The sequence below is a fragment of the Xenopus tropicalis genome, chromosome 6, assembly GCF_000004195.4.
Source record: "Xenopus tropicalis strain Nigerian chromosome 6, UCB_Xtro_10.0, whole genome shotgun sequence".
Classification (NCBI taxonomy): domain Eukaryota; kingdom Metazoa; phylum Chordata; class Amphibia; order Anura; family Pipidae; genus Xenopus; species Xenopus tropicalis.
In genome coordinates this window covers 2,130,384-2,201,735 of record NC_030682.2, presented here as the reverse complement: position 1 = coordinate 2,201,735, position 71,352 = coordinate 2,130,384, and the positions used below count along the sequence as shown (strand labels likewise).

Sequence of the window (71,352 nt, the reverse complement as noted above, 5' to 3'; positions counted from 1 at the left end):
AAGTGTCTAACCACTCTGTGGGAGCCAGAACTCTTAATGGTTGGTAGGGGTTCAAAAACTTATTTCACTCAATGAAATGCAAATCAGTTGCTATCTTTTATTTAAAGTTATTTTTTCGATTTTCCTTTTGATGTGCTATCTGCCACTGTTAAAATAAACCTACCATTGAAATGATACTGTTCTGAGACTTTTCATTTCTTTGTCATTGGACAAACTTACAAAATCAGTGAGGGGTCAAATAATTATTTCCTCCACTGTATATTTGTTACACAGCTCAGTACTTGGGATCATTACAAGGGGGAAAGTCCCACAATAAGGATTCAGCTAAAGTCTCTCCCCAAGCTCAAAGTGCCAGACAGGACTGTGATTGGTTGGCCTGTATGCATGTAGGGAACAGGCAGAGACTAGAGCAAGCAGGCAGGGGAAAGAAGAATATTGTGAGTCGCTCCCTAAGCTCAGTGACATCAACCAAGAGCAGACTGAGCATGTGCAGTAGTTGGGCAAAAGATGGAGAGCTACTGGGGGCATCTTCAGGGGCATGGGGCTTTATTTCTATAGAGCTTTGGGGGCTTTGGGCTGGTACAGGGGCTCAGAACTCACAGCTAAACATTTCTAGTAATAGCCTTTTTTAGACTTAGTTCTCCTTTAAGTTACAAAGGTTGGAAACAGAGGCAGAAGCTGAGACAAAAGTTTTAGTCACTTTGCTGTTACAAACAGCCCCTCTGGGAATAAACTGCCCCATTGGAAAGGTTTCTCTGTATGTAACACAGTGAGTGTATCTGCCCCTTACACTCCCCCCCCAGGGCTAAGGTACAGAATATTACTCACTTTAGTGCCCATCAGCCCAATAACTTCTCTGTATGTAACACAGTGAGTGTATCTGCCCCTTACACCCCCCCCCAGGGCTAAGGTACAGAATATTACTCACTTTAGTGCCCATCAGCCCAATAACTTCTCTGTATGTAACACAGTGAGTGTATCTGCCCCTTACACCCCCCCCCCCAGGGCTAAGGTACAGAATATTATTCACTTTAGTGCCCATCAGCCCAATAACTTCTCTGTATGTAACACAGTGACTGTATCTGCCCCTTACACTCCCCCCCCCCCAGGGCTAAGGTACAGAATATTATTCACTTTAGTGCCCATCAGCCCAATAACTTCTCTGTATGTAACACAGTGAGTGTATCTGCCCCTTACACTCCCCCCCCCCAGGGCTAAGGTACAGAATATTATTCACTTTAGTGCCCATCAGCCCAATAACTTCTCTGTATGTAACACAGTGAGTGTATCTGCCCCTTACACTCCCCCCCCCCCAGGGCTAAGGTACAGAATATTATTCACTTTAGTGCCCATCAGCCCAATAACTTCTCTGTATGTAACACAGTGACTGTATCTGCCCCTTACACCCCCCCCCCCCAGGGCTAAGGTACAGAATATTATTCACTTTAGTGCCCATCAGCCCAATAACTTCTCTGTATGTAACACAGTGAGTGTATCTGCCCCTTACACTCCCCCCCCCCAGGGCTAAGGTACAGAATATTATTCACTTTAGTGCCCATCAGCCCAATAACTTCTCTGTATGTAACACAGTGACTGTATCTGCCCCTTACACTCCCCCCCCCCAGGGCTAAGGTACAGAATATTACTCACTTTAGTGCCCATCAGCCCAATAACTTCTCTGTATGTAACACAGTGACTGTATCTGCCCCTTACACTCCCCCCCCCCCCAGGGCTAAGGTACAGAATATTATTCACTTTAGTGCCCATCAGCCCAATAACTTCTCTGTATGTAACACAGTGAGTGTATCTGCCCCTTACACTCTCCCCCAGGGCTAAGGTACAGAATATTACTAGCTTTAGAATCAGTGTGGTGGGGGTTGTTGTGTTGTTGGGTTTTTTTTTTTTTTTTTAAAAACCACACAACAGACTAATAACACTCAGTGTTTATGAAGCAGTTGCATGGGGGTGTGTGTGCATTACACACGGGGAGAGGCCAAACTGTGCCAGTAGGTGTATAGGCAGAACAACATGTACAGGGGAACCTCTGCACAAACACTATGTTCCTTCCCAGGATGCAAAGTGACTGACACTGAGCTCAGAGTTTGTGTCTCACTATTATAAACAGGCTGTGTATGGCACCCCCAGTCTGTATGGCACCCCCAGGCTGTGTATGGCACCCCCAGGCTGCGTATGGCACCCCCAGGCAGCGTATGGCACCCCCAGGCAGCTCAGCAAACCTTTGCTTTTGTCAGTGTAATGTGAGTGTTAGAGAGAGTCATTTGTTGAAGGATAGAATTCAGAATGTGTTTTGGTTAGAAAAAGCCCCAATTATCTCCTGAGCTGATATTTTGGGGGATGGGGATATGGGAATATTTGGGAGTCTGTTGTAAACAAGTTATGTCTAAATACTGAGCTAAAGCTTGTTTGTATTGATATCCTGTAATATAATGTGTATAATAGGGCAGCGCTAGTTTATATGTACCTGTACCCATGATGCACCTGTGTCTCTGTGCCAATGGGATTATTTTTAGGTTCCACCTAGTTCTCTATGGAGGTTGAAGACAAAAATTATATTCACAAGAGAACTGACCAATGAGAATGCTAATTAGATTCCCAGCACTATATCAGCCATTTTGATCTTATCTTACATATAGAGATAATGATGGCATTTTCCCGTCATTATATGGCACAGGAATCAGACATGGGGATAAAGGGACAGACTTGTTCAGTGCTGGGAAACTGTGCTTATTGCTCCCAACTCCAATTGCAGGAACAGAGAACAGGGAGCCGGATTTACTCACATCAGCTGGGATTCTCATTGGGGGATTCTTTTGCATATTAATGCAGCCACTGGCTCTGGAGAGCTGGGAAATGTTTTATTAAACAAAAACTCTAAACCCCACATTACATTACAGGGCAACACAGGAACCAGTGCAGTCTGCATATTATGATTCTAATTATTAATCAGCTTCTATGGCAGATATTACCTGATGTGCTGTTTTGAAAATTTACTATATTCCCTAAGCTGCGCCTCCCAACAGCAGCCCAGAGCCCACTGAGCATGTGCAAGCCATGATCTAACACAGCGTTTTTCAACCGCTGTTCCGCGGCACACTAGTGTGCCGCGAGATGTTGCATGATGTGCCGTAGGCAGGGCCGCAATTTTTACTTTAAAAAAAAAAAATCCGGGCCCTGTCATTGGTTGCGCCCCGTGTGTACGGGTGACGTCAGTACGCACGGGGCGCAACGTTATAAAAGGGCCTGTGTGCGGTCGCGTGTAGGCAGAAGTGGTGCGCGTGAGGGGAAGATGCTGGGCACCAATGTATTAGGGGGGGCCACGGGGCACACTGACTTATGGGGGCACTGCTGCTGGGCACCAATGTACTAGGGGGGCTGGCTCTTGGCACCAATGTACTGGGGGGCACTGCTGCTGGGAACCAATGTACTAGGGGGGCACTGCTCTTGGCACCAATGCACTAGGGGGGCACTGCTGCTGGGCACCAGTGTACTAGGGGGGCACTGCTCTTGGCACCAATGTACTAGGGGGGCACTGCTCTTGGCACCAATCTACTAGGGGGGCACTGCTGCTGGGCACCAATGTACTAGGGGGGCACTGCTCTTGGCACCAATGTACTAGGGGGGCACTGCTGCTGGGCACCAGTGTACTAGGGGGGCACTGCTCTTGGCACCAATGTACTAGGGGGGCACTGCTGCTGGGCACCAGTGTACTAGGGGGGCACTGCTCTTGGCACCAATGTACTAGGGGGGCACTGCTGCTGGGCACCAATGTACTAGGGGGCACTGCTCTTGGCACCAATGTACTAGATTTTTTAACATTTTCTAATGGTGGTGTGCCTCGTGATTTTTTTCATGAAACAAGTGTGCCTTTGCCCAAAAAAGGTTGAAAAACACTGATCTAACAAAGTAACAAGATGGCGGTCCCTGTGGACAAATTTGAAAGCATAAATCATTACTTTAATTAGGCTATTCAGTTTAACCTTTTTAGTGCCACAGGACGTAGAATCTACGTCCTGCTGCACTTCCGGGTTCGGGAGCCGCTTCTTCGCTCTCCGCTCCTTCCCCAGCCTCCAGACAACTGTCAGAGGTGGGGAACGAGTGGCCCCTGGGTCACGATCGCCCAGGGGCCCCATAGGGAAAGCTTAGCACGTGTATTCTACGTGCTAGGCTTTCCTGGCTGTTTCTCTCTCTCCCTCCCCTCTGCTCTGGCCCCCCCTCTCTTCACTTCCTACTCACCATCGGCTGCAGCTGCCTCTCCAGCGTGTCTCTTCAATCTTCAGGCTACTTCTGCCCAGGTAGGTGGCAAATACACACACAATCACACACTTATTACACCAATACACACTTATACTCACATTACTTACACACACAAACATGCATTTTTGGGGTGGTTTTCACACATTCACACTTACTTGCACACACACATTCATACTCACACTTACTTGCACACATGCACACAAAACACATGTTACCTAATGTACACACTCACTTACACACTTATGTATTTTTGTTAATTTTTTTTTATTGCGTCGTTTTTATTCTTGCCTGAAAAAAATGTTTTATTGCCATTGCAGATAGCGTATTCGCTAATCGCACTGTGCAATACCTTTTGTGTATTATTTTGGTGTTTATACTACATTTTCTGTGATTTTGGTGCATTTTTAGGTATTTTATTGCATCCTTAGCCATTTTATTGCATTTTCAGTTATGCATAGTTGTTGTTCACTTGACTTTGTCTGTAACACTTATTTGCCCAAGCCAATATACTCAAACTGTTATTCTGACCACAGATATTATTAGGCAAAAAAAAAAATAATTTTAGTGATTTTTTTTATTTTTATCAATTATATTGCATTTCACATTGTTTTTTTATTACTTGTCTTTGCACATGGATATTTTGTCTGCTGTATTTCAATTTGGCATCCTGTGTACCCCACATAGTTTGGTAAATCTATGCATATTGGGCATCAAACTGTTCAGTAGACCCCTGGCGTTCATACTTAGAGTGTTTTATGTTGGTACGTTACTAAATGTGGGGGTACATAATGGGGCAACATGCAAGCTTTGTGCCGATTTTCAGAAATGTCACATAAACCATTCTGTTTAGCATAGCTTTGTAGTTTGGTAGTTTGCAGTAGAAAGTTTTATTTACCCATTTTTGTTTTTTCAGAATGTGTACTTTCGGAAAATATATGGTTTTCTAGGGTCTTCGTACTGTTAGGGGGTCTTATGCCACATAATACACATACTGGGTGCAAAAATAGCATGAGCCGGAGTGTCTAATGTGAAAATTCATATGCACTATTTTTATTTGGGTGCCCCTGTACGGCACATAGTTTGGTCAATATATGCATATAGGGCATCAAACTGTTCAGTAGGCCCCTGGCATTCATATTTAGAAAGTTTTATGTTGATACATTACAAAATGTGGGGGTACATAATGGGGTAAAATGCAAGCTTTGTGACAATTTTCAGAAATGCCATAAAAACCGTTCTGTTTAGCATAGCTTTGTAGTTTGGTAGTTTGCTGTAGAAAGTTGTATTTGCCCATTTTTGTTTTGTCAGAATGTGTACTTTCGGAAAATGTATAGTTTTCTAGGGTCTCGGTACTGTTAGGGGGTCTTATGGCACATAATGCACATGCCAGTAGCTTATATTGCAGCGTATACACTTTGTATGCACTAACTTGATTTGGGGTCTCTAAATGCCAGATACATTAGTGATCCTATGCACAATGGGCATCAAACTGTTCAGCGGACCCTTGGCTTTCATATTTAGAGTGTGTTCTTTTGGTACCTAATGTTATGTGGGAGATAAGGTGCTTGAAAGTGGAAGATTTGATGTGATGATTTTAGGTATTTCATCAAAACTGGCAATTTTGGGAAAGCATTGCGACTCTGTAGTTTGGAGTAGAAAGACATGGGTACCCATTTTGAATTTATCCGAATGTGTACTTTCCAAAAATATATGGTTTTGGGGGGTCAGTGTATTTTTTTGTGTTTTTACCCCACAGAAAATGTAGTAAATGTGTTGAATTTTCAGTAGCTAAAGAGACCTCCTGGGCAATTTGTATGCACTAACTTCCTTATGGGGTCTCTAAATGCCAGATACATCGGTGATCCTATGCACAATGGGCATCAAACTGTTCAGTGGACCCCTGGATTTTTAGGGTATGTTTTCTTGGTACCTAATGTTATGTGGGAGATAAGGTGCTTTGAAGATTTGAGGTGATTTTTAGAATTTTCATAATTTTTTATAGAAACTGCTAAATTCAGTAAAGCATTGCCGTTTGGTACTTAGGAATTGGAAGACATAGTTACCCATTTCGGATTCGTCACAATGTGTACTTTTCAAAAATGTATGGTTTCCTGGGTAAACCTAATGTTCCAGGATTTTTGGCTTTGGAATGTAAAGTATGCCGTATTCTGCTGTAATGCTTTGAAAATTTAGTAATTTACTGCTGGGAGTTTTTGATCTATAGAAGTCAGAAATCTCAATAAAACTATACATATCAGGTATTGGCACGTTCGGGAGACATGAGGCTTTCCAAATCAGTTGAATTTTTGTCCATAAAATAAAATATGTTTCTGGTAGAAATCCTTATATCATGAAAAATATCATTTTTCTTTTTTTTTTTTGTATTTCAAGCTCTAAATCTTGTTCCAGAAGTGGAAATACACAAAAACTCAGGTAGATTTGGAAAGCTCAGGTTCTCCTGAAAAAAACAATATATAGTTTGCCTACCTAAACTTAACCCTGCCCCCAGTAAAAGCCCCTAAATTGAGAGAGCACAGAATGTTTACAAAATGGCTGGCACTTAAAGGGTTAAACCTATTCACATTTAATTCAGTTCTAACTAAAACACATTCTGAATTCTATCCTGCTACAAGCAACTGTCTCTGACACTCACATTACACTGACCAAAGCAAAGGGGTGCCATGCAGCCTGGGGGTGCCATGCAGCCTGGGGGTGCCATACAGACTGGGGGTGCCATACAGACTGGGGGTGCCATACACAGCCTGTTTATAATAGTGAGACACAAACTCTGAGCTCAGTGTCAGTCACTTTGCATCCTGGGAAGGAACATAGTGTTTGTGCAGAGGTTCCCCTGTACATGTTGTTCTGCCTATACACCTACTGGCACAGTTTGGCCTCTCCCCGTGTGTAATGCACACACACCCCCATGCAACTGCTTCATAAACACTTTGTGTGAGGTTATTGGGCTGATGGGCACTAAAGTGAGTAATATTCTGTACCTTAGCCCTGGGGGGGGGGAGTGTAAGGGGCAGATACAGTCACTGTGTTACATACAGAGAAGTTATTGGGCTGATGGGCACTAAAGTGAATAATATTCTGTACCTTAGCCCTGGGGGGGGGTGTAAGGGGCAGATACAGTCACTGTGTTACATACAGAGAAGTTATTGGGCTGATGGGCACTAAAGTGAATAATATTCTGTACCTTAGCCCTGGGGGGGGGAGTGTAAGGGGCAGATACACTCACTGTGTTACATACAGAGAAGTTATTGGGCTGATGGGCACTAAAGTGAATAATATTCTGTACCTTAGCCCTGGGGGGGGGGGGGGGGGGAGTGTAAGGGGCAGATACACTCACTGTGTTACATACAGAGAAGTTATTGGGCTGATGGGCACTAAAGTGAATAATATTCTGTACCTTAGGCCTGGGGGGGAGTGTAAGGGGCAGATACACTCACTGTGTTACATACAGAGAAGTTATTGGGCTGATGGGCACTAAAGTGAATAATGTTCTGTACCTTAGCCCTGGGGGGGGGGGGTGTAAGGGGCAGATACAGTCACTGTGTTACATACAGAGAAGTTATTGGGCTGATGGGCACTAAAGTGAATAATATTCTGTACCTTAGCCCTGGGGGGGGGTGTAAGGGGCAGATACAGTCACTGTGTTACATACAGAGAAGTTATTGGGCTGATGGGCACTAAAGTGAATAATATTCTGTACCTTAGCCCTGGGGGGGAGTGTAAGGGGCAGATACAGTCACTGTGTTACATACAGAGAAGTTATTGGGCTGATGGGCACTAAAGTGAATAATATTCTGTACCTTAGCCCTGGGGTGGGTGTAAGGGGCAGATACACTCACTGTGTTACATACAGAGAAGTTATTGGGCTGATGGGCACTAAAGTGAATAATATTCTGTACCTTAGCCCTGGGGGGGGGGGGGGTGTAAGGGGCAGATACACTCACTGTGTTACATACAGAGAAGTTATTGGGCTGATGGGCACTAAAGTGAATAATATTCTGTACCTTAGCCCTGGGGGGGAGTGTAAGGGGCAGATACAGTCACTGTGTTACATACAGAGAAGTTATTGGGCTGATGGGCACTAAAGTGAATAATATTCTGTACCTTAGCCCTGGGGTGGGTGTAAGGGGCAGATACAGTCACTGTGTTACATACAGAGAAACCTTTACACTGGGGCAGTTTATTCCCAGAGGGGCTGAAGATATTTTGGTGAGTGGTACTTTGACCATAATACTTACACAAAATTTTACAATAAATAGATGATATTTTACAATATAATTTGCAACAATCTATTTATTAACTATATTTGTATATATTTTGTTTAAAATGTTGCAATAGATGCATTCCTGTTTGAAATTATTGTATCTCACTTTACATACAAATTAGGAATATTAATGCGCACGCGCAGCATTTCCCTGCGTTCCAGTTACTTTTGTGGTGGATGAAATTATACACAAACCAGTTACATAAACTGCAACTTTATATTTACAGAATTCCCATTAACATTATATTTGCCCAGTGGCCGCTCGCACCCTCGCCCGTCTCATTTGTGCCAATGCCCCTCAGTGCCACTCACAGAAGGGGGGCCCAGTAACACAATATCTAGGAGTTTGGGGGAAACATATAAACACCAACCGTATGTGAATAAATACGCACTGTGCTATGTTTATAAATGGCCCCACTGTGTCATGTTTGTTCTTTTATTATTTATTTCCACTTATAGGGGCTCATTCACCCAAATAACAAAAATATGTCAGATACAAAGGCCATTTCTCTTTATTTCCCCCCAAGATACGTTACTTTCTAATGATTCTCACCCAGGCACCTTCCCACCCTACCCAGAATGCAGCATGAAGGGGCTCAGTGAAGGAGGCAGTGAAGGTGTGTAAGTACCTGATTGGCTCACTCAGCTCATAAAAGGACAGACGTCCGGCCTCATAGTCCAATGAGATCCTGATTCTCCTGCAGAAAGGGACGTGGGGTAAATCTGTCGATTTACTGTCATGTCTCACTGAATATCTGTTATTATTCCCTCTGTACAAATACCAGGACTTGTTATTCTCCCCAATCCAGGACTGAACCCCTCCCCTCTCTATACTGGGATAGGCCGCCCCTACCCCCCAGTCCCCTGATTCACTGACCTCCACTTCCCAGTAATGTCGCCCTGAGGGGAAACTCCTGCTGCTTAAAGTCTGAGGCTCATACTGAAATCTCTCTGGGGATTGTGGGTAATGTAGTTCTGTTAGTGAGTAGGAAGCAGATTTCTTCTCCCCTGATACAGATACATGATTATGAGCCGTGTTTATATCCAGTACCAGGTCTGTAGCCTCCTGCCCATAGATCAGTCTCCTTATACCCAGCACAGTATCAGCCAATCCAAGAGCCATTATCCCATCTGCCTCTCTGCCCTCATTATCTGCCCCCTCAGCCCCACACAGTGCAGCTCCATCTGATCCCTGTGCCAGTAAGGAACCCAATGTACCAGCCAAGTTGCACAGCTCCTCCATGTCAGGGATCTGCCCGGCCAATTGTTCCCTCTCTGTCTCCCCCTTGTGGATTATATGAGACACAGCAGCCTCCTCCTGCATCTGGGTCTCTGGGTCCAACTTCTCTCTGCCTGGGGTCAGATCCTCACTGTCTCTTATCTGTCTGTCTGTCTCTCTCTCTACTGTCAGTACTTCAGCTCCCTTTTCTCTCTCTCTAATGATTCTCACCCAGGCACCCTCCCACCCTACCCAGAATGCAGCATGAAGGGGCTCAGTGAAGGAGGCAGTGAAGGTGTGTAAGTGCCTGATTGGCTCACTCAGCTCATAAAAGGACAGACGTCCGGCCTCATAGTCCAATGAGATTCTGATTCTCCTGCAGGAACGGACGTGGGGTAAATCTGTCGATTTACTGTCATGTATGACTGAATATCTGTTATTATTCCCTCTGTACAAACACCAGGACTTGTTATTCTCCCCAATCCAGGACTGAACCCCTCCCCTCTCTATACTGGGATAGGCCGCCCCTACCCCCCAGCTCCCTGATTCACTGACCTCCACTTCCCAGTAATGTCGCCCTGAGGGGAAACTCCTGCTGCTTAAAGTTTGAGGCTCATACTGAAATCTCTCTGGGGATTGTGGGTAATGTAGTTCTGTTAGTGAGTAGGAAGCAGATTTCCTGTCCCCTGATACAGATACATGATTATGAGCCGTGTTTATATCCAGTACCAGGTCTGTAGCCTCCTGCCCATAGATCAGTCTCCTTATACCCAGCACAGTATCAGCCAATCCAGGGGCCATTATCCCATCTGCCTCTCTGCCCTCATTATCTGCCCCCTCAGCCCCACACAGTGCAGCTCCATCTGATCCCTGTGCCAGTAAGGAACCCAATGTACCAGCCAAGTTGCACAGCTCCTCCATGTCAGGGATCTGCCCGGCCAACTCTTCCCTCTCTGTCTCCCCCTTGTGGATTATATGAGACACAGCAGCCTCCTCCTGCATCCGGGTCTCTGGGTCCAACTTCTCTCTGCCTGGGGTCAGATCCTCACTGTCTCTTATCTGTCTGTCTGTCTCTCTCTCTAGTGTCAGTACTTCAGCTCCCTTGTCTCTCTCTCTAATGATTCTCACCCAGGCACCCTCCCATCCTACCCAGAATGCAGCATGAAGGGGCTCAGTGAAGGAGGCAGTGAAGGTGTGTAAGCGCCTGATTGGCTCACTCAGCTCATAAAAGGACAGGCATCCGGCCTCATAGTCCAACCAGATCCTGATTCTCCTGCAGGAAGAGATGTGGGGTAAATCTGTCCATTTACTGTCATGTTCCACTGAATATCTGTTATTATTCCCTCTGTACAAATACCAGGACTTATTATTCTCCCCAATGTCAGACTGCCCCCCTCCCCTCTCTATACTGGGATAGGCCGCCCCTACCCCCCAGCCCCCTGATTCACTGCCCTCCACTTCCCAGTAATGTCGCCCTGAGGGGAAACTCCTGCTGCTTAAAGCCTGAGGATAATTCTGAAATCTCTCTGGGGATTGTGGGTAATGTAGTTCTGTTAGTGAGTAGGAAGCAGATTTCCTGTCCCCTGATACAGATACAAGATTATGAGCCGTGTTTATATCCAGTACCAGGTCTGTAGCCTCCTGCCCATAGATCAGTCTCCTTATACCCAGCACAGTATCAGCCAATCCAGGGGCCATTATCCCTTCTGCCTCTCTGCCCTCATTATCTGCCCCCTCAGCCCCACACAGTGCAGCTCCATCTGATCCCTGTGCCAGTAAGGAACCCAATGTACCAGCCAAGTTGTACATATTCTCCATGTCAGGGATCCCCAGACCCAGTTGGACCCTTTCCCACAGCTGCTGGATCTGATCTTGTGGATCTTCTCTCCTTCCCTCCTTCTCCCTCTGGGCTTCTCTGTCCATCTTCCCTTTCAGGTGCAGCTCCTCAGTCTCTGTGTTTGGGTCGGTTCTGCTTCTGGATCAGTTTCTGGCCCCACTCCCCCCTGTATAACTCCCTATAGTCCCTGAGTAGGTGGGACAGTCCAAATTCCTTGGCCAAACAGGGGGTGGAGTTACCCAGAAAGTGGGCATGGATTGAGGACAGTATGTGGGAGTGTCTTAAAACAGTTTTACAAAATGTAGGGTCTCCCTGCTCCCCAGGCTCCTCATTCAGCAGTTCCACTTGGCACCTACAGGGGGAGTTACAAACACATGAGAATTGACACCATATTTGCTGATGGAATAGAAACAACCCCACAGATTTCGGTAGGTGCCCCTGTTGCACAATTTATTTATGAAGAAGCAGAATAAGATTTACATTCAAACCTCAATTTTAAATTCCCTGATTTTCTGAATATTACACCATTTTCTAATGGTCTCCTAAAAAAGTAAAATGGTTAAATCACTGTAAGTGGAAGAGGAAGGTGAGGAGGTTGTGCAACTACACCTCTCTTGCTGCTATACAGAAAATAAAGACAGAGGGCACCAGAGGTACTTGCAAACAATACAACAAAAAGAGTTTATTGAAAACCCACAGGGTAGCTCACAGCACAGATCTCAGAGGCAACATCACATGTAGGGGGCAATACAGACTGGCACCCCCCTGATGGCAGACTTGGCAGGAATCTCACTTTGTGACACCCCATAGTGGATCCCGTCAGGTAACTCTCTATCCTGATTCCCTGCCCACTGGGATCCCTACAATACTGGCAATATGGCCTGGGAGAGATACCCCCAATCTGCCCTCCTATGTTGGGGCTCAGAACTGCTCTTTCCAGCTCAACACTAACTGCTTTGCAAGGCAGGATATTATATGCCCAGTATACATCCCCTCACTTTGCACTTTGTTGTGACTGGTTACTTAGTTTGAGCCCATTATGCAGGGGGTACTGGGAATCTAATTACCTACCAAAACATAAAGTATTTCCAGCACAGGCCCTATTCCCAGCCCTCATGTTGCACAAGGGGTATATTTCCCCATTATTATGACCAACTGCAGGGAGACATCTCAATGAGCAATAACCACTGTTTGCCCCAATAAAACAACTAAATAACCAGAGTATTTAATGCTGATTGGATCATTAATAAATCAGCCCTTTCCAATCCTGTTGGGCTCATTTACCTAAAGGCAACATGTTCCTCATAATCCCAGTGTTATTGGGCCCATGGGAGGGGCTGTGCCTGATACATTTGGTGTCAAAGTGACGTCTTCTCTATGTGCAACTGGGCCGCTGTGGGGGCATTTTTCATGTACTTTGATGCCTGTAACATATTCAATCACATGCCCTTGTGGCCCAGTTTATGTAGGGCAGACATGACGGATGGCCAGAGATAGGATTAGGGAGTCAGTGATTAAATGTAAGAAATTGTATCAACCAGTGGCCAAGCACTTTATAGAAAAGCTCATGGTATTCATCAATTAAATTTTCAGATGATTGATGCAGTTCCCAGATCAAGGAGAGGAGGTGATGGGTTAAAAAAAAAAACCTTTTATATAGGGAAGCCTGGTGGATCCAAAAACTAGACAGTTTAGCTCCCAATAGTTTGTACATGAAATATGATTTGTCTCCTGTTTTTAGGTAAAATTATTTTTTATCTATTTTACTCTATGGTTTTATTCTCCCCCTTTTTTTATACAGTATTTATGTGAATGTAGTACACGGCACTTACAGTTGGACACCTTGATTGTATCACAGATAAGTGAAACTGTTGGATTTAATTTGATATTATGTTACTATTTTGCTACTATTATCAACTCGTGTTTCTGTAACATTGTCTGTTTGTATGATACATTCATTGAACACTAGGTGGTGCTGTGTTATACAGGATATAAGGAGAACAAGTGCACTTGATTGTTAGCTTCATAAAGAGCCAATTATTGTGACAATAAAGGCATTTTAATGAAATAATCATTTGGGTTTGCACAACCTGTACTTGGCCTGACTCTGGGACCCAGTAACATGTATTGGAATTAACAGTAATGGTCTCAATTCACTTCAAATAAAGATCTGACATGGGAAGTTCTCATTGGTCATGAACCCACTTCAGTACCAGCCTCCCAGATGGGCCCATAACTGATACACAGAACATTCCGGTAACCACAACCCACATGTAGGGGATCAGAGAACTCTTTCCCCTGTTACTCAGTCTGTGACATCATCCCGCCCGGATACAGACTGGGGAGGAACCCAATTGGCTGGCGCTGCACTTCCCATTTCCCAGTACCTTTCACTATTGCAACTAAATCTCCTGCACTAAGCGAGTAATAGAGCCCAGAGAGGTGAGTGTAACACTATTCCTGCAGAGTGTGCCAAGAAAGGGTTACACACACACACACAGAGCCAGTCACTGGTATCTATCCAAACATTGGGATATAAGTATATAGGGATACAGAGTGGGTCCTATAGGGAGATATGGGCTGATGGGAGAACAGAACATTGGGCCCAGTATATCTCCCTGATACTAAACCTACATTCAGCTTTTGGGTCAATATCAGAGCCAGGAATTTCCCACTGATCCCATAACTGTAGGTGGGGGCTAAACTCTGCCCTCATTTTGTTGCATCAGGTGCAACTCCCACTGGGCAAGGGAGGTAAATAACTGCCCCGGGGCAGAGAGAGAGGGGGATAAATGAACTGTATGTGCCCCACAAGAAGGGAACCAGGAGGGAGAATAGAAAGGGATGTGATTGAGGCCTCAGTGAGAAGAGAGGAGATGCCTATTGCCCCAGTGGGATGTGAGGGGCATGGGGGGCACAGGGGGCACTGACAGAGAGAGAAGCCACCATGGCACAGTCAGTCTGGGAGAGACAGGGGCACTAACAGTGATGGGAGGAACAGATTTAGATGAATAGAGTGTAAGTGGGTTAGAGAGCGGCACTGAGATGGGCACAACAGGAGGGGGGGAAGGGAGAGGGGAGGGGGGATTCTGAATAAAGTTAGATGGGGTACAGGTATGAAAGGGTTTCATTAAAGGGGAAGTGAGTCTGAGAGTGAAATCACATGGGTGAGTGATAGTGAGTGGGATTTGGGGGCATATCTATAGAGGGGCTATAGTGTTTAGGGGCAGGAATGGGAGGGGGGAAGCAGGGGCAGTTGGGGGGCCCTGATGGGTCACACAGGTTCTATACACAGGTAAGTACCATCCCCTGTAATAGGCAAGGCTTGGATTTACCCCACTTACCAAACATGCCCCTTCCCGGCCCACTGGGAGCAGATGTGATGGTGCCGAGAGCGAAAGCAGCTGGATATGAAATGGAAAATCTCCTTTCTATAAATCACTGGGGGAACTTGTTCTACCTGCACAGGGTGGGGTGGGTGTGGGGCAGATTCCCAAATAGTTAGGGAATGTGCCAATACACTCAGTATAGGGGAGGGGTAGGGCAGATAGGAATATACCAACAGCTAAATATCCAGGGAGAGATTCAGATCTTATGGGAATCTCCAAGGACATGACACAACAACAGATACACATAACTATAAACCCAGTGAGAATGAGGAATGAATGGATATTGGGGAGTTGTATCAGGAGTCAGAACCAGCAGTGCAGGGAAAGGAAAGGGACAGACACAGTGACAGTTACACATAACTATAAACCCAGTGAGAATGAGGAATGAATAAGTATTGGGGAGTTGTATCAGGAGTCAGAACCAGCAGTGCAGGGAAGGGAAAGGGACAGACACAGTGACAGTTACACATAACTATAAACCCAGTGAGAATGAGGGATGAATGGGTATTGGGGAGTTGTATCAGGAGTCAGAACCAGCAGTGCAGGGAAGGGAAAGGGACAGACACAGTGACAGTTACACATAACTATAAACCCAGTGAGAATGAGGAATGAATAAGTATTGGGGAGTTGTATCAGGAGTCAGAACCAGCAGTGCAGGGAAGGGAAAGGGACAGACACAGTGACAGTTACACATAACTATAAACCCAGTGAGAATGAGGGATGAATGGGTATTGGGGAGTTGTATCAGGAGTCAGAACCAGCAGTGCAGGGAAGGGAAAGGCACAGACACAGTGACAGTTACACATAACTATAAACCCAGTGAGAATGAGGAATGAATAAGTATTGGGGAGTTGTATCAGGAGTCAGAACCAGCAGTGCAGGGAAGGGAAAGGGACAGACACAGTGACAGTTACACATAACTATAAACCCAGTGAGAATGAGGGATGAATGGGTATTGGGGAGTTGTATCAGGAGTCAGAACCAGCAGTGCAGGGAAGGGAAAGGCACAGACACAGTGACAGTTACACATAACTATAAACCCAGTGAGAATGAGGAATGAATAAGTATTGGGGAGTTGTATCAGGAGTCAGAACCAGCAGTGCAGGGAAGGGAAAGGGACAGACACAGTGACAGTTACACATAACTATAAACCCAGTGAGAATGAGGGATGAATGGGTATTGGGGAGTTGTATCAGGAGTCAGAACCAGCAGTGCAGGGAAGGGAAAGGGACAGTGACAGTTACACATAACTATAAACCCAGTGAGAATGAGGGATGAATGGATATTGGGGAGTTGTATCAGGAGTCAGAACCAGTAGTGCAGGGAAGGGAAAGGGACAGACACAGTGACAGTTACACATAACTATAAACCCAGTGAGAATGAGGGATGAATGGATATTGGGGAGTTGTATCAGGAGTCAGAACCAGCAGTGCAGGGAAGGGAAAGGGACAGACACAGTGACAGTTACACATAACTATAAACCCAGTGAGAATGAGGGATGAATGGGTATTGGGGAGTTGTATCAGGAGTCAGAACCAGTAGTGCAGGGAAGGGAAAGGGACAGACACAGTGACAGTTACACATAACTATAAACCCAGTGAGAATGAGGAATGAATGGATATTGGGGAGTTGTATCAGGAGTCAGAACCAGCAGTGCAGGGAAGGGAAAGGGACAGACACAGTGACAGTTACACATAACTATAAACCCAGTGAGAATGAGGAATGAATGGATATTGGGGAGTTGTATCAGGAGTCAGAACCAGCAGTGCAGGGAAGGGAAAGGGACAGACACAGTGACAGTTACACATAACTATAAACCCAGTGAGAATGAGGAATGAGTGGATATTGGGGAGTTGTATCAGGAGTCGCAGGGACAGTGCAAGGAGCACAGTCAGGTTTAACCCTTTCAGTTCTGGTGCCAGAAGTGGGATCGGCAGGAGGATCCAGCAGTAAGTAGAATTTTCGTATAAATTGAAGGGTTTTCTCCTTGCCCCTGGCTCTTCCCTATAAGCCGATCTGCAATAAGGGTACGGTTAGCAGCTAGTCTCATGGTAGGAGACGCGGTTAAATAGTCTCGAGGTAGAGACATGGTTATAGAGAATCCCATGGTAGTTAGTTAAATAGGGAATTCTCAGGATGTGTATGGGAGACATTCCTTACTGACGGATTCGTCCTTTCATGCGTTTCTTTGTTGTGTCTTGTGTTTGTTATATGTACTTATAACTGTACTGTGAAATATACAAATGTCCATATAAACACGCAAGGCATTAAAAGTTATCGTGAGTCCTTGCGGGTCTTGTTGGGACCTTGATCTCAGTTCAGCCCCAATGGCTCTGTTTCACCAGGTGTGCTTATGTGCTAACTCTTGAAGGCATATGGTATTTAGAGTTGATCGTGAGAGAAAGCCAAAAGGTATTGTTGGGACCTTGATCTCAAACAGCCTAGTGTTATTCTCCCAGCCTTACTGTGTACCCTCAATCAATACAGGTGAGTATGGGGGGATGAAAACTTCTAAAGCCCTAGCACCTCCCTTACCCGATGCAACATGTAAACAGTTTGTGTACAGATGTAGATCGTCTTTAGAAGTAAATGTTTTTAATATTATAATACTTATATTTTTAAACCGGTCATCTAAATTAATTGCAACATTAAGGAATACCTCTGAATGAGCTAATAAGGCTTTGTAGTTTTGTAGGGACCTTGATCCCAGTATAGCCTGTTTGCTTTTCCGGAATTGTTGCAATTGATTTTCATTATAAGGAGTTGAAAAATAAATGAAATAAAAATTCTAAGAAATTACCATTACCCATTCATGATAAAACTTGCAAGGAATACTGAACCTGGTGTCAGTGTGATTCTTTCGGTGCCACCCACACGCTTTGTTGAACTAATTCGGACAGGAATAAATACCGTGAGGACTAATTGTGTCCCTGACAATTTGAGCCCAATGTGAGACTGCAGGTCTTGTCTGTCTTTAAGCCAAATATAAGGATTCCGGACAGTTGACACGGGACGGGATGGAGACTGATCCCTCCGGGACACGATAGGAACCTGCATTTTAGTTTCTTTACCGTGTCACCTCATATCCTATTGTGAATTAGTCCGTAGTCCCCAGTGGCTTCCTGGCAGCCAGCAAAGGTTCCTCTTGCCTGCAGCCCATTTACTGACCCTGTACATGGTATTTATTGCCTGATTTATGTTTTCTGTTTCTATGTTTTCTTTTGCCTCCCAATAACTGGTCTCTGTCAACAGTCCAAAGTTGTGCCCGTAAGTCAGAGATGGGGGAACCCTTATGTGCATAAGAGGGGTTAATAGTTACATTCCAGCTGAGCAGTGTGCATGATCATACGTGGATTGCGATTGTGTGTGGGGTATTTTAACATCGGTGGGTTAACCTAGTACAGTGCACGGGGAAGCTATGTCGTGTCCTAATTGTGTGTGTGGGCTCCTATTTGTTATTATGGAAGGGGGGTGGCGACTAGCTAAGATCATGGAAGGGGGGTATCCTGAAGTTTGCCTCGGTAGAAAACGTGTAATGCCCAGTGTTCCAGACATTCTGTGTTACCGGCTTAATGTCCATTTCCCTGTGGGACAAGAGAGTCTAGGGAAAAGTATAATACAGATTTGGGATAATGTGAGAGGACATATGGCACAATTGTTGGTACAAACTTGTTTAGTTAATATGACTCCCCAGTGCAGTCTCACCACTAAACAGTTAATTACTGAATGGCCTAGCCTCACTGCTAGTGATTTTATAAGAAAGCATGTTGTTTTGAGAGTACAAAGAAAGAGAAACGGGACACTGACAATGCCTATTGGTAACAGCCCAATGTCCCATTCCAAAATAGAGGAATAGGTAGAAGGCTAGGAACATACAGAGGGAGGGGGAATAGAGATTGAGGTTATTATGTTAATAAGCCACAAATATTTTTGTCCCCGAAACCAATACTATCTTCCCTTTAATAGGAATTCCCATTTCAGTGTCGGTAGATTCCAAACGTAACTAGTTGACTGTACACCATACAAAGCTTCTATACGCCCGCATTCTCAGCCTATTTTCCCAAACAGTTCCCAAGCCTGTTTTCCCAAACAGTTGACCTTCAGACACAGTTACTATTGGCTTTTATTTTTTATTTTTTGATGGGACCTAATATACCTAGACCCGTCATCCCTAAGGTTATGTGGATTCATCAGTGGCCATTCCCTGATGCTCCAATATTCCTTGAAGTCATGGACTCCTAGCCATGGTTCCATCCTGCTTCAGTACGGCAATGACCTACTGTTGTGTAGTCCTAATCAGGCTGCTAATGTTGCTCACATGGTTTGTTTTTTACAACACCTTGCACTTGAAGGTCACAAAGTTGCTAAACACAAAACTCAGATGGGGGCTGAGTCTGTTGAATACTAATACAATATTCCTGGGCAGGGCACAAAGAAAGATCAATCTGTGTTAATTATATGGTCACCAGCTATGCAAAATGTGTTTCAGCAGCTTAATAAATCTACAATCTCATTTGTATGTTAAGGACACCTGTAAAACCATGACTGCAGTCTGTGCTCAGGAGTCTGGAGGCAATTTTTCCAAAGTAATGCTTGTTCCGGTACAGGGGATGCCGGCGTGTCTCAAAGCTTTAGTAGCTAGTGCTATTGCTGTAGAAATGTCATAGTCAGCCTATGATTAAGTACCAGGAGGTACGAAACGCGTAAGGCTCTTTGTATCATGTGTTAAATAAAAAGTTTTTTGATTTTACTTCCACTTCTCATGAACAATTGCTATCCACTAATGACTTTACCGGAGTGCCTGCCTTTTTTCTATTTTTGAGACGTATCCATGTTGGCTCCCTTTGGCTGAGGGTCTGGGGCATGAGCACCTGGACCAACCTATACTATAGGTGAGATCCTTTCTTATGAGCATATGTACTACTATTATGTTATTCAGTCAGTCACGATTGGTCACAATACTATCACACCAAGTCACACATTTGCTATAAAACATTGGCACCCAACATATGACTTCCCAATGCCTTAGTGGATATAAAGTAACCACAAATGCAATGGCACTCAGAGCTGCAATAGAGACAAGCCCTTAGTTCAAACTTTATTGCGGTAGTGCAACGTTTCGGGGCAAAGTGACCCCTTTCTCAAGCATGCCATTGCATTTGTGGTTACTTTGGATTTTTGTGCCGATCCCCCCAGCAGTGTGCACCGGGCACATAATCTAAATTGGAGAGCTAAGGGTGTGCGAGGAAGGTCTCTGGTTCACTTACGTTAGTGGATATAAAGTCATCTTACTTGGCACATAAAATTTTAACTATTGAATTTGTTTCTACAACATAGGGTCCCGCAGCAGCCCTCAGTGCATTATTACATTTTCTAATCCTGATAGCAATCCATTGTTAGAAGCTCTGATTGTGTTGCCGAAATTCATAATAGTACTACACCAAGAGGGGATTTATAGGATACCCCTTAGAGAATACTATTAACATTTTCGTTGACAGTTCTTGTTCCAGGACCTCAGATCACGAGTACCAGGCAGGCTACGCAGTTGTGCAACTCCCTGATATAGTCATTTAGTCAGGTCCATTAACTGTTAACTCCTTGGGTTAGAGGTCTACTTGTTATTATGCCTGGTGATTTAGAACTAATCAAAGAAGAATATGTACGTAACCTTATCATTACTTTGAATGGCAACTATGGTGATGTCTCTTTGTTCTTTCCTTTACCTCCACAGGAACCAACACATTCCTTCAAACCTGGTGACAAAGTGTGTGTCAAACAGCTAAATTGTTCAAAGAAAGGAGGATTCCTGGTTGGACAACCTACTGCAGTAATCACTATCACCCGGGCAGCCATTCTCACAGCAGACAACGACCACTGGATACATGCATCCTGTCTAAAACCAGTTCCAACGCAACCTCCAGTGACAACAAAGCAGTCTGCTGCTTGTATCTGATACACCTTTTGATGTTTATCCCATTGTGGATATTACTTAGCTGTATTTACTCTCCTTCATTAAAAAAACCTTTTCAGTCTCTCTGTTATAAGCCTTGTAAGCGAGATCAGACATACAGACAGTCCTTTAGGTGAATACAGTCCATTTTATTGTGTAAAGTGACTGACTCTGGTATCCAGCAGAAGCATAAGTAAAACAAAAGTTAACAAAACCCTTCCCCCCCTTGGGCTCTAACTAATACACAGGGTGCTTCCCTCTCTATTACTGGTCCCCTACTGGGATTAGTGGCTAAACCAAAAACACAACTCCCCAGAGTCACAGTACCTTTTGAGAGTCCTTCTGTTTGGGAGACAATGCTCCAAGCTGCTTCAGGCAGGCACAGACCCTCACACAGCAAATTCAATTCACAGTCTCAGCTCCAGCCCCTCACTCTCTGACTGCAGGCATATCCGCTAATTATTCCCCAGGTGTGATTCCCTTGGGGAATTAACCCACTCAGCACCACTATACATGAGGGAGTACGAGATGAACCTAGGGGAAATATATCTCCCTTCCACCTGTTTACCTGTTACCGGTTCACAGCCTCCAATTAATGAAATTTTTTTCTATTTCTACAACCAATTTATCTACATTATCTAGGGTTAAACGTGAAACTTATCACCCAACCGTATTAGGTTCTCTGCTTCAAGGTTTTAATGGGATTGGGATAATGCAATGAGGTTGGTTCAATGCTATTACTATTCACACCCAAGATAATTTTACTCGCTCTGCTAATAATCACTGTACTATATGGAATATGTCTGCAACTTTCTCTATCTATAAGGTTCCAGATCCGTTAAAAGGTTATTTTATGTTTTCTAACACCACCTGTAACTGTTCCATATCTAATATCACTGCATTCCAATCTATTATTCTTTACTTTTCTGTTGTTTATGATTTAACCTTTTTTGAATAACATTGTGTCCGCTACTTATACCTGGAGATATGTCACTAATTTGTCATTTACGTTAGTGTTCACTAATAGTACTCCTATCACTAATCGTAAATGGTTTATTATTAACACTAAGTATGTCCATCTTGATACAACACCTTAACACATAATAATTCCATTATACCAACACCCGGTACCTGTGTCAATGCCACTACTATAAAGAAAGCCGTGTATGTCACTTTAAATATTTCCATTCCAGTAGTTCCCAATTGCCGTCCTTCTCCACGTACTAAACGTGAGTGCTATGATACACTACTTGGTGGTACAGATACTACTTTAGGGGTTCTTAATGGTGTTGATATGAAAGTTTTACATAACAAGTTATCTGCAGCTGCTTCCCACCAGGAACAGTAACACCAAAAAATGAAAGTGTTTTAAAGTAATTAAAATATAATGTACAGTTGCCCTGCGCTGGTAAAACTGGTAAGTTTGCAGCAGAAACGCTACTATAGTTTATATAAATGAGCTGCTATGTCAACACGGGGGCAGCCATTGAAGCTGGGAAAAGGGAGAAAAGGCACAGGCACATAGCAGATAACAGATAAGCTTTGTAGAATATAATGGGGTTTTATCTGTTATCTGCTAAGTAACCTGTGCCTTTTCTCCTGTAAATGGCTGCCCCCGGGGCTACACAGAAGCTTTATTATATAAACTATAGTAGTCTTTCTAAGGAAAACACACCAGTTGTACCAGTACAGGGCAGCATTACATTATATAGTAATTACTTTTATACACTTTCATTTTTTGGTGTTACTGTCCCTTTAAAACTGCATTCCATGTTACTGCTCAATGGGCCCCTACTGTTGTTGAATCACAAGTTACTCAATTAGTATTAGACAAGCAGATGCTCCAATACCTAAATACATATGCCGTTAAGAATTTTACATTAGGAAGGTCTGATTGATCCATGTGTGTTTCCCTCTATATCTGGGTGTCACAACAAAGGTTAGAACTAGGAAATATGCTTAGATTCCTAAAATGTATACCGTATATACTCGAGTATAAGCTGATCGGAATATAAGCCGAGGTACCTAATTTTACCTAAGAAAACTGGAAAAACGTATTGACTCGAGTATAAGCCCAGGGTGGGAAATGCAGCCGCTACTGCTAAGTTACAATAATCAAAATAAATACCAATAAAATTACATTAATTGAGGCATCAGTGGGGTATATGTTTTTAAATATTTATTTAAAAGAAAAACAGGAAACTAGCTCTGTAAGTGGAGAAGAGGGTCAACAAAAACAACAGGCACTGGAGGGTCTGGTTGCAGGGGGCCTAATTTGCACACAAAGGAGAGAGGGTGCTAGTCTGGAGGGACCCATGGCACCCGACTCAAGTATAAGCCGAGAGTGACTTTTTCAGCACATTTTGGGTGCTGAAAAACTAGGCTTATACTCGAGTATATACAGTAAATGATCAGAATTACTATCATGGACTGACAAAGATTAGATCCAGTTATCTGCTGCTAACTCTCACTGAGCAAGTTTCTCATTTATATTCCTTTTTTTCTATGAAGTTTATTATACGTGGTATAAAGTTGAACCTGCTGATGTTCAATTAGCATGTAAATTTACTGTTTTACCTTTTCCACATGTTAAAGGAGACATATCCTATAAAAATGATGAATGTACCAGGGAATTATACTCCTCTAGATATAGAAGGATTGTGCTAAGAAAGTTGTATTTTGGACTGATTTATTGAGAAATTCGCCCAAACCCCACTAGCCCCGCCCATCTGTGCCACTTCCTGCTGGCTGAATTCCCTGGATGAGCTGGGGAGCCGCCGGCCCTCCGTACCCTGCACTGTAGGATAGGAACCAATCAGCAGCTAGGCTGACCTGATAGGGAACTGAAGCCTGTCTGTGCTTGTGTGAGTGCAGGGCTGTGATTGGCTCTCCCCCTCCTACTGTGCTTCTGGCAGGGACCGTTAGGACACGCCCACTCCTCATTTGAAACCCAGACAGGGACCTGAGAGGATCTATAGGGAGCTCCAATTAAGGGGCCATTGTTACAGAGAGGATTAATGTTTAGCCCAAAGGGAAACCAGCACCGGACATTATTCATAATTGCCTACAAAATTAGCCATTTTTCCCATTTATCCAATATGTCTCCTTTAAAAATGTAACATGGTGGAGCCCCACTTTCATTGGAGATTTACCACATAACAACCATCCATTTACCTTAGAACATTGTGCCCTTACAAACTATGGGTATGTCTGTCGTCACACCAGTCCTGTTTAATCATATAAATGTTAGGATTTGGGTGCCGAAACTTTGAGTATCAAGTTAAAAGACAACGTCATTATGTCTGTTTGTATATTCACATGAATGGTCACCTACGGGGTCTTCTATTATGTGTTCCTTATTTTATCCACTTGTTATTGTTACAGTTATATTGATTTTGCTTGTTGCTCTTAATCTTTACGTCTTGCACATTTCACAGACATATTCGTGGTATGTTTTAATCTTCTGACCAATCACATCTAAAGAAACTACATATTTATATCTATAGGTGATCATTTCATGATCAAAGAAGGGATTGAAGGGTTAAAATATGTATGCACAATTCTAAGAAGGCCTGTGTATGTGCTACTTCAGTTGTTATGATAACCTTGACAATCCTGTCTCTGTACAAGTTGGGTTCTGGCCTTGATGATCTCAGCAAATATTCAAGGCTAATAAACCAAAATAAGCTTCAGCAGCGACTTTAATGAATTCCTGTTTTCTGCTAATAACTGCAAGGCATATGTGCCCCCCATGTTACGTAAGCATAATGGCATGTCTTTATCTCTGTGTATATAATCTGTGGCAAAACCATCAATAAACTGGATTTGTTAGGAGATTCACTACTTGTCTGTGTCTCTCTATTCCCGGATCAGTATCACATGTACCAACAAGAGAGCCCGGGGTCCAAATAATCGGTAGAACCCTAACAGTCAGGAACTACAGGAACCGTTTGACCTCTGTCATTGCAAACAAAGGCTTCTGTACCAAATATTAACACTGATTTTATCAGGTGTTCAAATGCTTATGTGCGGCAGTGCAATACAAATACAATCTTTAAAAATCATATAATGTGATTTCCTGAATTTTTTTTTTAAAATGCTGTCTCTCACAGTGGGAATGCGCCTACAGTGGGAATTTCACCCCTCCATGATTTCTAAGTGGGAGAACTTGCAAAATTGCAGGGTGTTCAAATACATATGTTCCTTACTGTATAAACACCAACCGTATGTGAATAAATACGCACTGTGCTACGTTTATAAATGGCCCCCACTGTGTCATGTTTGTTCTTTTATTATTTATTTCCAGTTATAGGGGCTCATTCACCCAAATAACAAAAATATGAAATTTCTCTTCATTTCCCCCCAGATACGTTACTTTCTAATGATTCTCACCCAGCCCCACCTTACCCAGAATGCAGCATGAAGGGGCTCAGTGAAGGAGGCAGTGAAGGTGTGTAAGCGCCTGATTGGCTCACTCAGCTCATAAAAGGACAGGCGTCCGGCCTCATAGTCCAATGAGATCCTGATTCTCCTGCAGGAAGGGACGTGGGGTAAATCTGTCCATTCACTCTCATGTATTACTGAATATCTGTTATTATTCCCTCTGTACAAACAGCAGGACTTGTTATTATTCCCAATCCAGGACTGCCACCCTCCCCTCTTTATACTGGGATAGGCCGCCCCTACCCCCCAGTTCCCTGATTCATTGACCTCCACTTCCCAGTAATGTCGCCCTGAGGGGAAACCCCTGCTGCTTAAAGCCTGAGGCTCCCACTGAAATCTCTCTGGGGATTGTGGGTAATGTAGTTCTGTTAGTGAGTAGGAAGCAGATTTCCTGTCCCCTGATACAGATACACGATTATGAGCCGTGTTTATATCCAGTACCAGGTCTGTAGCCTCCTGCCCATAGATCAGTCTCCTTATACCCAGCACAGTATCAGCCAATCCAGGGGCCATTATCCCATCTGCCTCTCTGCCCTCATTATCTGCCCCCTCAGCCCCACACAGTGCAGCTCCATCTGATCCCTGTGCCAGTAAGGAACCCAATGTACCAGCCAAGTTGCACAGCTCCTCCATGTCAGGGATCCCCAGACCCAGTTGGACCCTTTCCCACAGCTGCTGGATCTGATCTTGTGGATCTTCTCTCCTTCCCTCCTTCTCCCTCTGGGCTTCTCTGTCCATCTTCCCTTTCAGGTGCAGCTCCTCAGTCTCTGTGTTTGGGTCGGTTCTGCTTCTGGATCAGTTTCTGGCCCCACTCCCCCCTGTATAACTCCCTATAGTTTAGGTGGGACAGTCCAAGTCCTTGGCCAAACAGGGGTGTAGTTATCTAGAAGTTGGCGGATATGAGATTGGGCCCATGTGTGGGTGTGTCCTAAAACACCCCAGTATTACAAAGTGTGGGGTTAGGGGGGGCCTTTACTCCTCTGTGGCCCATTCCCTATGTGACTCTGGGACGGGTCAGTACAGAACATTTCTCTGCTTTTCTCCCTCCTCCCCAGGCTCCTCATTCAGCAGTTCCACTTGGCACCTACAGGGGGAGTTACAAACACATGAGAATTGACACCATATTTGCTGATGGAATAGAAACAACCCCACAGATTTCGGTAGGTGCCCCTGTTGCACAATTTATTTATGAAGAAGCAGAATAAGATTTACAGTCAAACCTCAATTTTACTTTCCCTGATTTTCAGTTTTCCCCCATTTTACACTGTGTTTATGGTCCCACCAATATAAAATGCATTTCCCTGATTTTACAGTTTTACGGATATTATAATATTTTTAATGGTCCCCTAAAAACATAAAATAGGGGTTCTACTATATACCCCCAGCCCCTGCAGAGACTGTGCCACCTGTCCCAGGGTATTTATTAGCAATAATAACCCCCAATCCCTGTAGCCATTTCTCTACTCAATAACTGCCTTCCCGGACTGGTACCAGTAGAACATGGGTCACACTGGACTCTCTCACCCAGAATGGGCCTTCGCTAAGTGGAAGAGGAAGATGAGGATGTTGTGCAACTACACCTCTCTTGCTGCTGTACAGAAAAATAAAGACAGAGGGCGCCAGAGCTTCTTGCAAACAGCTAAACAGAAAGAGTTTATTGAACCCTCCCCAGGGTTACTCACAGCACAGATCTCAGAGGCAAGTGGAAAACTAGTTGACTAGCCCCGCCCATCTGTCCCACTTCCTGCTGCTTCCTTTCCCAGGCTGTGCAGGGGGGGCGGCGGCACTGTAGGATAGGAACCAATCAGCAGCTAGACTGACCTGATAGGGAACTAAAGCCTGTCTGTGCTTGTGTGACTGCAGGACTGTGATTGGCTCTGCCCCTCCCACTGTGCTTCTGGCAGGGACCATTAGGACACGCCCACCCCTCATTGGAAACCCAGACAGGGACCTGAGAGGATCTATAGGGAGCTCCAATAAAGGGGCCATTGTTACAGATAGGGTTAATGTTTAGCCCAAAGGGAAACCAGCACCGTATATTATTCATAATTGCCTACAGGGTTAGGGGTTTTCACTTTATCCAATATGTTAAAGGGACAGTATCCCCCCTATTGTTTATCTCCATTGTCGCTCTGGTCCCTCCTCCGTCACAGTCGGGGGATCAGTTTGCTGCTGGATCAATTAGATTCAGTTATGATTCCCCAGCCCTGTGTGCAGCAGCCCCAGCGTTTCTCTGACTATTTATTAATATATTCCTAGGGGAGAGCATTGCCTTTGGGGGAGCATTGCCTTTGGGGGAGCATTGCTTTTGGGGGAGCATTGCCTTTGGGGGAGCATTGCTTTTGGGGGAGCATTGCCTTTGGGGGAGCATTGCCTTTGGGGGAGCATTGCTTCTGGGGGAGCATTGCCTTTGGGGGAGCATTGCTTTTGGGGGAGCATTGCCTTTGGGGGAGTTTTGCCTTTGGGAGAGCATTGCCTTTGGGGGAGCATTGCCTTTGGGGGAGCATTGCCTTTGGGGGGAGCATTGCCTTTGGGGGAGCATTGCTTTTGGGGGAGCATTGCCTTTGGGGGAGCATTGCTTTTGGGGGAGCATTGCCTTTGGGGGAGTTTTGCCTTTGGGAGAGCATTGCCTTTGGGGGAGCATTGCTTTTGGGGGAGCATTGCCTTTGGGGGAGCATTGCTTTTGGGGGAGCATTGCCTTTGGGGGAGTTTTGCCTTTGGGAGAGCATTGCCTTTGGGGGAGCATTGCTTTTGGGGGAGCATTGCCTTTGGGGGAGTTTTGCCTTTGGGGGAGCATTGCCTTTGGGGGGGCATTGCCTTTGGGGGAGCATTGCCTTTGGGGGGGCATTGCCTTTGGGGGAGCATTGCCTTTGGGGGAGCATTGCTTTTGGGGGAGCATTGCCTTTGGGGGAGCATTGCCTTTGGGGGGGCATTGCCTTTGGGGGAGCATTGCCTTTGGGGGAGCATTGCTTTTGGGGGGGCATTGCCTTTGGGGGAACATTGCCTTTGGGGGAGCATTGCCTTTGGGGGAGCATTGCCTTTGGGGGAGCATTGCTTTTGGGGGAGCATTGCCTTTGGGGGAGCAGTTCTAAATGATTAATTTACAAGTGATTGGCATCTACATAACAAGCAGGTAAACAAGGATACCTAAGGGCGAAGACACATGGGGCGATTAGCTGCAACTTTTAATTAAATCAGTCATGGCGACTAATCGTGGTGACTTTTCTCCTAAAAGGTTAGATAGAAGTCGCTGCGACTAATTGCCCCGTGTGTCTTTGCCCTGAAAGGAGCAACTACAGACTGTCCTGATATCTGTCTGCTTCTGAAATCAATGGAGTGATTGATGTACTTATACACTGTGTAACTACTCCCTCCCATCCCCATACTCCTGCTCTTATACACTGTGTAACTACCCCCTCCCATCCCCATACTCCTGCTCTTATACACTGTGTAACTACCCCCTCCCATCCCCATACTCCTGCTCTTATACACTGTGCAACTACTCCCTCCCATCCCCATACTCCTGCTCTTATACACTGTGTAACTACCCCCTCCCATCCCCATACTCCTGCTCTTATACACTGTGTAACTACCCCCTCCCATCCCCATACTCCTGCCCTTATACACGGTGTAACTACTCCCTCCCATCCCCATACTCCTGCTCTTATACACTGTGTAACTACCCCCTCCCATCCCCATACTCCTGCCCTTATACACGGTGTAACTACTCCCTCCCATCCCCAAACTCCTGCTCTTATACACTGTGTAACTACTCCCTCCCATCCCCATACTCCTGCCCTTATACACTGTGTAACTACCCCCTCCCATACCCATACTCCTGCTCTTATACACTGTGTAACTACTCCCTCCCATCCCCATACTCCTGCCCTTATACACTGTGTAACTACCCCCTCCCATCCCCATACTCCTGCCCTTATACACTGTGTAACTACTCCCTCCCATCCCCATACTCCTGCCCTTATACACTGTGTAACTACCCCCTCCCATCCCCATACTCCTGCTCTTATATACTGTGTAACTACCCCCTCCCATCCCCATACTCCTGCTCTTATACACTGTGTAACTACTCCCTCCCATCCCCATACTCCTGCTCTTATACACCGTGTAACTACCCCCTCCCATCCCCATACTCCTGCTCTTATACACTGTGTAACTACTCCCTCCCATCCCCATACTCCTGCTCTTATACACTGTGTAACTACTCCCTCCCATCCCCATACTCCTGCTCTTATACACCGTGTAACTACTCCCTCCCATCCCCATACTCCTGCTCTTATACACTGTGTAACTACCCCCTCCCATCTCCATACTCCTGCTCTTATACACCGTGTAACTACTCCCTCCCATCCCCATACTCCTGCTCTTATACACTGTGTAACTACTCCCTCCCATCCCCATACTCCTGCCCTTATACACTGTGTAACTACCCCTCCCATCCCCATACTCCTGCCCTTATACACCGTGTAACTACCCCCTCCCATCCCCATACTCCTGCTCTTATACACTGTGTAACTACCCCCTCCCATCCCCATACTCCTGCCCTTATACACTGTGTAACTACCCCCTCCCATCCCCATACTCCTGCTCTTATACACTGTGTAACTACCCCCTCCCATCCCCATACTCCTGCCCTTATACACGGTGTAACTACCCCCTCCCATCCCCAAACTCCTGCTCTTATACACTGTGTAACTACCCCCTCCCATCCTCATACTCCTGCTCTTATACACTGTGTAACTACTCCCTCCCATCCCCATACTCCTGCCCTTATACACTGTGTAACTACCCCCTCCCATCCCCATACTCCTGCCCTTATACACTGTGTAACTACCCCCTCCCATCCCCATACTCCTGCCCTTATACACTGTGTAACTACTCCCTCCCATCCCCATACTCCTGCCCTTATACACTGTGTAACTACTCCCTCCCATCCCCATACTCCTGCTCTTATACACTGTGTAACTACCCCCTCCCATCCCCATACTCCTGCTCCTGCCCTTATACACTGTGTTACTACCCCCTCCCATCCCCATACTCCTGCCCTTATACACTGTGTAACTACTCCCTCCCATCCCCATACTCCTGCTCCTGCCCTTATACACTGTGTAACTACTCCCTCCCATCCCCATACTCCTGCTCCTGCCCTTATACACTGTGTAACTACTCCCTCCCATCCCCATACTCCTGCTCTTATACACTGTGTAACTACTCCCTCCCATCCCCATACTCCTGCCCTTATACACCGTGTAACTACTCCCTCACATCCCCATACTCCTGCCCTTATACACTGTGTAACTACCCCCTCCCATCCCCATACTCCTGCCCTTATACACTGTGTAACTACCCCCTCCCATCCCCATACTCCTGCCCTTATACACTGTGTAACTACTCCCTCCCATCCCCATACTCCTGCTCTTATACACCGTGTAACTACCCCCTCCCATCCCCATACTCCTGCTCTTATACACTGTGTAAATTCTCCCTCCCATCCCCATACTCCTGCTCCTGCCCTTATACACTGTGTAACTACTCCCTCCCATCCCCATACTCCTGCTCCTGCCCTTATACACTGTGTAACTACTCCCTCCCATCCCCATACTCCTGCCCTTATACCCTGTGTAACTACCCCCTCCCATCCCCATACTCCTGCTCTTATACACTGTGTAACTACCCCCTCCCATCCCCATACTCCTGCTCTTATACACCGTGTAACTACTCCCTCCCATCCCCATACTCCTGCCCTTATACACCGTGTAACTACTCCCTCACATCCCCATACTCCTGCCCTTATACACTGTGTAACTACCCCCTCCCATCCCCATACTCCTGCCCTTATACACTGTGTAACTACCCCCTCCCATCCCCATACTCCTGCCCTTATACACTGTGTAACTACTCCCTCCCATCCCCATACTCCTGCTCCTGCCCTTATACACTGTGTAACTACCCCCTCCCATCCCCATACTCCTGCTCTTATACACTGTGTAACTACCCCCTCCCACCCCCATACTCCTGCCCTTATACACTGTGTAACTACTCCCTCCCATCCCCATACTCCTGCTCCTGCCCTTATACACTGTGTAACTACCCCCTCCCATCCCCATACTCCTGCTCTTATACACTGTGTAACTACCCCTCCCATCCCCATACTCCTGCTCCTGCCCTTATACACTGTGTTACTACCCCTCCCATCCCCATACTCCTGCCCTTATACACTGTGTAACTACTCCCTCCCATCCCCATACTCCTGCTCCTGCCCTTATACACTGTGTAACTACTCCCTCCCATCCCCATACTCCTGCTCTTATACACCGTGTAACTACCCCCTCCCATCCCCATACTCCTGCTCTTATACACTGTGTAACTACCCCCTCCCATCCCCATACTCCTGCCCTTATACACTGTATAACTACCCCCTCCCACCCCCATACTCCTGCCCTTATACACTGTGTAACTACTCCCTCCCATCCCCATACTCCTGCTCCTGCCCTTATACACTGTGTAACTACTCCCTCCCATCCCCATACTCCTGCTCTTATACACCGTGTAACTACCCCCTCCCATCCCCATACTCCTGCTCTTATACACTGTGTAACTACCCCCTCCCATCCCCATACTCCTGCTCTTATACACTGTGTAACTACCCCCTCCCACCCCCATACTCCTGCCCTTATACACTGTGTAACTACTCCCTCCCATCCCCATACTCCTGCTCCTGCCCTTATACACTGTGTAACTACCCCCTCCCATCCCCATACTCCTGCTCTTATACACTGTGTAACTACCCCCTCCCATCCCCATACTCCTGCTCCTGCCCTTATACACTGTGTTACTACCCCCTCCCATCCCCATACTCCTGCCCTTATACACTGTGTAACTACTCCCTCCCATCCCCATACTCCTGCTCCTGCCCTTATACACTGTGTAACTACTCCCTCCCATCCCCATACTCCTGCCCTTATACCCTGTGTAACTACCCCCTCCCATCCCCATACTCCTGCTCTTATACACTGTGTAACTACCCCCTCCCATCCCCATACTCCTGCTCTTATACACCGTGTAACTACTCCCTCCCATCCCCATACTCCTGCCCTTATACACCGTGTAACTACTCCCTCACATCCCCATACTCCTGCCCTTATACACTGTGTAACTACCCCCTCCCATCCCCATACTCCTGCCCTTATACACTGTGTAACTACCCCCTCCCATCCCCATACTCCTGCCCTTATACACTGTGTAACTACTCCCTCCCATCCCCATACTCCTGCTCCTGCCCTTATACACTGTGTAACTACCCCCTCCCATCCCCATACTCCTGCTCTTATACACTGTGTAACTACCCCCTCCCACCCCCATACTCCTGCCCTTATACACTGTGTAACTACTCCCTCCCATCCCCATACTCCTGCTCCTGCCCTTATACACTGTGTAACTACCCCCTCCCATCCCCATACTCCTGCTCTTATACACTGTGTAACTACCCCCTCCCATCCCCATACTCCTGCTCCTGCCCTTATACACTGTGTTACTACCCCCTCCCATCCCCATACTCCTGCCCTTATACACTGTGTAACTACTCCCTCCCATCCCCATACTCCTGCTCCTGCCCTTATACACTGTGTAACTACTCCCTCCCATCCCCATACTCCTGCTCTTATACACCGTGTAACTACCCCCTCCCATCCCCATACTCCTGCTCTTATACACTGTGTAACTACCCCCTCCCATCCCCATACTCCTGCCCTTATACACTGTATAACTACCCCCTCCCACCCCCATACTCCTGCCCTTATACACTGTGTAACTACTCCCTCCCATCCCCATACTCCTGCTCCTGCCCTTATACACTGTGTAACTACTCCCTCCCATCCCCATACTCCTGCTCTTATACACCGTGTAACTACCCCCTCCCATCCCCATACTCCTGCTCTTATACACTGTGTAACTACCCCCTCCCATCCCCATACTCCTGCTCTTATACACTGTGTAACTACCCCCTCCCACCCCCATACTCCTGCCCTTATACACTGTGTAACTACTCCCTCCCATCCCCATACTCCTGCTCCTGCCCTTATACACTGTGTAACTACCCCCTCCCATCCCCATACTCCTGCTCTTATACACTGTGTAACTACCCCTCCCATCCCCATACTCCTGCTCCTGCCCTTATACACTGTGTTACTACCCCCTCCCATCCCCATACTCCTGCCCTTATACACTGTGTAACTACTCCCTCCCATCCCCATACTCCTGCTCCTGCCCTTATACACTGTGTAACTACTCCCTCCCATCCCCATACTCCTGCTCTTATACACCGTGTAACTACCCCCTCCCATCCCCATACTCCTGCTCTTATACACTGTGTAACTACTCCCTCCCATCCCCATACTCCTGCTCTTATACACTGTGTAACTACCCCCTCCCATCCCCATACTCCTGCTCTTATACACTGTGTAACTACCCCCTCCCATCCCCATACTCCTGCTCCTGCCCTTATACACTGTGTAACTACCCCCTCCCATCCCCATACTCCTGCCCTTATACACTGTGTTACTACCCCCTCCCATCCCCATACTCCTGCCCTTATACACTGTGTAACTACTCCCTCCCATCCCCATACTCCTGCTCCTGCCCTTATACACTGTGTAACTACTCCCTCCCATCCCCATACTCCTGCTCTTATACACCGTGTAACTACTCCCTCCCATCCCCATACTCCTGCTCTTATACACTGTGTAACTACTCCCTCCCATCCCCATACTCCTGCTCTTATACACTGTGTAACTACCCCCTCCCATCCCCATACTCCTGCTCTTATACACTGTGTAACTACCCCCTCCCATCCCCATACTCCTGCCCTTATACACCGTGTAACTACTCCCTCACATCCCCATACTCCTGCCCTTATACACCGTGTAACTACCCCCTCCCATCCCCATACTCCTGCCCTTATACACTGTGTAACTACCCCCTCCCATCCCCATACTCCTGCCCTTATACACTGTGTAACTACTCCCTCCCATCCCCATACTCCTGCTCTTATACACTGTGTAACTACCCCCTCCCATCCCCATACTCCTGCTCTTATACACCGTGTAACTACCCCCTCCCATCCCCATACTCCTGCTCTTATACACTGTGTAAATACTCCCTCCCATCCCCATATTCCTGCTCCTGCCCTTATACACTGTGTAACTACTCCCTCCCATCCCCATACTCCTGCTCCTGCCCTTATACACTGTGTAACTACCCCCTCCCATCCCCATACTCCTGCCCTTATACACTGTGTAACTACCCCCTCCCATCCCCATACTCCTGCTCTTATACACTGTGTAACTACTCCCTCCCATCCCCATACTCCTGCTCCTGCCCTTATACACTGTGTAACTACTCCCTCCCATCCCCATACTCCTGCTCTTATACACCGTGTAACTACTCCCTCCCATCCCCATACTCCTGCCCTTATACACCGTGTAACTACTCCCTCACATCCCCATACTCCTGCTCTTATACACTGTGTAACTACCCCCTCCCATCCCCATACTCCTGCCCTTATACACTGTGTAACTACTCCCTCCCATCCCCATACTCCTGCTCTTATACACTGTGTAACTACCCCCTCCCATCCCCATACTCCTGCCCTTATACACCGTGTAACTACCCCCTCCCATCCCCATACTCCTGCTCTTATACACTGTGTAAATACTCCCTCCCATCCCCATACTCCTGCTCCTGCCCTTATACACTGTGTAACTACTCCCTCCCATCCCCATACTCCTGCTCCTGCCCTTATACACTGTGTAACTACTCCCTCCCATCCCCATACTCCTGCCCTTATACACTGTGTAACTACTCCCTCCCATCCCCATACTCCTGCCCTTATACACTGTGTAACTACTCCCTCCCATCCCCATACTCCTGCTCTTATACACCGTGTAACTACTCCCTCCCATCCCCATACTCCTGCCCTTATACACCGTGTAACTACTCCCTCACATCCCCATACTCCTGCTCTTATACACTGTGTAACTACCCCCTCCCATCCCCATACTCCTGCCCTTATACACTGTGTAACTACTCCCTCCCATCCCCATACTCCTGCTCTTATACACTGTGTAACTACCCCCTCCCATCCCCATACTCCTGCCCTTATACACCGTGTAACTACCCCCTCCCATCCCCATACTCCTGCTCTTATACACTGTGTAAATACTCCCTCCCATCCCCATACTCCTGCTCCTGCCCTTATACACTGTGTAACTACTCCCTCCCATCCCCATACTCCTGCTCCTGCCCTTATACACTGTGTAACTACCCCCTCCCATCCCCATACTCCTGCTCTTATACACTGTGTAACTACCCCCTCCCATCCCCATACTCCTGCTCTTATACACCGTGTAACTACCCCCTCCCATCCCCATACTCCTGCTCTTATACACTATACAACACCTTTATCCCCCAGTTACCCCATACACTTTCAAAGTGTTCAAACCCTCTTCCCCACATGTCTCTCCTACTGTTGCTGGCTGCAGGGGATGTCTCTCCTACTGTTACTGGCTGCAGGGGATGTCTCTCCTACTGTTGCTGGCTGCAGGGGATGTCTCTCCTACTGTTACCGGCTGCAGGGGGTGTCTCTCCTACTGTTACTGGCTGCAGGGGATGTCTCTCCTACTGTTGCTGGCTGCAGGGGATGTATCTCCTACTGTTACTGGCTGCAGGGGATGTCTCTCCTACTGTTGCTGGCTGCAGGGGATGTCTCTCCTACTGTTACTGGCTGCAGGGGATGTCTCTCCTACTGTTACTGGCTGCAGGGGATGTCTCTCCTACTGTTACTGGCTGCAGGGGATGTCTCTCCTACTGTTACTGGCTGCAGGAGTGTCTCTCCTACTGTTACTGGCTGCAGGGGATGTCTCTCCTACTGTCACTGGCTGCAGGGGATGTCTCTCCTACTGTCACTGGCTGCAGGGGATGTCTCTCCTACTGTCACTGGCTGCAGGGGATGTCTCTCCTACTGTTACTGGCTGCAGGGGATGTCTCTCCTACTGATACTGGCTGCAGGGGATGTCTCTCCTACTGTCACTGGCTGCAGGGGATGTCTCTCCTACTGTTACTGGCTGCAGGGGGTGTCTCTCCTACTGTTACTGGCTGCAGGGGGTGTCTCTCCTACTGTTACTGGCTGCAGGGGATGTCTCTCCTACTGTTACTGGCTGCAGGGGATGTCTCTCCTACTGTTGCTGGCTGCAGGGGATGTCTCTCCTACTGTTACTGGCTGCAGGGGATGTCTCTCCTACTGTTACTGGCTGCAGGGGATGTCTCTCCTACTGTTACTGGCTGCAGGGGGTGTCTCTCCTACTGTTACTGGCTGCAGGGGGTGTCTCTCCTACTGTTACTGGCTGCAGGGGGTGTCTCTCCTACTGTTACTGGCTGCAGGGGATGTCTCTCCTACTGTTACTGGCTGCAGGGGGTGTCTCTCCTACTGTCACTGGCTGCAGGGGATGTCTCTCCTACTGTTACTGGCTGCAGGGGGTGTCTCTCCTACTGTCACTGGCTGCAGGGGGTGTCTCTCCTACTGTTACTGGCTGCAGGGGGTGTCTCTCCTATTGTTACTGGCTGCAGGGGGTGTCTCTCCTACTGTTACTGGCTGCAGGGGGTGTCTCTCCTACTGTTACTGGCTGCAGGGGGTGTCTCTCCTACTGTTACTGGCTGCAGGGGATGTCTCTCCTACTATTCTTGGCTGCAGGGGGTGTCTCTCCTACTGTTACTGGCTGCAGTCTCTCCAACCCCGGGGCCCAGCTCCCTACCTGCTTATTCCCATTCCCACACTCCCTACATTCCGTTCCTGCCCCTTAAAGTGATTGCGACAGTATAAAATGCCCTTATCAGTATATGAAGCTGTACCCAAGCCCACCTGTAGGTTCTGTGTTTCCTGGCGGTTCTGTTTCTCTCAGTAAATTCTGTATCAGATCCTGGACCCGAGTGCCTGGCAGCCCGACTGTCGCTGCACAAGTGGAACTCACTGATGTCACAAACTGGCAGGCTCCTCCCCTTTCACTTTCCGTTACTCTGAGTGTAGAACAATCACATGACCCTCACATGTGACCCTTATTTCCCTCTGTAGCTCCTTATTTGTGTTGGGCTGAAAAAACCCCACAGACTGTTCTTCCCCTTCAGCTGATTCTTCCACTTTTTCTTCTTATTCTTGTTTTTGTTTTTAGTGCCCCCCATTTTCTAAACTCTACTCCTCCTACAGTTTAGGGGTACAACACCCAATTTATCTCAATGTATGCGGATGACACCCTAATTTACTTACCCAGACCAGGCTTTGGGGTTGGTCCTACAGGTAATTAACACTCACACCAACTACTCTGGCCTCAGAATCAACTGGGATAAGTCATTACTTCTTCCTATTGATCCCTTCAGCGGCACTCGGCTTTGGGCCCAGAAGGACTGTCCCCCCTGTGCCCCCCTGATGGTGGCCCTGAGTGTCGGACTGGCCCCCCAGGATGCCAGGAAAACTCCCAGTGGGCCCAGGTGTCAGTGGGCCCTCCTGCCTCTAACCATTCCGCCTATTTCATGGCCATTCCCTTTTTCTTGCTTGGAAACAAAAACACTGAGGAATAGATTATAGCATGTAAAGTAAATAGACTGGTAGAACTAATGGGCTGAATGAGACAAGGGAGAAAAATCATTTGGAGAGCCGGCCCATGGTTTGGGGTCTTGTGGTGGCCCCTGGCATCCCAGTCCCACACTGTGTCTGAGGGACTAAGGTTAAAGGTTAGAAACAGTGGGTGGGGTCACCAACCACCAGGGGCCCCAAACATTGCTCAGTCTTTTCTTTCCTGTATGACTGGGGCCCAAGGCTAAAACTGGGTGACGTCACATGTTTTAAATCAATATGAAGTTTCTTCCCAAACTCCCCTTTCTGGTTTCAGTTTGCTGTTTCTTCTCATTTCTGCCCCCCCCCCCCCTTACTCACAGAGAACTTGAGCTAAAGCAATATTAACTCTTTGCTTACCAGCCTCTCTACAATCTCCCCAACATCTCAGCTTGCAGTGTAGTCTTTTGGTTTGTTTCCCTATTACACACCCATAAGTAAAGCTACTCTGTACAACAGCAGTGCCACTGATGGGGGGGCTGTGCTTTAAATATGATTAAACCTCCCTAGTGAGAGTGCCCCCCCTTGAACTGAGCCCAGACCCAGCACTTTGTATACTGACCCTTGTGCCGGCTTCATAGGCCTCATTATAAAGTTATTGCTTAAAGTGGGTTATTTTGAAATTAAATTGAATAATCATTGTCTACAATTTGTTTAATTATATAATAGTTTCCTTATCTAACATATGTCATTCTAGAAAACAGTAAAAGATTTCAGTGGGACCTGTTTGAGAAAAGCACAGCAAGCTCTCAACCAGACTTTAATAAAGACTCTGAAGCATGGAAAAGGCTAACTAAGAATGAACTGGTGATTTTATTTAAAAAAAATGATTATTACAAAATACTATTTCATTAAAAGTAACTGTAAAATCTATTTCATTCTTTAATCAGGGGACAAACATCACATACTGACAGTTCTGCTGAAGAAGCTCACCCAGGGCTTCAGAGTCTTCACGGCTGCAAATGTGAGAATTGCATCCTTATGTCCAGTGTTGGAGCTTAATGGGTCCAGCGAGTAACTGTATTGTAGGGAATCCAAGCTTTATTGAGCGCCGTCTCACAGAGGCCTTTGTTTTATGTTAACATTAGTGATGAGCGAATCTGTCCCGTTTCACTTTGCCAAAAAATTGGCAAATCTTTTAAAATATTTGTGAAATGGTGAAAAATTGCAGAAATGGCAAAAATATTGCGCATAAAAAAAATTGATGTGCACAATTTTTTTTACACCATTTCTTTGGTGCACTGTGAATTTTGTCTCCTGTTTTGTAAAAAAATCCACCAATGGCAAACCGTGAAAATTTGCCGCAAATCCATGCCTGGCAAATAGTTCACCCATAAATAGTTACGATTACTAATGAATTTGAAGACACACCCCAGGGATGATGGCTACCATAGGTAAGTATCACTTTGTGATCTAATAACGTACATAAAGGATGTAGGGCAGCCACCATGGGCTGAGATATAACCCACAAAATGCCTTCCCACTGGCAATAAAGTCAATTGTTGGTAGGAAGGCATACGCGGCACTTGCTGTTCCTAAGATTTGCTGAGCAGAAAACTTTGGGTGACTTTGGTATAAGAAGCAATGGATATACATTCCCACTGGCGCACAGGGAAATTAGTCGCCTGCAGTTAATCTCAGCTACCGTGGGCGACTTATCCCCCCAAAATGCCTTTCCATCAGCAATACAGTGAATTGCTAATGGGAATTTTGGTTAACTTTGCATGAGAGCATTTGGAGCACTGTCCATCTGTGCCTGTTGATTATGTGGTTATGTGGCCTAACTGTCTCACGTTTGTGTATCAATTGTGCTTACCTTGTCAATGAAGATTCTCATTCATCCAGGCCATGATATACAGTATCTAGTAGAACTAAGTCCTAAAACAACTGGACTTTTTGAAGCTTTTCTTGAAAATGTTTCACCACTCATCCGAGTGGCTTCTTTAGTTCAAATGACTGGTAGGGAATTCCCCGGTATTTAAACCCTTGATGGTAGTACAGTCACAGACATCCAATCACAATGGTTCCATTGAACTTGTTCAGTTAGGTGTTAGCTGAAACTGACAGGTGTAAGAAGGTAGGAACCAATCACAATGGCACTATGATTTTCATTGATGCAGGTGTTAATCCTTCAAAGTACATGACTGGAAGTGTGAACTGTCGTGAAACTGCTGGGGTAAGGATGTCAAAGCGCCATTGTATGTTGGTGACAAGCGGTGTCTCAGGCTCTTTCACACCTCTTTCAAGCCATCTGTCCTCTTGGTCCAAAATATGCACGTTACTGTCCTCAAAAGAGTGTCCTCAGCTCAGAAAAGTCCAGTTATTTTTAAACTTAATTCTACTAGATACTGTGCTTACCTTGTTTCTCTTAAGGAATTACAAACACTGTAATTATTCGAATCTTAACAATGTAAAGATTTACTTTACTGGGATGTTTTTGCTCTACAGGTGTTTCAATTACTGGACTTTATACTTTTTGGATCTGTACATAAGGACTTTATCGTTTGGATCACAGGATTGGGTGTTGTGATTTTTTTTGCATTGTACCAGCAAATGAATATGCTATTTATGTACCTATATATGATCTCACACTACATTGGTCTGTATGCCTGACAAAGGGGGCCGCCCCCGAAACATTGCTTTGCTTGAAATAAACACACAGGGGAAAGCGCCGCTTGCATTGTACCTGTTGTACCAGCCATTTTCTTCATGAATGTCGGTAATTTTAACCAACCAGAACCTTACTATACAACAAGACCCTGAGACAAGGTTCTCAGCATAACTGATGCTTTATTCATTAATCAAACACAGAGCCTTGTGGAAGCTTTCAGCAACACAGAACAGCAACTGAAATGTGTCACTAACAGCTTCCAATGAGACCCTGAAAGTCTCAGCCTTTTATAGAATATGTCCTACCTATCTAAAATGTATATAACACCCCTTTTACAACTGTCTGTGGGCTCTGTGGTTCCAGCTGTACAAATAGCAAAGTGCATGTAGGGGCTCAGCCAATCAGCACTATCATGTCTGGCCCTAGTGATTTTATAAGATGTTATACTCAACATCCCCCCTTAAGCTGTTAAACAGCCTACATTATCATATGGATTGGGAACCCCCGGAGACAAAGGAGCATATAGAAATTATTTGTGGCATAGCAATAAACATAAGCAATCCAAAGTTAGATGTCAGGGTAAGGACATTCTGACAATGGTGAGTAGCTTTATCAAGATGGGGGCAGCAACACTAGGGTCTTAAGTTCTGCCCCAATACCTTTATATCAGCTTATCCACAGAGACACACAGGAGTTATTACATAACTTTTCTTTCTTATCAGGTTGAATTATAAAAGCAATTTATCATTAGCACCTATTAGTGATAAAGAGACATTTAACATGGATGCAGATATACAGGGAGTTTCATCAATATTGCAAGGCTAGACAGTTCTACAATCCTTCTTTAACTATGTTATACTAACTCAAATTATTGCTGAAACATAGGAGGTACAGTATCTTATGGTACATAGTAATATTCTTATGGGTAGGTATATGCCGATAACAAAAGCAACACACAATAGTATGGATTTCCAAGAAAATTACTCCTCACTTCCCACATTTCCCAACCATCTGAATAGATTATACAGAGTACAAAGACTATGAATTGAGATACAGAAACATCCCCAACAGTCACTCTGACTCTCAGCTATTGCTGTAGGTTTATGTAGGTGTAAGAGTTGGTAGTTAGCCCACAAAGCTGTTGTTGGGATTGGACAAAAAGTAAAGAAGCCACGTGTAGAGATTGTAAACAGTCCTCCAATTGCATCCATATGATGTCCATTCAATAGAGTAGTAGTAGGCGAAAGTTTGTTCCTTTGTGGAAAGGACTAGCGTTTTCGGCGATTTGCGAGAAATCGCGCCGCCACGTGTGCCATCCCACTGGCGACTTACATTTTCGCCGGTGGGATGGCAGGGGAAGGCAACTTGGGGAGATTAGTTGCCCGTGAACAGGGAGTTTTGTCGCGGGCGACTAATCTCCCCGTGTGCCAGAGCCCACAGGGTCTGTGTGCGATTTGAAACAGCAGGCGATTTGAAGTAGCCTCGTATGTTTTGACGCTGGCGATTTCCATTGATTTAGCATTGGCGTCTTGTCGCTCGTCTTGTCTCCAAATCACTCTTTTAAAAATCCCCTCGTGTGCTAGAGCCCTAATACAAAGGAAAGAAGTGATAACAACAGTATGTATGTATGTATGTATGTATATCTTTATTTATAAAGTGCTACTTATGTACGCAGCGCTGTACAGTAGAATACATTAATACAAACAGGGGGTTAATAAGATAATAGATAAATACAAAGTATAACAGTAAATACAAGATAAATACAGTTGCAATAAGTTAAGAGTCGAGGACACAAGAGGATGGAGGTCCCTGCCCCGTAGAGCTTACAATCTATATGGGAGGGTAACTTACAGACACAAATAGGCAAATATAAGTGCAGTAGGTCACAGTGGGTGACACTACAATATAAGTGCCAGTTCCCAGATCAGGTGCTGGGCGAGTGCTCCCAACAGGTGCCCTAAAGAGATTAATCTTCATTAGTTGGTGGGATACCTGAATCTTTTCAATGTACTAGTGGGGCTGTTAGTGTTTACTTGGCAAACAGCAAAGCCAGAATGCATTTCTGTTTAGGAACCATAAAGATTGTTACATAGGGTAAATCAGTAACAGGAACTTTTCCCTTGAAGGGCTGTTCTTCTAGCGGCTCATTTAGTAACAGCCATGGTTCTCAGTTAAGAACAATAGTAAATCTTTTAGAATGTCAAAGGGATTAGTAGGTATCATACCTTTGAAAAAATGTGACTTCATATTAGCACAGCTGTGTATTGCCCTACACATGCAGACACAAAATGTAATGTGTTGCTTTTCCATAGTGCCGGGACGTTATGCAAAGTCTTTATGATGACACTAGGGGACAGTAACATGAGCATATAATTTTTCAATGTCTGTAGCACAGGCACAAATGTTGTGTTCACATGGAGCGAAGGCTTGTTCAATAGGTGAAAAGGTGCTAGAGAAATGTCCCACTATACCCCCCTCTTGTTGGGTTGCAACTGCAGCCCAACAGTATTCATTTGAAAAGACATATAATTCAATAGATTCATATTTGTTAGGGAGATGAAGAGGTGGAGTGTGCAATATGTCCGACATATAGGAGAGTAAAACTTCAGTTTTTAGAGTCAGAGAGAGTAACAGGAGTTTTAGCAGAAAGATAAGTAGTCTGGGGTTTCCCTATCAAAGCCACAAACCAACAGTGCAGATAGACTGTTCCTGCAGACACAGCCCAGGGGGGAGAGTAGATAAACTGAAATAGAAGCAGGAAAGCAGGATAGTGACTATAGAGACTAAGGTCTCTAGAGTCCATGCTACCATTTTCTGGCCAGGAAAAGGCGGCATCTTTCTCTTTACCCCATTTGACCCATTTGTCATGATATTTAATGAGACCTTTATCATTTAAGGAGGTTTTGATTACATATTTCTTCCAGCATAGCTGGTAAAGGTTTGGGTCTAAACCTATGGAACATGTTGTCTACATAGACAGCAATCCCAAATATACAGAAGAAAAATGAGAATTAGTCCTGTTAGACAAATGCCAAAAAAGAGTATGTTTGGATATGAGAAAAATATAGAGACTGACATGTGATAATATCCTTTATCTATGTGAAGTGCACAGTGTGGGGCAGTGTTTTTACTGGGGATAGGACCGGCAGTGTGAGGCTTTCTAAACTTTGTAAGGAAGTTCTGTTAAATTCACAGATGTCAATACTAATAATATTTATTGAACATATATGAATTTAAACAGACTCTTGGATAGGAAAGCAGCCATACACCATACACTAAAATGATTCCCATCAAAGGACCTGGTCCCCCAAACTCTGGCCTGCTCGGTCGCCCGATAAACAGAAACCGCAGAGTTACCCCTGAACACAAACACTCTCCGTGAAGGAGTTACCAGGTCCCTTATGGACAGTTCATACTGGGGGTTTATACTGGGATTACACACACAGTACTGGAGCACCAGGTTCCCCCAGGTTATGGCTCCGGGCTTGAGTCCCAGCTTGGGTCAGCACCAGTCACACAGTATACACAACAGTCAGGGACTCTTTTCAACATACACTCATTGTGTTAAATTCTAGCTTTGTTGTAGTATTGGATTGTATTTAAATTTAAAGTCACTGTGTTACATACAGAGAAGTTATTGGGCTGATGGGCACTAAAGTGAATAATATTCTGTACATTAGCCCTGGGGGGGGGAGTGTAAGGGGCAGATACACTCACTGTGTTACATACAGAGAAGTTATTGGGCTGATGGGCACTAAAGTGAGTAATATTCTGTACCTTAGCCCTGGGGGGGGAGTGTAAGGGGCAGATACACTCACTGTGTTACATACAGAGAAGTTATTGGGCTGATGGGCACTAAAGTGAATAATATTCTGTACCTTAGCCCTGGGGGGGGAGTGTAAGGGGCAGATACAGTCACTGTGTTACATACAGAGAAGTTATTGGGCTGATGGGCACTAAAGTGAATAATATTCTGTATCTTAGCCCTGGGGGGGGGGGGAGTGTAAGGGGCAGATACAGTCACTGTGTTACATACAGAGAAGTTATTGGGCTGATGGACACTAAAGTGAATAATATTCTGTACCTTAGCCCTGGGGGGGGGGGGGGTGTAAGGGGCAGATACACTCACTGTGTTACATACAGAGAAGTTATTGGGCTGATGGGCACTAAAGTGAATAATATTCTGTACCTTAGCCCTGGGGGGGGAGTGTAAGGGGCAGATACAGTCACTGTGTTACATACAGAGAAGTTATTGGGCTGATGGGCACTAAAGTGAATAATATTCTGTATCTTAGCCCTGGGGGGGGAGTGTAAGGGGCAGATACACTCACTGTGTTATATACAGAGAAGTTATTGGGCTGATGGGCACTAAAGTGAATAATATTCTGTACCTTAGCCCTGAGGGGGGTGTAAGGGGCAGATACACTCACTGTGTTACATACAGAGAAGTTATTGGGCTGATGGGCACTAAAGTGAATAATATTCTGTACCATAGCCCTGGGGGGGAGTGTAAGGGGCAGATACAGTCACTGTGTTACATACAGAGAAGTTATTGGGCTGATGGGCACTAAAGTGAACAATATTCTGTACCTTAGCCCTGGGGGGGGGAGTGTAAGGGGCAGATACAGTCACTGTGTTACATACAGAGAAGCCTTTACACTGGGGCAGTTTATTCCCAGAGGGGCTGTTTGTAACAGCAAAGTGACTAAAGCTTTTGTCTCAGCTTCTGCCTCTGTTTCCAACCTTTGTAACTTATATTTGTTACACAGCTCAGTATTTGGGGTCATTACAAGGGGGAAAGAAAAGCCCCACAATAAGGATTCAGCTAAAGTCTCGCCCCAAGCTCAAAAGGACTTCAGTTATTTAGAGAGCAGCCAGACAGGCCTGTGATTGGTTGGCTAGTATGCATGTTTAATAGGGAACAGGCAGAGACTAGAGCAAGCAGGCAGGGGAAAGAAGAATATTGTGAGTCGCTCCCTAAGCTCAGTGACATCAGCCAAGAGCAGACTGAGCATGTGCAGTAGTTGGGCAAAAGATGGAGAGCTACTGTGGGCATCTTCAGGGGCATGGGGCTTTATTTCTATAGAGCTTTGGGGGCTTTGGGCTGGTACAGGGGCTCAGAACTCACAGCTAAACATTTCTAGCCATATTCTTTTCTAGGCTTTAGTTGTCCTTTAAAGGACAACTTAAGTCTAAAAAAAGAATATGGCTAGAAATGTTTAGCTGTGAGCTCCTGTACCAGCCCAAAGCCACTTTTAGCTGAATCCTTATTGTGGGACTTTTCTTTCCCCCTTGTAATGATCCCAAATACTGAGCTGTGTAACAAATATAAGTTACAAAGGTTGGAAACAGAGGCAGAAGCTGAGACAAAAGCTTTAGTCACTTTGCTGTTACAAACAGCCCCTCTGGGAATAAACTGCCCCAGTGTAAAGGCTTCTCTGTATGTAACACAGTGAGTGTATCTGCCCCTTACACTCCCCCCCCCAGGGCTAAGGTACAGAATATTCTTCACTTTAGTGCCCATCAGCCCAATAACTTCTCTGTATGTAACACAGTGACTGTATCTGCCCCTTACACCCCCCCCAGGGCTAAGGTACAGAATATTATTCACTTTAGTGCCCATCAGCCCAATAACTTCTCTGTATGTAACACAGTGACTGTATCTGCCCCTTACACTCCCCCCCCCCCCCCCCCCAGGGCTAAGGTACAGAATATTACTCACTTTAGTGCCCATCAGCCCAATAACTTCTCTGTATGTAACACAGTGACTGTATCTGCCCCTTACACTCCCCCCCCCCCCCCCCAGGGCTAAGGTACAGAATATTACTCACTTTAGTGCCCATCAGCCCAATAACTTCTCTGTATGTAACACAGTGACTGTATCTGCCCCTTACACCCCACCCCCCACCCCAGGGCTAAGGTACAGAATATTATTCACTTTAGTGCCCATCAGCCCAATAACTTCTCTGTATGTAACACAGTGAGTGTATCTGCCCCTTACACCCCCCCCCAGGGCTAAGGTACAGAATATTATTCACTTTAGTGCCCATCAGCCCAATAACTTCTCTGTATGTAACACAGTGACTGTATCTGCCCCTTACACCCCCCCCCCCAGGGCTAAGGTACAGAATATTATTCACTTTAGTGCCCATCAGCCCAATAACTTCTCTGTATGTAACACAGTGACTGTATCTGCCCCTTACACCCCCCCCCCCAGGGCTAAGGTACAGAATATTATTCACTTTAGTGCCCATCAGCCCAATAACTTCTCTGTATGTAACACAGTGACTGTATCTGCCCCTTACACCCCCCCCCCCAGGGCTAAGGTACAGAATATTATTCACTTTAGTGCCCATCAGCCCAATAACTTCTCTGTATGTAACACAGTGACTGTATCTGCCCCTTACACTCCCCCCCAGGGCTAAGGTACAGAATATTATTCACTTTAGTGCCCATCAGCCCAATAACTTCTCTGTATGTAACACAGTGAGTGTATCTGCCCCTTACACTCCCCCCCCTAGGGCTAAGGTACAGAATATTATTCACTTTAGTGCCCATCAGCCCAATAACTTCTCTCAAAGTGTTTATGAAGCAGTTGCATGGGGGTGTGTGTGCATTACACACGGGGAGAGGCCAAACTGTGCCAGTAGGTGTATAGGCAGAACAACATGTACAGGGGAACCTCTGCACAAACACTATGTTCCTTCCCAGGATGCAAAGTGACTGACACTGAGCTCAGAGTTTGTGTCTCACTATTATAAACAGGCTGTGTATGGCACCCCCAGTCTCTATGGCACCCCCAGTCTGTATGGCACCCCAGGCTGCTCAGCTGCCCTTTGCTATGGTCAGTGTAATGTGAGTGTTAGAGAGAGTTGTTTGTAGAAGGAGAGAATTCAGAATGTGTTTTGGTTGGAAAAAGCCCCAATTATCTCCTGAGCTGATATTTTGGGGGATGGGGATATGGGAATATTTGGGAGTCTGTTTTAAACAAGTTGCATCAAAACACTAAGCTAAAGCTTGTTTTTATTGAAATTATTTAATAAAATGCATATAATAGGGCAGCACTAGTTTATATGTACCAGTACCCATGATGCACCTGTGTCTCTGTGCCAATGGGATATTTCTTTGGTTCAACCTAGTTCTTTATGGAGGTTCAAGAAAAACTTATATACACACAAGTTTTGACCAATGAGAATGCTAATTAGGTTCCCAGCACTATATCAGCCATTTCTATATTATCTTACATATAGATAATTACATCATATTTAGCTTCATTATATGGCACAGGAATCAGACATGGGGATAAAGGGACAGACTTGTTCAGTGCTGGGAAACTGTGCTTATTGCTCCCAACTCCAATTGCAGGAACAGAGAACAGGGAGCCGGATTTACTCACATCAGCTGGGATTCTCATTGGAGGATTCTTTTGCATATTAATGCAGCCACTGGCTCTGGGGAGCTGGGAAATGTTTCATTAAACAAAAACACTAAACCCCACATTACATTACAGGGCAACACAGGAACCAGTGCAGGCTGCATATTATGATTCTTATTATTAATCAGATTCTATGGCAGATATTACCTGATGTGCCGTTTTGATAATTTACTATGTTCCCTAAGCTCCGCCTCCCAACAGCAGCCCAGAGCCCACTGAGCATGTGCAAGCCCTAAATCTTAAAAAGATGGTCTAACAAAGTAACAAGATGGCGGCCCCCTGTGGACAACTTTGAAAGTATAAATCATTACTGTAATTAGGCTTCTCAATCCCTGGGCTTGTGCAGTAAGTTCATAATGTTTATATTTATGTTCAGTATCAAAATACAGCATTTCTAATGATTTAGACTTTAGTTCTCCTTTAATTAATTCAATACACAATAAGGGACTGTGGAAGGTGACAACTTCATCAAACTCATCAGAATATGTGGGGGCAGGAAGCTGGGGGCCTTTGGTTCCTTTGATCTGTTGATAAAGAGAGGCAATTGTGGCCCTAAGAACAGCAGGGGGCGCAGCTATGAGAAAATATGGATTATAGAAAGGGATCCATATCTCCTTTGCTTTAGGGGTAACATCCTCATAAATCACATATTGGTTATGGGGGGCCCCATGCTTCCCAATGGTACCAAACAGGGACTGCCTATGCCCACCAGTTAGGGGGATAGTTTCTGGGGGGCTGGGACAGGAGACCCCCCTCATGTTTGGTATCATTCTGATCCCCCACATATGGGTTAAAACAAGCCCCTATTTTTATAATAATATTCGGTACCGGCAAGTGCCAGTATTATATGGCAGAAACTGGCCTGAGAATTGCAGCCTCTACAGGGGGTCCCAAGGGGCAAGTTCCTGGCCACTCCCCCCTCATGCATATGGTACTGAGGGAGGGGCCCAGCGGGGGATAAAAGCCCACAGGCCCAGGTATTAGTTAGCTCATATTTTGAGGTTCCAAGTTCTGTTGGATTGTGAGTTCAATTTTCCCAACTCCGGCCTCAGGAGGGCACAAAAGATAACTGGGTAACGTACATAGGGTTTTCTCTGTGTTTTTATTCCTTTTATTTTATTTACTGTTTGTATGTGTGTCTCTTTTTGTAAGATCTTTTTTAAATTCACTGTTTACCTTTGTAATATTAAATATAAAATTTAATAAGTTCTGTCCTTTGGCTCTATAACGATCCCCATATACCTTGTTTACATGTGAATATATTAACTGCTTGGCTGTATGTGTTCATAGGGGGAGGGGCCAGTGGGGGTGTGGGAGGAGGGGGCCCCAAAATATGTTGTTGTAAGTGGCCCCGTTATTTCTGATGGTGGCCCTCTGTGTATGAATGTATATGTATATATATGTATAATATATTAAAACAACATCTTGCAATACTGTCTCACAGACCTTGAACAGGATGATGCTCCAGAGGCCCCAGACCAGCCAGAGGCCGACAACTGGGAGAACTGGGTGGTGGATCCTCCTGAGGATGCTGATGAGGGACCCTCACATGAGACTGAAGATGTGGGGACCCAAACACCACCTGGGTGGACTGACCCCACACTTGGGTCGATGCAGGAGGATCTGGACACCATAAAGGCCCAGTTGGCCCAGCTGCAGCAGGACATTGCTGAGATCAAGGCCAGCAGGGCCTTACTTGTACATAGTTATTTTATCCATCTTTTTAGCTTTTATGGCATAAATAAAAGTTTCTATTTTTGTATTTTTCAACTGGGTAATGTATAATTATTTTGTGTTCCTTGATATGGAATTCTATACTTCCATGTAGTTTCCCCTACACTCTTACATGTATCAGTAACACATCAATATGCTATATGGGTTACATGTTTGCAAATATTCTGCCAACAATGTTGTCTTTAGCCCATTTTGCTGAATAGTAAAACTTGCGCTAATTAGTACGTAGCGTATTTTCTGGCGGGTGGGATAACTGCCAATCCAATGTTTTGTTGCCAGAATAATTGCAATATTATATTTGTCCCCGTTTAATAAAGTGCCCATAACATATTTGCCATTTATTCTGTGTCTAAAATCTCCCACTTAATTTAAGCCACTTTAGCAAACGGACCCCTAAGTATTTGGCTAAATATTCTTAAATGCCCCCCTATTACTGGCCTAATGTGATGTTGTACTACACAGCTTTGAGGCCATAAGTTGCACATAATAATAGGCGTGCCATACATACATTACATACAAATGAGGGGGGGGGAAGCTCCTCGCTCTCCCCACTGGCTCCCTCTGGCCTATAATCCTTATCTGTGCCCTCCCCATCAGAATTATCAGGGCTCCCCAGGCAGACAGGCCTCTCTGTATCACTGCCAGAGCTGGGTGACACGGCAGCTGGAACACTCTTTTTGGCCACCTTTTTCCCTCCCACACTGATCTCCATAATGTTTTGGTGTTTCTCTCTCTCTCACAATAGCACTTCCACCCTCTGTGCTCTCCCAGCGCAAATGCGCAAAATGGCGCTAGTTTTATGTGCTACCGCGTGCGTATATTCGCTAGCGAGCGGTAATTAGTGCGCACGTGAAAAGTACCGCTCGTGCGTTAATTAGCGCGCACATTAGTTACCGCGCGTTGCGTCTAATATCGCACGAAAATAGTCTTTGCGGCTAAAATAATGCATGCAGCATCGAGCTTAATTAGCGCAAGTATGCTTATAGTGAATCGTGCGTTAAGGAACAATGGGGTATGTGAGGGACAGTGTGAATGGCAAGTCAGTTGGACACTTGAAACATGTTAACCCATTCAGGCCTGGGATATAACTTATTTTGCAATACCCAATATTTAACATTTCCCCCTTTGCACACTGACTTGACAAGAACATAATAATTGTATGCAAACTAGAAAAGGAGAGAGAGTCCTTGGAAACCCAGCCTACAAATCTCTAGGAATTCTTTGCAATGCGCCAAATGTCCGTTGCACAAATGACAACTGATGTAATATCATGTAATGAGATGGTAACAGTGATAATTAGAAGAATTAAAATAGTCTATTATCTATAGGCGGTTCCATCCACTGCTCATCCATTCACAGTTTCCTGGTTTGACTTTGTCATAACAGGATTCTGGGAAGAAATTCCTTTAGGCTCTTAGAAAAGTCCCATTTACATGGGTTTATCCTATAGACTAATGCTGACTCACTGGGTTTTCAATGCAAAAGCCAGGATAATAGCTGATCAGATTCCCAACAACAGACCGGTTTCGCCCTTCTCGGAGCTCATCAGTGTAGCGCAGGGTTTTCTGATCAGCTTAGACTTTACAGTCTTCACCCATAGCCCTGTGTTTAACTGCAATTGCCGGTGAATTTCTTACCTCACCTTTCATGGTCTTGCATTAAAGTCTGTCATTAAACATCAAACATTTCCCCTGTGAATGAATCCAGATGGGCTCCCTGTAGCTTGGGTAAATCCCCGGCATCCTGCACCCCTTTGTCCTGTAGGGCCCAACGGATTTAGGCCTTGGCTCTTATAGTAGATCAGCCACTAAGCACCTGTATAGACTCAGGGAGTTGTACCAGTACCATCACCAATGCCCCTCTGGGGTTCCTGGTATCAGCTGCCCTGATGTAGAACAGCCATAACGTAGGCCGTACCCAATGAGAGGAAGGTGGGACTTGAATAATCAGTAATAACACAGTCTGTAGCCGGATCTTAGAAACAACAGTCTGTTAGAGACTGAACCCGACACAGACAGAATCAGGAGGGATGAGACAGTCACTTTGTGAACAGTTCATAATCAAATCATTTCTCAGGTAACCCATATTAATGTTATCTTTCCATGTTAATTTCCCCCTGAGTCACAGTCTGTTACAAATCACTTTACTCCCAAACCCGCACTTCCCTCCATAGGCTGCTGTTCCTCCCGCTGTTTGGCAGAGTCGTGCCCAGCCCGGCCTATAGCTACTGCTAAACTGCACATTTATATTAGTCTGAAACTCTATCACTGTATTACCCTGTCATTCCCATGAATATGATGTGATGCATTTCATGATTAATAATGTCCTTCATATTGAAATCATAAATCTCTTATGTGAATGTATTAAAAACAAAAATAGGAAAATAATTATAAAGAAAAATTAAAAAGTAAAAATGATGCCTTCTGCCCAGTACTTAACAAACATGTGTTTAAGGCAAAGACATAAAATTGTTATTGTCCACTTACATTACTTTAACCTCAAAATGCTGTAAGTAATAACTATTTCCCTGGTCCCAACATAATTACATACTAAGGAAACATTCCTAACATGTATAATCTGTATCTATCCCATGATGTTTTACCCAAGTGATACTTTTCCCCATGACCGGCACATATAATATTTCCTATAAAATATAAAAGGAATATTTCAGCAGCTGATGTTTTTCAGATGTTTCTTCGCATCCTGATCAATGTATAAGATGTATTCCTTGTACAATGAACTGTTTGCAGAGCCGGCCCATTAGCCATGAAAACGTTACTCTTATTTATACTCTTATTTATTATCATACCACATATACATGTTGTTAAAAAGAGAATGAGTTCTTTGTTCTTTGCTGGGAAATGTATTTGTCACTGGTGCCTTATGGTCTTTTCATTTTTATTATTGTTAATATAACTATTGAAAAAACTGAATCAAAATCCTGCCACATACACTTTATCCCCTGTATAACTATATATAGATCAGTAGTGTGTGTGTATATTATGGAACCACATGTCTCAACTTTTCCATGGGCTTTAATAATGAAAGGTAACCATGTGCCCCTGTGCCATAGGATACCAAAGCCCGTCTGTTTGAGAGATCCTTAAACACCAAGGTTCTCAACCAATTTAACCAGTCTCCATGTAAAAACAAATAACCTTACATAGTCAAAAGGGCCACTATTCCTGTTACTTAAAACCTTAAGAAAACAAAATCCTATCCATCCCAGCAGTTGCCCCATACGTTAATAATTCCTGTCTGCATTAAAGTTGGGCATCATTCCTGCATCATATATTAAGATGCAGTTCAAAGATATCATAGATTTAGATATAGTATCTAGATAACATTTCTTATTTATATTAAGTTAGTTAACCTCTTGCAACAAAGCACCATCTCTCCTGGAAGCCAGTTCAATGGCTTGACTACTACCATACAGGTTAAACTAACTAACCCATGCACTTTGATGGACATTACATTTTTCATTACACGTATAAAAAAATTAACACTGATTATGATTTTATACCCCCAAAAAACCTAAAACATATGTATATACAGTTGATAATCTTACAAGACAAAATATCGGATCCATAATCATAACTTCCATAGTTATTAAACATATACATCTTATAATCATCTTTGATAGTTTTATACCTTTTATCACATAACTGGCCGGGTCATATGATAATCCAAACCATTAAAGGCCTATAAGATGTATATGGAGTACTCTTCCAACATATTCATAATATGAATGGATTAAAACGTACGTTATCAATAATAATTTATGTTGAAAAAATAATTTTTCAGTATTTGCACCTTTATTTCAACTTTAAACATATAAAAATTTCTCAGATCCAGTACAGTGTAGGTAACAGAGAGCAGATTAATCAATGTTAATTAGGATTTCCCTGTATTGGAACCGTGTAATCATGCTCCTGTTACTCACTACAAACAAACATATAACAAACTAATGAGACAAAGGAGTAACAGACAGTCCTTATAAAATTCCTTAAACAAACATCACATAAATCTACACTGATGCACTGTCTGTCCCTGGGCTGCAAGGAGACACATTCCCTTTATTATCCTTGGTCTGTTCAGCAGAGGGAGAAACCCATCTGAAAAAATCACAAAAACTTGGAGCAAATTTCACAATTAGTAAACAAGATACAACTTGGGTACTTTAATTTACTAATTTTACAAGATCCCAACAGATTAAACCTTCAGGAGTTTCATGTTTAACGTTTACATATCCCTTATATATCCCTCAGGGCCTGAGCCTCCCCTTTACTCTCTGTGACTCCCCCTAACAGATGTTACTGTATTCCAGCTTTCCAGCTCACACATCAAATTTCCCATCTTTCCCTGTTACCCTTTATCTAAATAAAAACCAAAAATTGGGTTGTACTAATGCAATTATACATTAGAATGTATTTACTCTCTTGTTCCTGTACTTATTTGATAAAGGTTAGTAAAATAATTCCCTTACTGGCAAATATGCCAACATTTCCTATAATAATAATTTCCCTCAGTTTATGAAACAATTTACATGGAAATACAATGCAATCTTCAGAAAATAAGCTTTGTTTATCTGTCCCAACGTTTATACAGTAGAAGTATGCTCATTATATGAACCCAATACCTACGGCTGAGCAGTTCTACACATCCCTCCCTGGTGTAACCTGAGTATTACCCACGTGCCCCTTGGAACCAAAGTGTTTAAATTACAATCATTTATTGTACTGATCTCTAGTTTATAGGGGAAACCAAATCAAGATCTAAATCTTTGTGAACTTGATTTTGATCATGAAAAGTCAGTGGCCAGTGGAAACACAACATTCTCCTGGTTCCAGTAAAACAGACTAGAATAACATGGCACCCTGGGATGGGGGGGTGGGTGGATTTTTGTATAATGTTCCTAACAGCCTTGTTTAAACAGGAAAACAGTGCCGATACCTTTCTAACTACTCTGAATCTTAAAAATCTACAAAAAATAATTCCCAACCTAGTCATTCACCCAGCCTTAGAAACCCGAAACAATCAACACCCAAACCTCCTTTATTTGAGCATCACAAGCAAACTCAGATGCCTTTGAGCAATAGATGAATAAATGCTGCGCCACAACTTATGGGTGAGGCCATTCCCTTAAATATTCCCTGTCTCCCTTATACCCATTATAATATCTGGGCTGCATAATCCCAAGAATAATTCCCTGACATTCAGGCTACAGACAGTATATGGCTACAGAACCCATAATGCATACAGAGACACTTTATGGTTCAAATAAAACAAGATACAATTCTGATGTTTATGATTCCACTGGCAAAATAGCTTTTCACCAAACCTAACTTGGCATTTGGCTAAATAGGGGGTTATCATTTGCAGAAATTCTACAGTATAAAACTTTTAACACACATTAAACTTTCCTGCTTCTGCAGTTCAATAAAATACATTACAATCACAATAACACTGCTACATATTTCCATGTAAATGTTTTTTCTCAAAAGCCATACCCAATCATATTCATTTACACAATGTTTATAAACCTTTAAGAAATAAGTACTAACATTTATTTATCACTCACCCTATAATGTGATTATTCCTTTTCTCAGTAACAATGAGTAACTCCTTTTCTCTTCAGCCCTGGGTCTTTTATACCGACAGACTGGTCTGTTCATGGGACCCTGGGAGCGGCCATTCTGTGCATCAGGTTCCCTTGCCTGTGTAACAGCACAGACCTGAGCTTGCTTGTGTATCATTTCAGAATCTTTATCAACTTTAATTTGCTTTTTAAATAATTTCTGTCTTTTATAACACTTCCTGAAGAAATGCCTCACTAGGCCACAGAAATGGCAATGCTTTTTTGATTGACATATTTCCCTTATGACGTGTATGATTGAGGGGCCTGGGTTCTGCAGTATAAGCTGTCTCCTGTACGTATCTATATGTGAGGCTGCTTTCTGAAGAGTATCCAGACTGCAAGCACAAATATTAACTACAGGATCCAGATATTTAAACTTGTTCACAAAAGCTTTTATCATTTGCTGTGTAACTTGATCTTCTCCAATACCCATAACCAGTCTGTAAGCTGCTCAAACAAAACCAGAAATGTAAAGGGGTCATCATCTATAGAGGTCTGGAGATTATTAAGCACCTCTATATCAAGCACATTCTCACCATTAATTATATAATTAAGCATTAATAGTCTGTCCCTCCTTGTGCCGTGTATTAGATTCCCATCTGTATCAGTGCCGGGAGCACTCACAGGGATTGATAACCTCTGGGAAATACGTGCCGGCACCCACAGTTTAACCGCTTTATTCTTCTGTTCTTCACTTAAATCATATCTCTCTATATGAGACTCGAACAGATCACAGTTCATTAAAACATTATTTGCATTAAAATGTGGAATATTTTTCACAATTTTTAAAAGCTGTTTATGAACTTTTAACTGCAAATTTGCATTAATTCTAGATCACTGAGATCCGTAATAAACATAGATCTCTGCTCTTTTGTAATAACAGAAACCTGGTTAACCCTTTGCAAAACTGATTGTACTTCTGCCAATCTCAGTTCATACTCAGCAATCCCCTTAGCCAGACAGTCAGTACTAACTGTGTCACATTCCACTTTTCCCTCATCAGAATGAGGATTAGTCTTTCCTACATCATTTCCCTTCCTACCTGAGCACATCAACATATTAAATGTTTTCCCCATTAACATAACATTGTTAATCTTGTGCTTCATCTTAGAAAATGACATTCCTTCTTCTAACTTTACATTTGCCCCACACACTGACTGTACAGATCTGCCCATATCTCTGCATCAGACATAATGCTATGAGGGATTTTAAACTCGAATTTGCTTTTCCTAGCCAAACTATGGTCAACAAACACCACTCACCAAGGTGATATTTAAAGTATATTTAATGTGTGGAAAAGAGTTACAGAAGTTACATACAAATTACCAATGATTAAGCCAGTCAAAAACAATACTGACAGCTTCCCAATACAATACAAAGTTTGTATGTATTAAAAATGTATGTATGTGTGTGAGAGTGAATGTGTGTAAGTGAGAGCATGTGTGAGTGTAAGTGTGTAAGGGTAAGTGTATAAGGGTAAGTGTGTAATGGTATATATAAGACCAGCCTTTTGTTGCTGATATATATCCTTGTTGGAAATCCCCCCCCCCCACTGTATTACCCCTAAGACCATATGTTTCCAATCAATCACATTCCAGACTTAGGGAACAATGGGGTATGTGAGGGATAGTGTGAATGGCAAGTCAGTTGCACACTTGAAACATGTTAACCCATTCAGGCCTGGGATACAGTTAATTTTGCAATACCCAATATTTAACAAATAGGGTGAGAAAATCAATGAAATAAATCTGATTGGCTCCCTGTGGCTCCACCCACTTTTTTCTAACCTTGAATTATTGTATACCCAGTGAATAACTCTGCAACATTTGCTCTGGTGTAAATGGTATAAGAATGGCAGCATTTTAAATAAAAAAAATCAAAAGATATAATCTGATATAAACCTTAACCTGCAGTCCCCTAGTGACCAACTGGGAAGCGTTTGGGGTCCCTGGTGTTAATGCTGTGAGACTGGCAGCAGGTTGGATTTCCCCATTGAAAGTCAACAGGTAAAATCTGATTGGCTGTTCGTAGCTCCACCCACATGTTATTCAAGTTTCAGGGGTGTGGCCTCAAAGCTGTTAGAGTGGCAGCAGTTTGAAAATCTTCCCTGTCAAAGTCAATGGCAAAATTGGGGGGTTCGGAGCAGCGCCACAAAAATATGGGGGGTGGGATCCCTTAGATACACACAAGCACCCTGCTCTGCTGTAGGGCAAAGAAGTGTGAGGAGAATGGGTGCCCCTAAAACTGTAGGAGGAGTACCGTTTAGAAAATGGGGGGCGCTAAGAATAAGAAAAAGAAGAAGAATCGGAAGAATCAGCTGAAGTGGAAGAACAGGGGGTCAAACCAACATAATAAAAAGTGACAAATAATAACAAATAAAAAGCAAGACCAACTGAAAGGTGCTAAGAAGAGGAAAAGCTGTAACTTACTGACAGTTAATATAAAGGGGCTGATATAAAAGGGAATCATTGGAATTCTAGGGCTCATTAAATACAGGGCCCCGGATGTGCTTTGCGGCTGCAGGGGCCCCTCTTTGTGGTTCATGTATGATGGGCAATAAGGGCAGAGTATTGGCACCCATGGGGCCCACACACACACGGGGCAGATAGAAGGGGCACCTCCCATCATGCAATTTGCTCTCAGGCACAGTTCCTGGGGGGGCACTTTATGGAATAAAATTGGGAATTTATATTTGCTCTGTGATTGTCCTTAAGGGGTTTATTAAAATACGGAATAATCACAAATTGGGAATATTTATGCACACGCGCAGCATATCTAAGGGTTTAGGGGAACATGATTCTCACCCAGGCACCTTCATTCCCCCATACCCTGAACACAGCATGAAGGGGCTCAGTGAAGGAGGCAGTGAAGGTGTGTAAGCATGATTACTCTGTACAAGTACATTAGAGGGGATTATAGGCAGTTGGGGGATGTTCTTTTTTCCCATAAAAACAATCAACGCACCAGAGGTCACCCCTTTAGATTAGAGGAAAGGAGTTTCCATTTGAAGCAGCGTAGGTGGTTTTTCACGGTGAGGGCAGTGAGGTTATGGAATGCCCTTCCTAGTGATGTGGTAATGGCAGATTCTGTTAATACCTATAAGAGGGGCCTGGATGAGTTCTTGATCAATCAGAATATCCAAGGCTATTGTGATACTAATATCTACAGTTAGTACTAGTGGTTGTATTTATAGTTTATGTATGTGTGTGTATAGATTGGTAGGTGTGGGTTAGGTGTGCTGGGTTTACTTGGATGGGTTGAACTTGATGGACACAGGTCTTTTTTCAACCCTATGTAACTATGTAACTATGTAACTATGTAACTATGTAAGCGCCTGATTGGCTCACTCAGCTCATAAAAGGACAGGCGTCCGGCCTCATAGTCCAACCGGATCCTGATTCTCCTGCAGGGAGGGACGTGGGGTAACTGTGTCCATTTACTGTCATGTCTCACTGCATATCTGTTATTATTCCATCTGTACAAACACCAGGATTTGTTACTATTCCCAATCCAGGACTGACCCCCTCCCCTCTCTATACTGGGATAGGCCGCCCCTACCCCCCAGCCCCCTGATTCACTGCCCTCCACTTCCCAGTAATGTCGCCCTGAGGGGAAACTCCTGCTGCTTAAAGCCTGAGCATAATTCCGAAATCTGTCTGGGGATTGTGGGTAATGTAGTTTTGTTAGAGAGCGGGAAGCAGATTTCCTGTCCCCTGATACAGATACACGATTATGAGCCGTGTTTATATCCAGTACCAGGTCTGTAGCCTCCTGCCCATAGATCAGTCTCCTTATACCCAGCACAGTATCAGCCAATCCAGGGGCCATTATCCCATCTGCCTCTCTGCCCTCATTATCTGCCCCCTCAGCCCCACACAGTGCAGCTCCATCTGATCCCTGTGCCAGTAAAGTAGCCAATGTATCGGCCAAGTTGCACAGCTCCTCCATTATATGAGACACAGCAGCCTCCTCCTGCATCCGGGTCTCTGGGTCCAACTTCTCTCTGCCTGGGGTCAGATCCTCACTGTCTCTTATCTGTCTGTCTGTCTCCCCCTTGTGGATTATATGAGACACAGCAGCCTCCTCCTGCATCCGGGTCTCTGGGTCCAACTTCTCTCTGCCTGGGGTCAGATCCTCACTGTCTCTTATCTGTCTGTCTGTCTCTCTCTCTAGTGTCAGAACTTCAGCTCCCTTTTCTCTCTCTCTGATGATTCTCACCCAGGCACCCTCCCACCCTACCCAGAATGCAGCATGAAGGGGCTCAGTGAAGGAGGCAGTGAAGGTGTGTAAGTGCCTGATTGGCTCACTCAGCTCATAAAAGGACAGGTGTCCGGCCTCATAGTCCAACCAGATCCCGATTCTCCTGCAGGAAGGATCATGGGGTAAATCTGATAATTCACTGTCATGTCTCACTGAATATCTGTTATAACCATCATTGGAATCAAAATAATCATCATACCATCTGTACAAACCCCAGGACTTGTTATTCTCCCCAATCCTGGGCTGTTTCCCTCTCCTCTCTATACTGGGATAGGCCGCCCCTACCCCCCACTCCCCTGATTCACTGCCCTCCACTTCCCAGTAATGTCGCCCTGAGGGGAAACTCCTGCTGCTTAAAGCCTGAGCACAAAGCTGAAATCTCTCTGGGGATTGTGGGTAATGTAGTTCTGTTAGTGAGTAGGAAGCAGATTTCCTGTCCCCTGATAGAGATAAACGATTCCCAGCCGTGTTTATATCCAGTACCAGGTCTGTAGCCTCCTGCCCATAGATCAGTCTCCTTATACCCAGCACAGTATCAGCCAATCCAGGGGCCATTATCCCATCTGCCTCTCTGCCCTCATTATCTGCCCCCTCAGCCCCACACAGTGCAGCTCCATCTGATCCCTGTGCCAGTAAGGAACCCAATGTACCAGCCAAGTTGCACAGCTCCTCCATGTCAGGGATCTGCCCGGCCAACTCTTCCCTCTCTGTCTCCCCCTTGTGGATTATATGAGACACAGCAGCCTCCTCCTGCATCCGGGTCTCTGGGTCCAACTTCTCTCTGCCTGGGGTCAGATCCTCACTGTCTCTTATCTGTCTGTCTGTCTCTCTCTCTAGTGTCAGAACTTCAGCTCCCTTTTCTCTCTCTCTGATGATTCTCACCCAGGCACCCTCCCACCCTACCCAGAATGCAGCATGAAGGGGCTCAGTGAAGGAGGCAGTGAAGGTGTGTAAGTGCCTGATTGGCTCACTCAGCTCATAAAAGGACAGGCGTCCGGCCTCATAGTCCAATGAGATCCTGATTCTCCTGCAGGAAGGGACGTGGGGTAACTGTGTCCATTTACTGTCATGTCTCACTGAATATCTGTTATAACCATCATTGGAATAAAAATAATCATCATACCATCTGTACAAACCCCAGGACTTGTTATTCTCCCCAATCCTGGGCTGTTTCCCTCTCCTCTCTATACTGGGATAGGCCGCCCCTACCCCCCACTCCCCTGATTCACTGCCCTCCACTTCCCAGTAATGTCGCCCTGAGGGGAAACTCCTGCTGCTTAAAGCCTGAGCACAAAGCTGAAATCTCTCTGGGGATTGTGGGTAATGTAGTTCTGTTAGTGAGTAGGAAGCAGATTTCCTGTCCCCTGATACAGATACATATTTATGAGCCGTGTTTATATCCAGTACCAGGTCTGTAGCCTCCTGCCCATAGATCAGTCTCCTTATACCCAGCACAGTATCAGCCAATCCAGGGGCCATTATCCCATCTGCCTCTCTGCCCTCATTATCTGCCCCCTCAGCCCCACACAGTGCAGCTCCATCTGATCCCTGTGTCAGTAAGGAACCCAATGTACCAGCCAAGTTGCACAGCTCCTCCATGTCAGGGATCCTCAGACCCAGTTGGACCCTTTCCCACAGCTGCTGGATCTGATCTTGTGGAACTTCTCTCCTTCCCTCCTTCTCCCTCTGGGCTTCTCTGTCCATCTTCCATTTCAGGTGCAGCTCCTCAGTCTCTGTGTTTGGGTCAGTTCTGCTTCTGCTCCACTCCCCCCTGTATAACTCCCTTTAGTCCCTGAGTAGGTGGGACAGTCCAAATTCCTTGGCCAAACAAGGGGTGGAGTTACCTAGAAAGTGGGTGGGGATTGGGACAGTGTGTGGGTGTGTCCTAAAACAGTTTTACAAAATGTAGGGTCTCCCTCCTCCCCAGGCTCCTCATTCAGCAGTTCCACTTGGCACCTACAGGGGGAGATACAAACACATGAGAATTGACACCATATTTGCTGATGGAATAGAAACAACCCCACAGATTTAGGTAGGTGCCCCGTTTGCACAATTCATTGATATCATTCAGGAATTTTCTATCCTGATTCCCAACCCACTGGGATCCCTACACTACAGACAATATGGCCTGGGAGAGATACCCCCAATCTGCCCCTCCTACATTGGAGATCAGGGCTGCTCTTTCTAGCTCAATCCCAACTGCCTTATAAATGGAAGACAAATGGAGAAAATGTCTTCAAAAACCCCACTAGCCCCGCCCATCTGTTCCACTTCCTGCTGCTTCCTTTCCCAGGCTGTGCAGGGGGGCGGCGGCACTGTAGGATAGGAACCAATCAGCAGCTAGGCTGACCTGATAGGGAACTAAAGCCTGTCTGTGTTTGTGAGACTGCAGGGCTGTGATTGGCTCTCCCCCTCCTACTGTGCTTCTGGCAGGGACCGTTAGGACACGCCCACCCCTCATGTGAAACCCAGACAGGGACCTGAGAGGATCTATAGGGAGCTCCAATAAAGGGGCCATTGTTACAGATAGGGTTAATGTTTAGCCCAAAGGGAAACCAGCACCGGATATTATTCATAATTGCCTACAGGGTTAGGGGTTTGTTTATCCAATGTGTCTCCTTTAAAGGGACAGTATCACCCCTATTGTTTATCTCCATTGTCGCTCTGGTCCCTCCTCCGTCACAGTCGGGGGATCAGTTTGCTGCTGGATCAATTAGATTCAGTTATGATTCCCAAGCCCTGTGTGCAACAGCCCCAGCGTTTCTCTGACTATTTATTAATATATTCCTAGGGGGGAGCATTGCCTTTGGGGGAGCATTGCCTTTGGGGGAGCATTGCCTTTGGGGGAGCATTGCCTTTGGGGGAGCATTGCCTTTGGGGAGCATTGCCTTTGGGGGAGCATTGCCTTTGGGGGAGCATTGCCTTTGGGGGATCATTGCCTTTGGGGGATCATTGCTTTTGGGGGAGCATTGCCTTTGGGGGAGCATTGCCTTTGGGGGAGCATTGCCTTTGGGGGATCATTGCCTTTGGGGGATCATTGCTTTTGGGGGAGCATTGCCTTTGGGGGATCATTGCCTTTGGGGGAGTTTTGCCTTTGGGAAAGCATTGCCTTTGGGGGAGCATTGCCTTTGGGGGAGCATTGCCTTTGGGGGAGCTTTGCCTTTGGGGGAGCATTGCCTTTGGGGGGAGCAGTTCTAAATGATTAATTTACAAGTGATTGGCGTCTACATAACAAGCAGGTAAACAAGGATACCTAAGGGCGAAGACACATGGGGCGATTAGCTGCAACTTTTAATTAAATCAGTCATGGCGACTAATTGTGGTGACTTTTCTCCTATAAGGTTGGATAGAAGTCGCTGCAACTAATTGCCCCGTGTGTCTTTGCCCTGAAAGGAGCAACTACAGACTGTCCTGATATCTGTCTGCTTCTGAAATCAATATAGTGCTTTATTGATGTACTTAAACACTGTGTAACTACTCCCTCCCATCCCCATACTCCTGCTCTTATACACTGTGCAACTACCCCCTCCCATCCCCATACTCCTGCTCTTATACACTGTGTAACTACTCCCTCCCATCCCCATACTCCTGCCCTTATACACTGTGTAACTACTCCCTCCCATCCCCATACTCCTGCCCTTATACACTGTGTAACTACTCCCTCCCATCCCCATAATCCTGCTCTTATACACTGTATAACTACTCCCTCCCATCCCCATACTCCTGCTCTTATACACCGTGTAACTACTCCCTCCCATCCCCATACTCCTGCCCTTATACACTGTGTAACTACTCCCTCCCATCCCCATACTCCTGCTCTTATACACTGTATAACTACTCCCTCCCATCCCCATACTCCTGCTCTTATACACCGTGTAACTACTCCCTCCCATCCCCATACTCCTGCCCTTATACACTGTGTAACTACTCCCTCCCATCCCCATACTCCTGCTCTTATACACTGTGTAACTACCCCCTCCCATCCCCATACTCCTGCTCTTATACACCGTGTAACTACTCCCTCCCATCCCCATACTCCTGCTCTTATACACTGTGTAACTACCCCCTCCCATCCCCATACTCCTGCTCTTATACACCGTGTAACTACCCCCTCCCATCCCCATACTCCTGCCCTTATACACTGTGTAACTACTCCCTCCCATCCCCATACTCCTGCTCTTATACACTGTGTTACTACCCCCTCCCATCCCCATACTCCTGCTCTTATACACCGTGTAACTACTCCCTCCCATCCCCATACTCCTGCTCTTATACACCGTGTAACTACTCCCTCCCATCCCCATACTCCTGCTCTTATACACCGTGTAACTACCCCCTCCCATCCCCATACTCCTGCCCTTATACACTGTGTAACTACTCCCTCCCATCCCCATACTCCTGCTCTTATACACTGTATAACTACTCCCTCCCATCCCCATACTCCTGCTCTTATACACTGTGTAACTACTCCCTCCCATCCCCATACTCCTGCTCTTATACACTGTGTAACTACCCCCTCCTATCCCCATACTCCTGCTCTTATACACTGTGTAACTACTCCCTCCCATCCCCATACTCCTGCTCTTATACACTGTGTAACTACCCCCTCCCATCCCCATACTCCTGCTCTTATACACCGTGTAACTACATCCTCCCATCCCCATACTCCTGCCCTTATACACTGTGTAACTACTCCCTCCCATCCCCATACTCCTGCTCTTATACACTGTGTAACTACCCCCTCCCATCCCCATACTCCTGCCCTTATACACTGTGTAACTACTCCCTCCCATCCCCATACTCCTGCTCTTATACACTGTATAACTACTCCCTCCCATCCCCATACTCCTGCTCTTATACACTGTGTAACTACTCCCTCCCATCCCCATACTCCTGCTCTTATACACTGTGTAACTACCCCCTCCCATCCCCATACTCCTGCTCTTATACACTGTGTAACTACCCCCTCCCATCCCCATACTCCTGCCCTTATACACTGTGTAACTACTCCCTCCCATCCCCATACTCCTGCTCTTATACACTGTATAACTACTCCCTCCCATCCCCATACTCCTGCTCTATACACTGTGTAACTACTCCCTCCCATCCCCATACTCCTGCTCTTATACACTGTGTAACTACCCCCTCCCATCCCCATACTCCTGCCCTTATACACTGTGTAACTACTCCCTCCCATCCCCATACTCCTGCTCTTATACACTGTATAACTACTCCCTCCCATCCCCATACTCCTGCTCTTATACACTGTGTAACTACTCCCTCCCATCCCCATACTCCTGCTCTTATACACTGTGTAACTACTCCCTCCCATCCCCATACTCCTGCTCTTATACACTGTGTAACTACTCCCTCCCATCCCCATACTCCTGCCCTTATACACTGTGTAACTACTCCCTCCCCATCCCCATACTCCTGCTCTTATACACTGTGTAACTACCCCCTCCCATCCCCATACTCCTGCTCTTATACACTGTGTAACTACCCCCTCCCATCCCCATACTCCTGCTCTTATACACCGTGTAACTACCCCCTCCCATCCCCATACTCCTGCCCTTATACACTGTGTAACTACTCCCTCCCATCCCCATACTCCTGCTCTTATACACTGTGTAACTACCCCCTCCCATCCCCAACTCCTGCTCTTATACACCGTGTAACTACTCCCTCCCATCCCCATACTCCTGCTCTTATACACCGTGTAACTACTCCCTCCCATCCCCATACTCCTGCTCTTATACACCGTGTAACTACTCCCTCCCATCCCCATACTCCTGCCCTTATACACTGTGTAACTACTCCCTCCCATCCCCATACTCCTGCTCTTATACACTGTGTAACTACCCCCTCCCATCCCCATACTCCTGCTCTTATACACTGTGTAACTACCCCCTCCCATCCCCATACTCCTGCCCTTATACACTGTGTAACTACTCCCTCCCATCCCCATACTCCTGCTCTTATACACTGTGTAACTACCCCTCCCATCCCCATACTCCTGCTCTTATACACTGTGTAACTACCCCCTCACATCCCCATACTCCTGCTCTTATACACTGTATAACTACTCCCTCCCATCCCCATACTCCTGCTCATATACACCGTGTAACTACTCCCTCCCATCCCCATACTCCTGCCCTTATACACTGTGTAACTACTCCCTCCCATCCCCATACTCCTGCTCTTATACACTGTGTAACTACCCCCTCCCATCCCCATACTCCTGCTCTTATACACTGTGTAACTACCCCCTCCCATCCCCATACTCCTGCCCTTATACACTGTGTAAACTACTCCCTCCCATCCCCATACTCCTGCTCTTATACACTGTGTAACTACCCCTCCCATCCCCATACTCCTGCTCTTATACACTGTGTAACTACCCCCTCACATCCCCATACTCCTGCTCTTATACACTGTGTAACTACTCCCTCCCATCCCCATACTCCTGCCCTTATACACTGGTGTAACTACCCCTCCCATCCCCATACTCCTGCTCTTATACACTGTGTAACTACCCCCTCCCATCCCCATACTCCTGCTCTTATACACTGTGTAACTACTCCCTCCCATCCCCATACTCCTGCTCTTATACACTGTGCAACTACCCCCTCCCATCCCCATACTCCTGCTCTTATACACTGTGTTACTACCCCCTCCCATCCCCATACTCCTGCCCTTATACACTGTGTAACTACTCCCTCCCATCCCCATACTCCTGCTCTTATACACTGTGTAACTACCCCCTCCCATCCCCATACTCCTGCTCTTATACACTGTGTAACTACTCCCTCCCATCCCAATACTCCTGCTCCTATACACTGTGTAACTACCCCCTCCCATCCCCATACTCCTGCTCTTATACACTGTGTAACTACTCCCTCCCATCCCCATACTCCTGCTCCTATACACTGTGTAACTACCCCCTCCCATCCCCATACTCCTGCCCTTATACACTGTGCAACTACCCCCTCCCATCCCCATACTCCTGCCCTTATACACTGTGCAACTACCCCCTCCCATCCCCATACTCCTGCCCTTATACACTGTGCAACTACCCCCTCCCATCCCCATACTCCTGCCCTTATACACTGTGTAACTACCCCCTCCCATCCCCATACTCCTGCCCTTATACACTGTGTAACTACTCCCTCCCATCCCCATACTCCTGCTCTTATACACTGTGTAACTACCCCTCCCATCCCCATACTCCTGCTCTTATACACTGTGTAACTACCCCCTCACATCCCCATACTCCTGCTCTTATACACTGTATAACTACTCCCTCCCATCCCCATACTCCTGCCCTTATACACCGTGTAACTACTCCCTCCCATCCCCATACTCCTGCCCTTATACACTGTGTAACTACTCCCTCCCATCCCCATACTCCTGCCCTTATACACTGTGTAACTACCCCCTCCCATCCCCATACTCCTGCCCTTATACACTGTGTAACTACTCCCTCCCATCCCCATACTCCTGCCCTTATACACCGTGTAACTACTCCCTCCCATCCCCATACTCCTGCCCTTATACACTGTGTAACTACTCCCTCCCATCCCCATACTCCTGCTCTTATACACCGTGTAACTACCCCCTCCCATCCCCATACTCCTGCCCTTATACACTGTGTAACTACCCCCTCCCCATCCCCATACTCCTGCCATTATACACTGTGTAACTACTCCCTCCCATCCCCATACTCCTGCTCTTATACACTGTGTAACTACCCCTCCCATCCCCATACTCCTGCTCTTATACACTGTGCAACTACCCCCTCCCATCCCCATACTCCTGCCTTATACACTGTGCAACTACCCCCTCCCATCCCCATACTCCTGCCCTTATACACTGTGCAACTACCCCCTCCCATCCCCATACTCCTGCCCTTATACACTGTGCAACTACCCCCTCCCATCCCCATACTCCTGCTCTTATACACTGTGTAACTACCCCCTCCCATCCCCATACTCCTGCTCTTATACACTGTGTAACTACCCCCTCCCATCCCCATACTCCTGCTCTTATACACTGTGTAACTACTCCCTCCCATCCCCATACTCCTGCTCCTATACACTGTGTAACTACTCCCTCCCATCCCCATACTCCTGCTCTTATACACTGTGTAACTACTCCCTCCCATCCCCATACTCCTGCTCATATACACTGTGTAACTACCCCCTCCCATCCCCATACTCCTGCTCTTATACACTGTGTAACTACTCCCTTCCATCCCCATACTCCTGCCCTTATACACTGTGTAACTACTCCCTCCCATCCCCATACTCCTGCTCATATACACTGTGTAACTACCCCCTCCCATCCCCATACTCCTGCCCTTATACCCTGTGTAACTACCCCCTCCCATCCCCATACTCCTGCCCTTATACACCGTGTAACTACTCCCTCCCATCCCCATACTCCTGCTCTTATACACTGTGTAACTACCCCCTCCCATCCCCATACTCCTGCCCTTATACACTGTGTAACTATCCCCTCCCATCCCCATACTCCTGCTCTTATACACCGTGTAACTACTCCCTCCCATCCCCATACTCCTGCTCTTATACACTGTGTAACTACTCCCTCCCATCCCCATACTCCTGCTCATATACACTGTGTAACTACCCCCTCCCATCCCCATACTCCTGCCCTTATACCCTGTGTAACTACCCCCTCCCATCCCCATACTCCTGCCCTTATACCCTGTGTAACTACCCCCTCCCATCCCCATACTCCTGCTCTTATACACTGTGTAACTACTCCCTCCCATCCCCATACTCCTGCTCCTATACACTGTGTAACTACTCCCTCCCATCCCCATACTCCTGCTCTTATACACTGTGTAACTACTCCCTCCCATCCCCATACTCCTGCTCCTATACACTGTGTAACTACTCCCTCCCATCCCCATACTCCTGCTCTTATACACTGTGTAACTACTCCCTCCCATCCCCATACTCCTGCTCATATACACTGTGTAACTACCCCCTCCCATCCCCATACTCCTGCCCTTATACCCTGTGTAACTACCCCCTCCCATCCCCATACTCCTGCTCTTATACACCGTGTAACTACTCCCTCCCATCCCCATACTCCTGCTCTTATACACTGTGTAACTACCCCCTCCCATCCCCATACTCCTGCCCTTATACACTGTGTAACTATCCCCTCCCATCCCCATACTCCTGCTCTTATACACCGTGTAACTACTCCCTCCCATCCCCATACTCCTGCTCTTATACACTGTGTAACTACCCCCTCCCATCCCCATACTCCTGCCCTTATACACTATACAACACCTTTATCCCCCAATTACCCCCATACACTTTCAAAGTGTTCAAACCCTCTTCCCCACATTTCCTCAGTCTTTTTCCCTACTGTTACTGGCTGCAGGGGATGTCTCTCCTACTGTTACTGGCTGCAGGGGATGTCTCTCCTACTGTCACTGGCTGCAGGGGGCGTCTCTCCTACTGTTACTGGCTGCAGGGGATGTCTCTCCTACTGTTACTGGCTGCAGGGGATGTCTCTCCTACTGTTACTGGCTGCAGGGGGTGTCTCTCCTACTGTTACTGGCTGCAGGGGATGTCTCTCCTACTGTTACTGGCTGCAGGGGATGTCTCCTTTACTGTTACTGGCTGCAGGGGATGTCTCTCCTACTGTCACTGGCTGCAGGGGGCATCTTTCCTACTGTTACTGGCTGCAGGGGATGTCTCTCCTACTGTTACTGGCTGCAGGGGGTGTCTCTCCTACTCTTACTGGCTGCAGGGGATGTCTATCCTACTGTTACTGGCTGCAGGGGATGTCTCTCCTACTGTTACTGGCTGCAGGGGGTGTCTCTCCTACTGTTGCTGGCTGCAGGGGATGTCTCTCCTACTGTTACTGGCTGCAGGGGATGTCTCTCCTACTGTTACTGGCTGCAGGGGATGTCTCTCCTACTGATACTGGCTGCAGGGGATGTCTCTCCTACTGTCACTGGCTGCAGGGGATGTCTCTCCTACTGTCACTGGCTGCAGGGGATGTCTCTCCTACTGTTACTGGCTGCAGGGGGTGTCTCTCCTACTGTTACTGGCTGCAGGGGGTGTCTCTCCTACTGTTACTGGCTGCAGGGGATGTCTCTCCTACTGTTACTGGCTGCAGGGGGTGTCTCTCCTACTGTTACTGGCTGCAGGGGATGTCTCTCCTACTGTTACTGGCTGCAGGGGATGTCTCTCCTACTGTTACTGGCTGCAGGGGATGTCTCTCCTACTGTTACTGGCTGCAGGGGGTGTCTCTCCTACTGTTACTGGCTGCAGGGGATGTCTCTCCTACTGTTGCTGGCTGCAGGGGATGTCTCTCCTACTGTTACTGGCTGCAGGGGGTGTCTCTCCTACTGTTACTGGCTGCAGGGGGTGTCTCTCCTACTGTTACTGGCTGCAGGGGATGTCTCTCCTACTGTTACTGGCTGCAGTCTCTCCAACCCCGGGGCCCAGCTCCCTACCTGCTTATTCTCATTCCCGTACGCCTGTCCCGTTGCTGAAAGCCTTTCGTTTCTCTGCTGTTTCCGACATTATTCCCATTCCCACACTCCCTACATTCCGTTCCTGCCCCTTAAAGTGATAGCGACAGTATAAAATGCCCTTATCAGTATATGAAGCTGTACCCAAGCCCACCTGTAGGTTCTGTGTTTCCTGGCGGTTCTGTTTCTCTCAGTAAATCCTGTATCAGATCCTGGACCCGAGTGCCTGGCAGCCCGACTGTCGCTGCACAAGTGGAACTCACTGATGTCACAAACTGCAGGCTCCTCCCCTTTCATTTTCTGTTACTCTGAGTGTAGAACAATCACATGACCCTCACATGTGACCCCTATTTCCCTCTGTAGCTCCTTATTTGTGTTGGGCTGAAACCCCACAGACTGTTCTTCCCCTTCAGCTGATTCTTCCGCTTTTTCTTCTTTTTGTTTTGCTTATTCTTAGCGCCCCCCATTTTCTAAATGCTACTCCTCCTACAGTTTTAGGGGTACAACACCCAATTTATCTCAATGTATGCGGATGACACCCTAATTTACTTACCCAGACCAGGCTTTGGGGTTGGTACTACAGGTAATTAACACTCACACCAACTACTCTGGCCTCAGAATCAACTGGGACAAGTCAGTATTTCTTCCTATTGATCCCTTCGGCGGCACTCGGCTTTGGATCCCTTTGACAGTGGATTTCCTTGTGGCTTGGGGAAGTGTATCGCGGCTGGGCCCCCCTTTAAACTTGAAATACACAGGGCCCAGAAGGACTGCCCCCCCTGTGCCCCCCTGATGGTGGCCCTGAGTGTGGGACTGGCCCCCCAGGATGCCAGGAAAACTCCCAGTGGGCCCAGGTGTCAGTGGGCCCTCCTGCCTCTAACCATTCCGCCTATTTCATGGCCATTCCCTTTTTATTGCTTGGAAACAAAAATACTGAGGAATAGATTATAGCATGTAAAGTAAATAGACTGGTAGAACTAATGGGCTGAATGAGACAAGGGAGAAAAATCATTTGGAGAGCCGGCCCATGGTTTGGGGTCTTGTGGTGGCCCCTGGCATCCCAGTCCAACACTGTGTCTGA

At 45.7% G+C, this 71,352-nt stretch overlaps 2 long non-coding RNA genes across 3 annotated transcripts; both read right to left on the bottom strand.

Moving 5' to 3' along the window:
* Positions 1-11,698: 11,698 nt before the first annotated feature.
* LOC116411733 lies at positions 11,699-15,152 on the bottom strand. Its single transcript, XR_004223326.1, has 2 exons — positions 14,958-15,152; positions 11,699-11,965 (listed from the first exon to the last, which is right to left on the bottom strand). It is a non-coding gene; the product is annotated as an uncharacterized LOC116411733 (long non-coding RNA).
* Positions 15,153-26,132: 10,980 nt separating this feature from the next.
* On the bottom strand, positions 26,133-70,366 carry LOC101731387. 2 transcript variants are annotated; one of them, XR_001171167.3, is made up of 3 exons: positions 70,254-70,366; positions 26,422-26,479; positions 26,133-26,206 (listed from the first exon to the last, which is right to left on the bottom strand). It is a non-coding gene; the product is annotated as an uncharacterized LOC101731387 (long non-coding RNA). The 2 variants fall into 2 exon arrangements; XR_004223207.1 differs by lacking the exon at positions 70,254-70,366 and adding an exon at positions 37,328-37,444.
* Between the last annotated feature and the right edge of the window lie 986 nt (positions 70,367-71,352).